Consider the following 62,422-nt stretch of genomic DNA (forward strand, 5'->3'; position numbering starts at 1 on the left):
GAGATCTTTTGGTTGCGACAAAATTATATTAAGGATGGGATCAGAATACTCAGTTCTATTATGTCGTAACTAAGCAGAATTTGAGAAAACATAGGATAAATTTTCTCCTTGATTTTGATCGTAATAAAATTTTAGACCCCCTAGTATGGCCAGGATTTTTGCTAGCTATCATAGGGACATCTATACTACTTCTAATCCTCTTGATTCCATCCTTCATTGAGTCCCTCACTCCGGTTATTTCCAATTCAATAAATCTTGCCTTGTGCTCTAGTCCTTCGGAGGATGAGACCAAGAATGCGATATTTAGTAATGGAGCTTGTAAAGCTTCTGATAGTTTCCAAGCTTGCTACTATCATAGATTTTGGGATTTAGTTAAGGATGATGTTGTTCATTTTGTTTCTAATTTCTTAATTTTACTCCAATGTATTAACTCATGGGATTAATCATACACTTTTAGCAATGATTCTAAAAAAAACATGTTGCTTTGGTTGACGACTTCCATCCTATTAGCCTTTGTAATATATCTTACATGATTGTTGCACAGATTATAGCTAAAAGTTGCGTCTTCTTCTAGATTTTTTCATTTCTCCTTACCAATCTGCGTTTGTACTCGGGCATCAAATAACCAATAAAATCATTATTGTCTAGGAAATATTTCGTTATCTCTCTCATAAAATAGGGAAAAGGGAGTTTTTTGGCTACCAAATTAGATGTCCAAAGTGTATGACAGATTAAAGTAGGGCTTCTTTAGAGCAATTTTCAACTTCTTAGGTTTTGATTCTATGCGGTGTGACATGGTTTGCCACTTAACCTCATCTACATCTGTCTCTCAAGTTGGCCAGAAGTTGTTTTGAGAATATAGAACCTTCTAGGGGTATACATCATGGCTGCCCCTTGAGTCCATTAATTTTTCATCTTAGTTATGGAGTTTTTTTCTACTTTAATTTGTGCTTCTAGAGAGCTTAATATGTTTAAAGGTGTTAAAATATCAAGACATGCTCTGAAATCTCTCATTTTTTTTTTATCAAAAGAAAAGAAAATTCAATAATTATATATGGCTAAGTACATATATGTTCAGATTAGTGATGTCTATGTGTGAGAGTTTGGTAATGATATTAGTAGCAATAAGTCGCATGAGTAGAACTACTTCGTTTGTAGGCCTGAGCATGTAGGTTGGTATAGATACAAAATTATGAACATAGAGAAAGAAGGACTATGCTCCAAGGCCATGTTGTCGTAGTGCTATCAAAAAGTGTGTGATTCAATTCCTCCGAATCGCTCCATACCTCCCCTATATTCCACCCATCATTGCATGCTCATTTAAGTCGATATAGAAATCCTTTAGCACTGGCTTCAAAAGTTTTTCCTGTCATCATATAATCAGCATATAATGAGACACATCTTCCATTGTTAATAATGCATGTAGCTCAGGTAGAGGTGGTTTTATTAGTATTACTAGTATCTGGAACATACAAGTACAGGTGTGTGTAGGGTAGGAAAACATATTATATCAGGAACTGTTGGTTGGGGATAAATCACCTGGTTCCTAATAGTTTGACAGTAATGGTCAGTCAATTGCTTGATGGGGTTGAGGATAGAAAAAGGGTTAGGTTTTACATAAGCAAAAACAACTTTATTTCTTTGGGTCTATAGGAAATAGCAGGTTATAATAAAAATAGTAAAGAAATTGTTCAGATCATCTACAGGTATAATATTAGAATTGAAAAGGGACAATATAAGAGACTTAAAAGATAAATCACATAAGTTTTCCGTTCTCAAACCCAATAGGCCAGCCGCCTGGATTCTCATAGAAAATTCACATGAAACGAAGATGTACCAAATAAATTCATGATGAGTTTGGGAAAGTCCACAAGTTGGATCAACATCCATCCATTTTCCCAGTATGTCTTTGGTAGGGATTCCATCAAGAGCAACTCTCCGGAAAAAATCTTAGGTTGTGTTTGGTTGTATAATTCGTTAGAGTTATTTTTCTGATTTGGCATAGATTCCATAGAGAGTGGTTCTGATGAATGTTGCTTATTTTTGAGACATTCTGGAAAATTGTTTGGTTACCCATAGTTTTGTTACGTATTTCTTCTTGACAACTACCTGGTTAACCTAAGGTTGCATTTGATATCGTTTCTATTCTGTTTCTGTTGTTTCATGTCAGAAACGAAAATTTCAGTTTTTGTTTTGAAACACTGTTTTTAAACAAAAAAATGGTGTTTGGTGAATCGGTTTCTGGAATAGTTTCAGAACAGAGAAACGACAGTTATGGCGTTTGGTTAAACTAGTTTCAGAAACATTTTATTTTTATGAATTTCAATAATTACATAAATAAGACAATCATTACAGAAATACGTTATATTAAAATACTATCACAAATTGTTAATGTCTTTTGATAATATTAAAGTAGTAGTTGCGAAATAAATAAACTGGTTCCAACCCATAAAAAAAAAAATTATAAAAAGATCAATGCCTTACTCAAGTGTAAATTAAATATTCTTCACTTTTTGTTCAAGTCCTAAGACTTGAATGCATTGAGGACTTCTTTCAACTTATTTTTTGGTTGATTTGGATTAGAATTTTTGAAATGAAACTTGGTTTAGATGATTCCATACGAAATAAAGATTAATAGCCACAAGGCCCACAACACTAATGAGCCATTGCTATCCAACACATTACCAGTTAGGATCTTCTTCTCTTTCTCCCTGCTTTGGGGCAACATAAAATGTAGTGGCATACATTTGAAATAGAAGAAAGTTTTCTTCCATCGGGTTTGAATCATATCATTATCTATGATTCCATCCCCTCTCCACCTTACGTTGATTATTTATTGAACCCACATCTTTTCCCTCATTTTAGATCATAAAACTGGGTCTTGGAACTATAAAAGCAAGAGTGCAAAATCCGATTACACCTCAAAAGTTCAGCCCTCCCTCTCTCTCTCTCTCTTACACACACACACACTCATTGGCCATGGTCATAGTTAACATGTTATTTGTTTGTTATGAGATAAATAAGAAACACCAAAGATTAGGGATGAAAGGGGACGATCATCATCAAGAGCATAACTTAGTGACATTGGAGTCATGTCTTTTGGTGACAATTCACAAGACCATCCATAAGAAATCAGCAATTAGAGAAGAAGAAAAAATTACATAAGAAATCAGCATAGGTTGAAATTAGAATAAGAAACATATCAAGATTCTTAGCCATTAATAGACATTAAATAGACTATCAAGAGATTTAGGCGAAGGAGTTAGAGAACATGTACCTGATTCTCTATGAAGAAGCCGACGAACTAGGCAAAGAAGTGAACCGAGCTCTGTGTGCAACAAAAAAAAAAGTTAGAAAAAAAATTATTCATCAATACAAACCGAACTCTGTTTTCCAAATAGTCAGGGTAAGACCATCCTCTCTCAGGTCTCTCTCTCTCTCTCTCTCTCTCTCTCTCTCTCTCTCTCTCTCTCTTTGTATCACAGTTTAGGGTTTCATAGAACACAACTCAAAAAACCCCCTAGCGATTAGAGAAGAACAAAAAGGGAAGAGGTTCAGACGAGAAGAACAAGAAATGGAGGAGACGAGAAGAACCGTTACCTCTCTATATGATCTATTTGAGGGTTTCGAAGAAATTCCTCCTGAAAATGTTGAACGTCGAAGATATGGAACCCCAAAATCGATCGCTATCGCTGGAATTTGAAAATCAGTTAACGATTGTCGAAAAAGCCCTAAAATATGTCCAAAAACCCTCTATGATTATAGTAGATGAAGAAGAAGGAGAATCAGTTTAATAGAAGAAAGAAGAAGGAAGAAGAGGAGAAAGAAGAGAAGAAGAAAGAAGAAGAAGGAGAAGAAGGAGAAGAGGCAAAGTTCTTACCTACAGGTCGTAGATGGCGAGCTCCTCTTCTCTCCTCTCTCTATGCGCGAATTGAACTAGACAATGAACTATCGGGAATGATAGTTCCAATTTTTATCAAAATGAAACGAAACACCCCCGACGGAACGGCTCCTGGGTGTTTTGTCAATCCCTCATTAATCATTTTTTTCTCCCTTTTTGTTTTAAAAACACTGAAACGAAACAAATACACACCAAACACAATATTCCGTTTTTTTGTTCTAGTAGAATGAAGAAACGGCAGAACCGTTTTTAAAGAACGATACCAAACGCACTTTAAATCTATGAGAATGATTCTGTAGATTCAGTCATTAAAAACTGTTTGGTTACTTAATCTGTCAGGTTGATTCTTTGAATTCAATCTAAAAAAACTGTTTAATAAATTTCATAACAATGAACTAACCTACTTGCACTCCATGGATGGTATTCCATATTTTCTTTACTTTTGCCATCATTAAAGTTAGAAATAAATTGATCAACAAAAATTTGTTTTCAACCAAAGGGCATATTTAGCAAAGGGATGGACTTCTTGTTGTTAGCTTTAATATTTAATGTGGTGCCTTAATTTAGTAATCATATCCATCCAAAATGTGGTGCTTTTTTTTAATTGAAAATGAATAGCAGCTGTCAAAAGCCGGTACCTTTTTTTATGTTCAGATTCTTCTGCAAGAATACCCCAAAAGGACAGATCACAAGGCACATTGAATTACACTCCTTTTAAGGGAAAGTCAAGCAAGCTACCAAGGGAGCTTCACTTCACCTAATCTGCTCTGTTGGGTGTTGTTTTGTGCTAAAAACTGAAAACTGGAAGGAAAGATAGGGAATGATCATAAGAGGAAGAAATCTTCGACGTCATCATCGGATCGACCAGAGAAGAAACACCAGCAACAACATTGGAAGAAGATCCAAAATAAATAAGCAAATAGAGAAAAAGACCAATTTCATATTCCGTTCAAACACACAAAAAAACCTTAAAAATAATATTACATTTAAACAATCTAAGTCAAAATTCCAGAATCATAAACTCATAAGAAGGAAATTAGGGCTAAAATATTAGAACTGAAGAGAAGAAAACATCAAACCTGAAAACTGAAGCAAAGAGAGATCAGCAAAACCTTCAGCTTGGAGAAGGGAATATGCATGATGTTTGGTCATTCTAGTACTCAAATGAAAGGTTTCGGAGCTCCTAATCGGAACAGAGAAAGGAGACAATGGGGAAAGCAAGGAGGCGATGTTCATCGTTGGTGTTGAGGCGTAGTCGTGGGTGGTCTTCATCTTTGATGAAAGGAAGAAGGTAGCTTCTCGATTTTTGTCATTCCAACGAACCACCACTTAATTGGGAGTATTTATATGAGGGGTAGAATTAGGTGTGTCTGAGATGAGTTTTGGTATTTACCTTCTTTCTCATACGAACCACATTTAGCTTTAGATAGGTGTTTCAAATGAGTTATATTTCTAAGTAGAAACACATCCTAAAGCAACCAAACAATTTAAAAAAAAAAAAAGGAATCATGTTTCACTAGAAAGACCTTTCAACAAATTATACAACCAAACACATCCTTAAATTTTGAGAGGACATTGGGTTTCCAGAAGAAGCGCCACCAATGTGAGAAAAGAGATAAGCACGTTCACCTATTAGATGGTCCAACTGGATTAGTATAACTACCACATGTTAAAAACATGGAGGCCATTTTGATAGTTAAGGTCTCTTTTTTTGAGAGATAACACCACCATCTATCATTGTCAGAGGAAATGGGAATGCACAAAATTTTAATGGTAAGGGGTATAGGAATCATGGATGAAAGCAAACTAGCATTCCATTCATTACCCTAAGCGACATCACTGACCACATGGAGGATGAATTCAAATGGGTAGCAATATTGAAATTAGGAAGTCTAAAGTTGGGATGGAAGGGATCCATGGGTTAGTCCAAAACCTAGTTTTGTTTTCGATTTTTGTTCCCGATTTTCACATATACCATTTTCCTGGGGATAGGAAGGATACTTACAATATTATTCCAAGTAGGAGAACCTCCTTTCTTCAAAGTGAAAGGATAAAAAATATACCTATTAGGGAAGTATTTGTGCATTAAAATATGTGCCCATAGTGCATTATCCTCAGAAATAATTCACCATCTAAGCTTCAACAAAAGAGATTTGTTTTGATTTTCAGATGTCCTTAATCCTAGACCACATTCATGTTTTGGAGAGAAAATTTTATTCTATCCAATTAGGTGTGATTTTTTTTTTTTTTCTGATTTATGTCTCTATTCCAAAAATGGAGATATATGGAATCCAATTTTTTGCTAGTGACCTTGGAAAATGCAAAACAAGACATGAGGTAAGATGGTGTGGATGAAAGAATAGTTTGGATGAGGATCGTCCTTCCTGCAAAAGAAAGAAGGTTAGATTTTCACATGGCAATTTTTTATTAACTCTTTGAACAATGTGGTTAAACCTAGTACCCCTAGCTCTAGTAGGGAATAAATTGGTGCCAAGGTATGTGGGGGATGTCTAGGATATTGCAGAGAGCCAATTTCCTGGAATGTTCCACATTGGAGCTGACAGCTAAACCACTTTTTCCACAATTAATGGCAAGACTAGACAAGTTAGAGAAAATGTCAAGGATGCATTTGATGGTAGATACATCATTGGGGGTGGCACGATAGAAAATGAATGTGTCATTAGCAAAGAACGAGTGTGAAATATTAGGTGAACGTCATTCAACCTCAATACCTTTAAACATTTTAAGGTCCCTATAGGTAGAAAGGAGTCTTGACAAAGCCACAATAGCCACAATGAACAAGAATGGACTTAGGGACATCCTTGTCTAATCCCCCATGAGGGCTCAAAAAAAAATTAAAATTTGTACCTTTATATTTGATAGAGAGAGTTGAAGAGCTAATAATATAACTAATCATATCTCCCCATTTCTCACCAAACCTAAGAAAGTCGGAAAGAGCACAGAGAAAGCCCCATTCAAGTTTATCATAAGCTTTGGCCTTGTCAAGCTTGATGGCAAGTACCCAGTTTTACCTTTGGTATGTCTAAAAAAATGAAAAATCTCCTGGGCAATGATAATGCTGTCAATAATTTGTCTACCATGGACAAAAGCTGATTGGAATGGGGAAATAACATTGGGGAACATTCTCTGTAGCCTTCTTGCCAAATTTTTTGCAATGATCTTCTAAGAAGTGTTGCAACAGCTAATGGATCTGAATTCCTCAACATGAGAAGCATGTTCTCTTCTAGGGATAAGGCAAACCAAGGTATGGTTGACACCATGAAGATGGGAGAAAGTTGAAGAGCTAATAAGATGACTGATCATATCTCCCTATTTCTCACCAAACCTAAGAAAGTCAAAAAGAGCACGAAGAAAGCCCTATTCAAGTTTATCATAAGCTTTGGCCATGTCAAGCTTGATGGCAACGTACCCAGTTTTACCTTTGGTATGTTTGAGAAAATGAAAAATCTCTTGGACAATGATAATGCTGTCAATAATTTGTCTATCAGGGACAAAAATTTATTGGAATGGGGAAATAACATTGGGGAGCATTCTCTTTAGCCTTCCTACCAAAATTTTTGCAATGATCTTATAAGAAGTGTTGCAAAGGCTAATGGGTCTGAATTCCTCAAAATGAGAAGCATGTTCTCTTTTAGAGATAAGACAATCCAAGGTATGGTTGACACCATGGGGAAGGGAGATGTCCCGAAAAAATTGGTGATGAAGGTACAAACATTCACATTAGTAAGATCCCAAAATTTTTGGTAGAAACAGCTTGGAATCCATAAGAATTTGGGGCCTTATAAGCACCAATGGAGAAAATTGCATTGTGGATTTCATCAAACGATGGTATTCTAGTGAGGATATCAACTTCAAGGTTGGTCATGATATGGGGGAAGAGACATTCAATAAATGATGGATCAAGGGGATTGCATGTGGTAAAAAAAAGGAAGATAGGAAAGTGACAAATTCTTTTGCACTAAAAAAAATTTTTTTTTACCACTTTTGAAATCTCTTAATTTTTATTTTTATTTTTATTTTTATTTGTAAAGCCACAAAAAAACATGTTGTCTATAAAGCTATCCTTGACTTGTTTTCGGATTTGTCTGGTCAACATATAAACTTTGGTAAGAGTGGTGTCTTCTTTAGTTCAAATGTTTCTTCTACAATCAAAGAGCCTTAAGAAGTTTATTGGGGGTCAAATTAATGACTTGAGATGCTATCGATCTCTGTACCAATCTTTTTCATTGTCACTCTAGAATCGAAATCCTGAGAGGGGTTGTGGATTGGGTAGAAAAGAAAATGACCACCTAGAAATCCTATTTCTTACTTATGCTGGACGTTTGGTCCTTGTACATTCTTTCTTGGTTTCTATTCCCACCTTTTGGATGAGTTGTTTTGCGGTCCCTAAGAGTTTGTCCTTTAAATTAGACTCAATTTGTGCTCGTTTTCCATGGGTGGGAGGTAATGATGATATGAAAGGTGCAAGGTTAATTGCATGGGATATTGTTTTCTCTCTTAAACCTTTAGGTGGCTTGGATTTGAGGGGTGCCTTTACCCGCAATTCTGCTTTGCTAGCAAAGTTACCTTGGAGATCATGAGATCGGATCAAGTTCATGTACAGAAACAATCTCATACGTCCCTGGTTCGTAGATTCAAAATCCACTTTCTCTCTCTTCATTTAATAGATTCCAAATCCATGGACTAGGGATTTATGAAATTGTTCTCATATATGAACTTGATCCGAATTTGGAGATTATTAGTTGATGCCCCTATGTTGTGGCTAGAGTTCTTATAGCAAAATACTGCCCTAATAAATATCCAAGGGCCCGTTTGTTTAAAGGGGTTTTGCTGGGTGGGATTTAAGGGGTGGGATAGTTGTATGAACTATTCCACCCCAACAAAAATTAAGTTATTTGTTTAATAGGGGTGGGATTTTGGGGAAACATAGTAACAAGTCCTGTCGGCCTAGTGGACAGTATTTTCTCCCACCCCAGCCCTCATCAAAGTCCCACCAAATTAGTGGAACTTTGATGGGGTCTTTGGCAAACCTCCATCGTTTCAATTGGAAAATGATCGCCATTGTATGTTCTTCACTTCATCCATGGCAACAATGCATCATTGTCAACTCCCCTGCAATGGGGGTGATATATGTATGTTGTGCAGGGAAAAGCCTACGGATGACGAAAAGCTTATATGTAATAATTGCGCTACTCCTTGGCATCTTAGATGTCTCTTTGTTCGTATGGAAACCCTAGCTTCCGTTCTTCAGTGGGAATGTCCTGATTGTGCTCTAGCCGCAGACACGTTTTGGCTCTTACTGTTGGAGTTCCCTTAGCATCTGTCATTTCTGAGCCTTCTAGCGATTTGATCGCTTCGATTAGAGTAATCGAGGCCGATGAGTCTCCAACGGCACAAGAGAAAATGGGAAAACGGCAGGAACTCATGACCAAAGGCTTTTCGGTCACCAGATCATGATGATGCCAAGATGAAAAGAAGATGAAGACGAATGATGTCCTCAGCGTCCTAGATGAAAGCTTAAACTACTCGTTTTGTATGCCGATCATCTCGCTTTTTCCCTCTCTCGCTCTCTCTTCTTTCCCCCTTTCTCTTTCCTTCTTTCCATCTCTCTTCTCCAACCAAACGCTGTTGGGGTGGAAATTTTAAAATTTACCTCAATTTTACTTTCCCTATTTTTCACCTCACTAACATCTGGGTCCCATACTGACAATATTCCCACCCCCACCACCCCTCTAAACAAACGAGCCTAATTGATGGTTCTATTCAATGTAAAGAGGGTCCAGGGTGTGGAATAGGATCACCTCTGTATTGGGGATGAAAGTGATACAAACATTTGGGAGGATCCTTGGAGACATACTTTGCCGGAGTGTCGTATTCTTTCCCATCGTGTTATACACCCTTCTTATATTACCATTAAAGATTTTGTGGTCAACTACACATGGAATGCCCCTTTACTACAAAGTATTTTACCCTTGCTTGAGGGTTTCAGAAATTTTAAATCTAACATGTCTGTCTTTGATTCTTTTTGTTGTGTAAATTCAAGGTCTGAAACTTTTTTCTACTAAGGGAGTGGTGTTTTTTCTCAAGAGAAATTCAGGTTCGATGGCCACTCAAAGAGGTAATGTTATAATTACTATTTTTTTTTCTTTTGAAAATTAAATATTCATCCAAAATTTAAGGTGTTTACATGGAGATTGTTATTAGATGGTTCCCTTACCATGGCAAGAATTGGTGAATGGTCTCAGTGTGGACCCCCTTTTATCTATCTACTCCTCTTTTATACACATTTGGGGATCTCACAATCTGAGCTTTGTTGGTTTTTGGAGTAGTAGCTATTATTTCTTACTTCATCTGGCTCCATGGGAGTCAAATCCTCTTTGGTAAATCAAAACCTAACCAATTTGGATTTTTAAGTAATGTTAATCGATGGATATATGATTTACACCTTTGTCTTTTTCCCTCTCATTCTCAACAGTTTACTGTTTTTCCTTCTCTTACGTGCATCTTATTTAATTAATTAATTACCGCTCTCAAGTTCTCCTTTGATTAATAATGTAGGGCGTTTTGATAATGCCTCAATATGGTTTTGAATTAAGAAGGATATATGGATGATCTGGCCGTGGCCTTTCTTTAATTTACTTCTTGGTATTTTTATCTAGCTTTTAGTACTCTTTACTAGCTGTTTAGCTGAAAAAGCTAAGATGATGAAGATAAGGACAGTGGTATATAAGAATATTGATAACTTTGAAGCGAGTTACTAGCTATGGTTTTTAATACAATCTTATTTTTTTTATTAAAAGAAAAAAAAAAAAAGTAATTTACAGCACCACCACCTAGAGAATGTCACTATTAGAGAGGCACCCCTGTAAAATACCAAATCACGCTTGTATCCCCTACCGTTAGTCTCTGTTAAGTCAGGATTTGACTTGACATATTTACCCTTTTGTCTAAAACACATAATGTCAATCCCATTTTACCCTAACCCCTTTTTTCTTTTTTTGGACTAAATGCCTCATAGCTAGTAATGGATAAAAAATGGATGAATACCATTGCACATTGGCTCTCCAATTGTGTATCTTTCAAAGTTAACCGCTAGAAATAACCAAGTAAACTAAAACAACAAAATCCAAATAAAATCAAAAGCCGAGCAGCCGTGTTAGTCTTGCTCAAAAAGTATTGAGATGAACAAAACCAAAAGTAGCAAGCAGAAAGCTCCAGAATTGGAACTTTTCACCTCCACAGCGTACCTTCATCCCACCCTGCACTCAAGCCTAGATGCTCTTTTATAAGTTGTCAGCAAGAACAATTGCTGCCTTCCCCCAAGAGAGACAAAATCATCCTTCTGATTGACCCAGAAACACCTTGATATGTATTTAGGGCTTGCAGAAATCAGGAAGCTGGAGGCCTTTTACTTCCATTTGCTTATACATCCATTGCCAGTTCTCTAGCGTAACCTCACCCCCAAGCGAACGGATGACAGGAGCCCAATTTGCAGCAGCCCTTTCACTAACCCATACAAGAAGCCACTTGCAAAGAAGTCATCATCTGCTCTAGTTGCATCAATTGCCGGTGTCACCCCTACGGCTGGAACTCTGAGCGTCTCTTTCCCATGCTTTGCTATGCATCCATTAGGGTCCAGTGGGCATGAATCACCACCACAAACCCCGGTCAATACCGTTGATTTTCAGAACAGGGATTGGTTCTTTGATTTGGGGAAGAAGAAGAAGAATGATAAGGACATACTTGGTAGTTTACTTATGAGGGTATTTTGGTATTTTAAAAAAATAACCTAGCTGATGTCAGCATTTAAGGTATTTCCTAACAGAGACTGACGGTGGGGGATATTAACATAATTTGGTATTATGCAGAAAGTGTCTCTCTAATAGTGGCAATCTCTAAGGGTGGCACTGTAAATTATCCAAATTTACACATACTAGTAAATACACACATGCAAATGCATGTGTAGCGGAATATTTTTTTTAGAGTGTATTTATGTAGATAAACTTTTACTCGTAAGTCTTTTAAACGATTTCCAAAGGAATGTAGTCCTTTTCACTTAGAAAATATCTATGACCACCTTTGCTTCCAAATGTTATGCAAATGCATGTGTGGCATAACATTGGGCTGGAATCTGAAAAGGTATTTTGGAAAATAAAAAAGCCTAGGAAAATATTTATGAATCATAGGGGAAAGAAGTGCGCTATTCTACAACCAAATGTGTTATGACAGAAAAGAACCATATTTATAAAGAATAAAGACTGAGAAAAAACCAAGAGAAATTAAGGGTTCTCTTCAATAAATAAAGAAAACATTAATCAATATTAATTCAATAGAAGAATATTTATAGAAGAAGGGGAAGGATAGCATCTACTACATATTGATTGATTTCTCTAGACGATCATCTATATACAGTTATTGCATGCGCTTCAATGTCTTCAAAGGAACTCAAGAGGAAATTGATTAAAAAATAAAAATAATAATAAAAAAATAAAAATAAAGAAAGAAAGAAAGAAAAGAAAAAAGAGAGAGGAAAAAGAAGAAGCATAGGATATGATAGCCGATGGAAGGGTATAAAAGGAGAGGATAATATATAGGACATTTTTACGAGTTCCAAAAGGGGGAAGGATTTTGAATTCCAAAAAAATACACAGTTCGAGTTATAATGAGATGAACACACTCTATTTCTTCAATAATAAATAACGATAAACAATTTAGAATAAAATTTGTTCTAGTATAATGAGCAATTCGAATTATTCGAGTCCTTCTCCAATAGTGACAATGAATCAATGATTAACATAGATTCCGAATGAGTGGTTTTCCAGGGAGATGCTTATCTTCAACTGCGGATTTTGATTTCGTCCCATTGAAAAATAAAGTGAATTTGAATTTTTTTGAAAATTTGTTTCCGAAACAGTACTACAATAACTTTCACGGCAAATTGTTAGAAACGTGGCTACCAAAAATAATAATGTTAGAAACATGTGCCATAAAAACAGTGGGAAACTATATATTAAAACACTTCTGCAGCTCTACCCAAAAAATAAAAAATAAAGAAACTGTTAAACACAATGAAAACTTCTCCTCTCTTGTGATACAGTTTGGTGATCTAGCTAGGTCTTTTACAAGTGACCAATCACTTCTCAAATGGAAACATATGGTGTGTGAAATTTATTAAATGATCAAATCATATAAATTATCTTACTAACCCAAAAAACATATCACATGGAATGTTGCATGAGATTCAAATTTTGTGGAGATTGACCTTAGGGCCTCATCTAATTATAAAGTTTTAACCCAATTGAAATTGACCAAATGGTAAAATCAAGCTTTAGCAATCTATGTGATTGGTTGGAACATCTTATATTTTTTATGCCATTCTTTCCTTGGGGTTTATATTTACAGGTGCAAAAAAGATAACTGAAATGAATCTATGGGGAAATTATTCTAGCCCCAAAGATAATTCAGCTTCTAAAGACCCGGACTTACAGCCCAAAATTTGGGCCTCGGGCCTATGGAATCCTTGGCGCTGATGCGAAAAGACCTTCCTAATTTATCTGTTCAGATGATGGCTAGGTCTAGAGATTATTTTTCTTAAATTTACTTTCATGTGAATCTTTTGTGTGTTTTTGTTTTTTTTGTTTTTTTTTTTAATTTATTTATTTATTGTGCCGTTTCTCAGTGTCAAATGGACTGCATATAGTTCTACAATTTTTTTTTTCAAGTTCTAATAGATCTTTTTATTTCATAAAAAAAAAAAAAAAATCTAATAAATCTGTTTACGTCCCATCAGTTTCTTCTTGAAGATTTGAATGGCTTATTAGTTCCTAATTATTAAACAAACTTCTTACACTTTGAATCATGGGTGTCCTGTCCTACAGGGTAGATATGAAGAGGTGGATATTATTGCAAAGGGTGAGAACTTAGATGGCGTGTTTATGAGGGTTCCTATACTGTGAGTCCTAAACAAGCCCCTGGAGGAAATACATCTGCCAACTTAATCAATCCAATCTTTCCTGTAATGGGTTATGACCACTCTGCTTTGAATAACAGTGATGGATCAGCAGCAATCATAGGTGGCTACACATGCACTAAATACAGTTTCTCTTTCAGTTCAGCCATCAACCTCTACTTCAATTTATATGGCAAAAGGGAAAGAGAAAAAGAAAAAAAAGAATGAATATACCAAAGATCACATACAACGCAGAAATCCCCAAGTTACCATTTCTATGAAAAATTGAAAATTCCTGAGAGTCCAAAAGCAGTGCCATAAGGAACTTTAACAGTAACCCAAAAAAAAAGAATTTAACATAAAAGATGAGTGGGGAAGTAGAACATTACCCGTTTTACAAATTATCACAGAGAAACAATGTAGGGGTACTTTTGACAGCTTAGAGAGAGAGAGAGGAACGTGAGAGAAGGAGGTGAGTAAAAAAAAAGGGGTAAAAAAAGAAAGAGTTGGAGGAACGTGTGAGAGTGGGAGGGAGAGAAATTTTCTCCTCCACATTTAAGGGAGAGAGAGAGAGAGAGAGAGAGAGGCCGGGGGAGGGTGTGGGAGTTACTAATTAATAAAAAACTTAATTAGGAAAGTAAATAAAATTAAAAAAGCAATTTTGGACATTAGTCATAATTTAAGTAGTAAATGGGGGCATTTGGATCCAATGATAAAGTTTACCAAAAAACATCAGTACGTCCTTTTATAGAGTACATACATAGATATATTAGTGGGGGTATAAAGTTGGAACTAATACAATAAAAGAATAAGATTGAGATTATAATAAAGAAGGCAAAATAGTTGCATGACTTTCACATGGGAGGCTATGGTAATATAACGACATGGCTTTAGTAAGAGTTAAGAATCCTACATAATTTGAGGGCTTTGAGAATCTTAAAAGAAAAGTTTCTTGGGGAAACTAAAGGTCCTAAAGGTTTAGAAACTTTATTTATTTGTTGATACTCCCATTTGGGGCCCATCTTTTGATCTAGGTTTCGTTACAAAGATAACTAAAAATGAGAACCTTTTGCCTTCCCTAATTAGATTAGAGGAAAAGAAAGCAAAACTTAATTGCTTCCCTTTAAGTAATTCTTTGACTAATGGAAAAGTATTCTCTGGCCCAAACATTTTAAGAATTTTTTTTCAAAAATGGTAGCCTGCTTTGGGCCTCTCTCATCTCTCCCAAACAAAAGCAAACTCAGACAAGAATTGAAATTTGAGGTGGCTTTCAAAACCTTGTGTGGGTGCATGCATGTGCTTGGAATTATTGAAAGGAACCATTGTTGTCATAGTCTAATATTGCTGGAAGCTGTTATTATAAACCATATAATAGTGGTTTGTGATTGAAGGAATGACAAGACAATGAGGAGAGGAGAGGAGAGGGGAGGAAGAAAACAAGTTCAATTATTTGTTCTTGATATTAGTCTAGAGATGTTCTTATCTTAAATTTAGTAGATGGGCCTACCTACTTTAATTGAAAACAGCACCAAATAAAGGACCTTTTATCGTTTTTCTCAATCTTATTCTTTCTGGTCTTTTATCGTTTTTCTCAATCTTGTTCTTTCTTTTAAGTTATGGTTGTCTCCAATCATGGAAGGGGAAGGTCAAAAGGCATTTATGAAGTTTTCCACTTCCTACTTCGTACAGTTAGAAGTGCATCTTAAGCAAGGTGTAAGTGACTAAGCCATGATGAGAGGTTACCCAAAAAAAAGATGAAGCCATGATAAGAAGAGGATTTGATGGGGCTCACTATTGAAGTGGAGATTGTCTAGATCGATCAAATGAACAACCAGAGGATTCTGATTCTAACGGTGATATTTATTGTGTAGGTGATCTTAGGTGGGATCCCAAGCTATATGGGTGGTTGATTACTTAATCATGACTTATACAATGCCATTGAACCCATAAGCCACAATCATATACCATCACTCCATCTTATAAGTGAGTTCAAGTTATAATTTGTAAATGCACGCAAAAGATTGTAAGCTCCGCTTTCAGGAGGAAGTGAGCCACGTTACCCCATTACGTTTTTTAGCAGCAACTGGGGTTTACTTAAGTTGCAAAAAAACGAAAACAATTGTTTATATTCAGGTTTTAACTTGGAAAACTAGACGATAGAAGGTCATTTGGGAACCTCTTTGATTTTTGAGTGTGGACACCCAAATTTAGATCCTACGCAGCCCTGAGAGTGCCTAGTACGCATTCAGTGTCTGTTAGTGCCCCGGACATGCACCTGAACACCTGGACACCCACCCCAAGGGGCTCCCAGCCACTGGATGTGGTTGGACTCTCCCAGCTGTTGGAGAGGATTAGAACCAGTGGATGGATCTGGCTGTGAAGACCTGCACCCATACTCTTAACACATGGGTGCACGTCCACAGGTCCACCCAGCCTTCGGATGGCTCCTTAAGCAGCCTAGCCCTTGGAGAGGATCTTTTTTCTCTATGGACACCCTCTCTCGAGGTGGTTACCCTACTCCAGCTCATCTCACACCATCCATAGAGGTTGGGGGACAACATCCCATGAATAATGTGAGATAAGTTGGGGTAGTTACTCGCAAGGCAGAGAGCCTGATTCATTTTGAGTTTCTCGATGTTAAATTCCACAAGCCATCCCAACCATAGGGTTTCCCCTCATATCTTTTAGCCATCAAAAATATTTTTTTTTTTGGGGGGTTTCGTTTTAGCCATCGAATCAATTAAAAGAAAGAGTGAATAGGGTGCATCAATGGAGTATAGGACGATCAAATAATTTTTGGTTGGTGGGACGTTCTTGTATGAATAAGTCCAACCATTTCTTGTTTTTTCAATGGATTAGAAGTGTCGCTTCCATGAAGTAAAGTCCATTGCTCTATACATTTAAACTAATACTGTGATTTAAATCCCTGACTCCCATTGACTTGACGACCATACTCATTCTTAAAGGAAATAATGCAGGGGAATTTTGAGGATTTAGCTTAAAACTTTTTGTTTTTTTTTTTGGTTCAGCATGTTGTATTATACATATAAGTATTATATATATATATATATATATAAAATAAGTTTCAAAGTAACATATCTCTTTGTTTATTTTTACCTTTTGCTTTTTACCCTTGATTTTGAGTTTAGAGCTCAAAATGTTTTGAAGGAAGTTTTGAATGAAAATTCAAGGTCTTGTGCTAAAGGCTAAGGTGTTTAATCTCACATTGATTTGAGAGGAGTAGAAATATGGGCATATATATAGTCTTGTTTCTTAAGGGTGCAAGCCCTTTGGAGAAGAACTCTCCCCCTTCTCATATGTGTGTGTGGGGGGGGGGGGGTTTCTTGGGTTCCTTTTGAATCATGCACATGGATGCGATCTGACCCGAGTCGAACCGTGGCTGGGTATGGGTGTGGGTCAAGAGATACTTATCTTTTTGCATTAGAATTGAATTTTAAATTCGAATATGTATAGGTGGCTATACATACATACCTACTCATATGTATAGGGAGATGTCCATACATAGGCAGGTCTGTACAAGTACAAGGAGGTGACAATACCTGTATAGGTGCCTCTGTGCCTCTATACATAACAAAATATGTTTTTGGCTGACCTCTAACTCTTAATATTCTCTCCTTCTCTGTTTTGACCGCTTGCATACAAACATTGTTACAAATTATACTCAGTGAGCCTAACCTTTCTCTCCCAAAGTATCAGAGTTTATGTACAATAAAACAAAGATCAATGGTTGTTTTATTTTAAAGGTTAAACATAGGAATCTCCGATTGTACTACTGTAGGGGGCGTTTTAGACCTTAAGGAAAGTGTTTGTTTCTGATACGACTGAACCAACTTTGTTCGTTTGCTACGACATCTGTGCGGGTCCTCTCTGATTCCTAAAGCAAGGAAACCAAGCCATCTCACCAACAATGATCATATACATCAATATCAAATACTCTTTTCTAACAAGCTTAAGGTCTGATAAATATTTCTTGATTTGTGATATAAAACATGGCTGATAAGGATATTGCTAGCAAAAGTACTTAAGGCACAACCTCATCCAACCTCCTATTATGCTTGATAATAGGACTCCTTCTCCACAACCGATTACACCTATGGCTGGTGGGTCTTTCACTGTTGATTCCATTATACAACCAATGGGAAACTTAAGGATATCCACTGACTTTGAGAAGATTGAACCATTTGATGGCACCAACTTCAAACGATGAAAAAAAATGATCTTTTTTGCTCTCACTCAATTAGGAGTGGCTTTTGCTCAATAGATCCCAAATCCCCTCAATTTGAAGACCTAGTTTAGGAAGCCAAATGGTTGGATTGGTCTCAATCCGATTTCAAGCGCAAGAATCACATACTCAATGTACTATCTATTGACTTGTACAATGTGTATAATGCATATAACTATGCATACTTGATCTGGAATGCACTGACGAAAAAATATACTCTCGATGATGCAGAGAGTATGAAATATGTCATTGGTAATTTCTTGAGTTTATAAATGAAGGATGAAGAGAGTATATCTTCCCAAATTAAAAAATACCAAGTCTTAGTTGGTAGATTGTTTAAGGATTGATAGAGAAGTTACCAAGTTCTTAGGATGCCTTCAAGCTTACCATAAAACATAAAAAATATTAGTTTTTTGATCAAGTGGTTTTTCGCAGCAAAATAGAGGCGAGAAACAAAGAAAAATCTAGCAAAGAGTAATCAAAACTCAAGCCAAATGTGGTAGAGACTGAAAAATGATAATAATCCAAGAAACTGAAGATGGAGGAACTAAAGACAAAGAAAGGCCAATCGTTTTTCATGTGGAAAATCAGCCACTTAAAAATGGGTTGTAGGAAAGAAAAGAAAAAGAATTCTGACAAGGCAAAGGTTCATCTCATAGAAGATGATGTTTTTTCTACCATGATCACTGAAGTCTATACAATTGAGAAGCCTGATGATTGGGTGGTGGACACTGGAGCCACAAAGCACATAACTAGAGACAAAAATGCATTCAAGAATTATTCAACCAATGTCTTTGAAGAGAAGATTGCAATGGGAAGCTCACAATGTGTACATGTGATTGGCGAGTGACAAGTAGTGTTGAAACTTACTTTGGGAAAAAGCTCTTGTCTTAAAGAATGTACTAGATGTTTCTAGTATTCGTTGGTATCTGATTTGGAGACCTCTTTTAAACAAGGATGGAATGAAGTTATGTTTTGAGCCTGATAAGTGTATTATTGCTAAAAATGATGTATTTATTGACAAATTTACCTTAATGAGGGCCTTTTTGTACTAAGTATTTCTAAAATGATGCAAGATAAGCTTAGTGCTTCTTCGATATATTTTGTTGATTAATATGGTATATGGCATGCTAGATTAATATATTATAATCCATCCTATAACCAAAAAATTACTAATATGAGACTTATCAATATTAATTTTAAATAAAAAATTGATAAATGTCCAATAGTGTAGAAGCCAAGTTTATAAAGAAACCAGATAAATCTATTTCAAGATAAAATGACTTGATTTTTTTTTTTCACTAGAAGATTTGAAACATATTAATGAGAAAAAATATAATACAGACTAGAAAAAAACCAACAAGGAGATAGGAGAGGGACCTTACACAATAGACCCACCTTCGGCATTGCCATTAGCAAGAAAATTGTATAAAGGAACCAAACCCCAAAAAAAAAAAAAAAATAAAGAGACAAGCTACATGAATCTGTATCTAGGACGTATGTTAGCGTCCATCTCGAGTTCCATGGTCACCAAGGGGGGCCACGAAGTCACTGGATCAGATGCATCAAGTTTTGCTGTCATTTTTGTGAGAAAATCAGCAACTAAGTTAACCTCCCAATGGCAGTGAGTAATCTTCCATTCAATGGAGTCCAAATATCACTTGACGTTTCTCCATCTTTGAGATATAGACCATGGAACAAAACCTCTGGAGAAAAGAGTGACCACCACCACAGAATCACATTCAATCCAAAGGTTCTACAGTTTGATGGTTCTAGTATATTCCAAACAAGAAATCACTGCCTGAATTTTGCTTCAAAGTTTGATGTCACGCCAAGAACTTCTCTGAAGTTTAGAATTACTTGGGCATTTTCATTTCTAAAAACACCCCCTGCACCCGCCTTCCCTGGGTTTCCTAAGGAACAGCCATCAGTGTTTAGTTTTATCCATCCTAAAAAAGGAGGGCACCAAAAAATTTCCTTAGGCTCTCTTTTCCTACCCGGGGAGATGGAAATCCCAAGATTTCTAGCGCACAGTAGGTCTGAAATAGTGGCTGAAAATTCAACATGCACCACAGAGATAGAACGAAATTCACCCTTGATCATTTGGAAGTAGTGGTTGAAGGGCATGGGAGACCTGCCATGACGCCTCAAATTTTTTTCCAACCAAAAATGATAAGGGACAAGGATGGAACCACAGTTCCATAGATTCTTGAAAGAAATAGAGTGAGCTTTCTCTTTCCACCATTTCAGCATATCGTCCATATTGGAGAAATAGGGCCAAACCATATTGAATAAAGAGCAAAACAGGTTCCATACCTATGAGGAGAAACTGCATGATCCAAATAGGTGCATTAATGTTTCTTCAGCCATTCCACAAAAGCTCACATCTTGAAGATATATGAACTCCTCGTTTTCTTACTGCATCATTAGTTGGAAAGCTTTTATGATAGAGCCTCCATCCAAAAACAGCCTGCCGAGACAGAATAGGGGATTTCCATACTATAGAGAACCAAGGAATGGTAGGATGTTTAGTCCTAATGATGTTCCAGGCAGAACTAGTAGAGAAAATACCCGAGGAGGTGGGAGTCCAATGGCATCCATCTTCGAGGTCAGTGATCAAATTCTGAGAGGCCCTTGTGAAAGCATCTTTTAAGAATGATGACAGTGTAGACGGAATAACCCATCTATTAGTCTCAATGAAATCAGCGACTTTAGTGAGAGCACCCTTGAAGACAATTGGATTCAGTCCTAAACCCTCAGCAAGAGAAGTCCCATTCAACCATCTATCATGCTAGAAGTTTATTTTTTGCCCATTACCAATAGTCCATCGTTTAAGGCCTGAAATGATATTCCATACTTTCTTCAAGCCAAGAAAAATAGGGGAGGAGAGATAGTTGGTCTTGAGAGAGCCATCTGCATTCATAAACCTTGCTCTAAAGAAAGAGCTCATACTTGTATCCTCATGCTTGATTTGCCGAGCTAATTTACACAAGCAAGCAGAGTTAACGTCACGAAGCTTCCTTATTCTGAGGCCTCCTTTCTGCTTTGGTTTGCAAGCATTTTTTCACTTGACCACCACTTTTTTTTACTTTTCAACATCACCAGACCATATAAAGTTCTGCATCCACCTCTCTACTGTTTTAATGGTTGATTGAGGCCACCAATAAATAGCAAAGTTGTGAATGGGAATTCCAGAAATTATAGATCTTACCAATTCAACTCTTCCGGCCAAGGATAGAAGCTTTCCCTTCCAATCCATAAGCTTTGCCTTGATTTTATCCATCATTGGGAGGAGGTGTTTATTTGAGACCCGTCCTTTGAAGATTTCAACTCCCAAGTATTTTATGGGAAGTTTAGAAATAGGGATGCCCAATGTCTCTGAAATGAAGTGCTTTCTATAGGGAGTAACCTTCCCAAAAAAAAGTTTGCTCTTCTCTAGATTAATATTCTGACCAGAGAACTCCTGATACCTGAGAAGAAAGCTTTGAAGATTACTAACATAGGATGCAAAAACATTCATGAACACAAAGATATCATCAGCAAATAATAAGTGAGATGGGACAGTGGTGCCTCTTGGCCCTGGAAGAGATTTAAGCTCCCTTCTCAGATAATAATTTCAGACCTTTACATAGAACTTCATCAGCCAAGACAAAAAGAATGGGCGAGATTGGGTCTCCTTGGTGCAGGCCACGAGTAGCCCCAAAAAACCCCACCGGACCACCATTCACCAGGATTGAGATTCTAGAGGAAGAGAGAATTTCATGAATCAATCCAAGTACGAGTGAAACCAATTTCTTCAGAGTGGCGAAAAGAAAATCCCAAGAAAGAGTGTCAAAGGCCTTCTGAACATCTAATTTAATTACCATACGCCTCTTCTCACGGAAAAGTGCATTAGATTTGCAAGTTTAGAGACAAGACTAATGTTTGAAGAAATTATTTTATCTCTCTGGAAGGCACCCTGCTCCTCAGAGATAAGATGGGGAAGGAAACAAGACAGTCTAGAAGATAAAATTTTGGTAATGAATTTAGAGAAGAAATTGGCCATGTAAATTGGGCAAAAATTTCTGAGAGAAGAAGCCCCAGAAATTTTAGGAATAAGGGTAAAAAAACAATTGTTGACACCCAAAGGAAATTTTCCCACCCTGAAGAAATGAATAATAGCTCTACAAAAATCATGCTCGACAATATCCCAAACTCTTCTGAAGAAAATACCTGGGAGCCCATCAGGACCGAGGAACTATTTGGTTCCAGATCCCAAACAGCAGTTTTGATTTCCTCTTTAGAAGGGATTGCATCAAGGACAACCTGATCACTCTCCTCTAACTCCCACAGTATGCAGTCGAGAAGGTCCTAGTGGGGAGACACCTGAGCCGCTCCATGGAAGGATTCATAAAAATCTGAGATGTAAAATGCCAAGGCCTGCTAATCAGAAACCCAAGATCCATCGTCTTTCTTTAGAGAGAGAATCATATTACATGACCTTCTCATTTTCACAGCGAGATAGAAAAACTTTGAATTCCGATCTCCTTCCTTCATCCATTTTTGCTTGGCTTTGTCAAACCATAGCTGGGCTTGCATTATATAGGCTTTAAGGAAGGCGGTTTTTGCATCAGCCTCTTTGGTGAATAGCTCATCAGACATACCCACAACTTCTATTTCTTCTTCGATAGCTTTTAGATCTTTGGAAGATTTCTCAACCTCTATATCAAGATTTGGAAATGTTTTCTACGCCCATGGCTTCAAATATAGCTTTACCTATTTTAGCTTCTGATAGAGAGAGATAATGGGATTGCCATGAGTCCTTGAACTTCACGCCTCTTTAATAATAGAAAAAAAGTTTTCATCCTCCATCCAGAAGCTGTGGAATCTAAAGGGTATGTTTGATGGCTTAGGGACAGCATCAGAAATCACCAAGAGAGGGGCATGATCAGAAATAGTACTTTGAAGCACTCTTTGGGATATGTTCTTGAAGAAATCAAGCCACTGCCCATTACAGAAGCTTCGGTCAAGCATGGTAGCCACGTGAACCCTTCTACGATTGTTAGACTAGGTAAATTTCTTTCCTTGAGAGGGAACAAAAATAAGCAAGCAAGAATCTATCATTGCCTGGAAATCTTCCGCTGAAGCAAGATTGAACTGACCAGGTCCCCTCTTCTCATGAGAGAATAAGGTTGCATTAAAATCCCCCAAAATAGACCATGGGATTATGGTCAACCCTACAAGACCCAAGTCAATCCATAGATCTTTTCTCAATGCTTTGAAGCTACTAGCATGAATGAAAGTTAGACCCACCTTGTCACCAAACTAGTCCACTACTATTTTTATCTGCTGGTCTAACATGGAAATCACAGAGGGACGAGAAACACCTTGCTTCCATAGAACACAAAGGTTAGGCACTTTCTCTGACCAATGGTTATGGATGAAATCAGCAGAGAATCCTAGCTTATTAACCATAAGAGAGGGGAACTTACAGGGGTGAACCATAGGTTCAGCAATATCGAGAGAGTGATCCCACAACATAGTCTTCAAGGCCCTTATACCAGCGACCTTCCGCACTTCTCTTATATTCCAGAAAATTACTTTCATAAGGAATGAAATTAATGTCGAGTTTTGTAAGAATTGTTTGTCTGACCCACTATTCTTTTGTTCTTCTTCCCTCCTTTAGTAACGCCATTTATCAACTGCTGCAACCTCCTAAAAGTTCAGAGCTACTCAACCTTTTACCAGTTTCGTGTCTGGAAAGCTTGAAACCAGAGTGTCTCGAGAGTGAAAAACACGACCACCTCATGAAGGCAGTCCACCACCACCACCCCTTCCTTTGCTAATATCTCTCCTTGGTTGGCCAGCCCCCTTGAGAGTCACCGAATCAACATATGTAATCTAGTCTTGCTCTTCTGATTCAGATGAGTTGGAGCTCTCTAGGTCAGAGTGTGACCTAGAACCAGACCCAGTACCAGAACCCACCACCTCACCATCCTCCATAATAGGAAGGCAAATATTCTGAGATAATTCCTTATCTTGGGCATTAGGAGTTTCTGAAATAAATTCATTCAAATTTGAATTTGAATTGGACGGTATGGAGTCCAAGACAATAAGGATATTGCCTTCCAAATTTTGAGTCCCTTGATTGGATGGTAATTTGCCCTGTAAGGAAAGGGAATCAGAAACGGCTGTGATTGCTACGTTGAGGACTCCTTCACCCACTTGGTTCACCTAAGAGTTGACTCACCCCGAGTTGACTCCATCATCAACATAGACCACCTGCTTAGCATTGTTGTGCTTCTTTGATCTGTAATCCCCGATGCTATGACCCAAGTTTTTGCAGTAACCACAACAAGCAATTCCATCCTCAAACTGAAGATGGTAGTTGTGCCAGGCTCCATCCTCTCTACTTGAACTTTTTCTAAATGCGATGCCGCTTTAGTAGCATCCACTTCTACAAGAACCCTTGCAAAATATCCCATCAAACCTTGCTTGGTGTGGCAATTCAAAGCAACAGGACATCCTACCACTTTTGCAATTGACAGGAGGACATTCTCATGGCAATATTCCAAAGGGAGATCTAGGAAGCAGATCCAAACAAGCTTTGTCCAAACCAGCTTCTCATAAATGTTGAAATCCGGCTTCCAATGTTGGAAATGGATTAACTGCTCATCTATCTTCATTGGACTCCTCCTCCACACTGCTGCCTTGTCTCCTTCATAATTGAATTGAAAGATAATGTATCCTTTACCAAAAGGATGCATCACAACTCCCTGGCTCAGGTTCCTTTTTTCTGCAGCCTCTTGTCTCAGAGTATCCAAAGAAATCAAACGGAAGTTAACCCTTCCAATTAGAGCAAAATAGAAGTTTTGCCTCTTGGAATCGTAGTCACTTTGAGGGATCATAATTCTCCTGATATTACCAACGTGTATTGGATCTGAGAGAGAGTCAATCACTAGCCATGAAGCATTCCCCACCGCTTTGGCATAAGAACTTTTAGGGACAGGATTAACAGGTCCCTGATTAAGATCTTCACTAGCTCCTCCATCATTCTCCTTCTTTCTACCTTCCTACACAGCACTCACACCAACCATCTTCCCTGACTTGCTCATGGACTCAACACACTAGGCATATCCTTGGCTCACATAGACTTTGCACCATATGGTCTCAACCCTCTACTTGATTTAATTAAAAGTGACTTATGTGAATGAATCTAGAGGTGGAAACAGATATATGATTACTTTTATTGGTGATTTTTCTAAATATGCTATGATTTATCTTCTTAAAACTAAAAATGAGGTTGAAAATGTTTTATGTCATTTAAATTAGAAGTAGAAAATCAACTAGGAAAGAATATAAAATGCCTTAGAACTAATAGAGACAGAGAAATATGGAACTACAAGTTTGTCTAAATCTTTTGAAACCAATGGTATTATACATGAAATCAGGACTTCATACCAATCCGAGTCCAATGGAATGAGGGGAAAACAATGTTATCTGCTTGTTGTATCTTGAAAAAGATACCCCACAAGAAGACCGTGTTGTTACCTTATTAATATTAGTTTAAAAGAAAATCAAGCTTAAAATATTTAAGGGGATGGAGTTGTTTGGCTAAGGTAGCCATACCTGAACGATTGAACCTAAGAAAATGAAATTAAGTCCCAAAATCTGTGATTGTGTATTTATTGATTATGCAATACATAGTTCAATATACATATTTTTTGTCATTAAAAGATGGTGTGTATGAAAAAACACTGTAATAGAATCCTAGGATGCTGAATTTTTTGAAAATATATTTCCTTATGATTTGAACACAACCATTAATAAGAATAATAGTAGTAACTCCGGTCTAACAGAAGTGTCAATAAACAATGATTCACATTCAATTGATAAAGGTCAACTTGGAAGAAGTAAAGACAAAGAAAGTCAACCTGTACATGAGATGAATGGCTTAGCTACTTAGTAGATAAGGATCATTTGACCTATAAAGAAGCTGTAACTTCCACTGATATTGTCTTTTGGAAAGAGGCAATTAAAAGTGAGTTAGATTCCATCATATCTAACCATACTTGGGGTTTTCTTGGTATGTTTTATAAATCTTGCTGGGTTATAATTTCTAATGATGTTTGTAATGCTATTAGGGGCTTCTTCAGTAAAGGCCGAATGCCTTATGGTCTGAATAGCAATTTTTTGGTGTTAATCCCGAAGATCGAAGGGGCAAATGCTTTAGATAAGTTTAGGCCTCTATGCATGGGCAATTTTTTTTGTAAAATTGTCTCTAAAATAATGGCTTTAAGACTTTCAGAGGTGATGCCTCGGCTTATTTCGGAGGAGCAAGGAGTATTCCAGAAGAGAAAAATCATTCATTCCAATATCACCCTTGTCTCTGAGTTATCTAATATGATGTTCTCTGCGACTAGAGGGAGTGGCATGGGGGTGAAGATAGATATTCAGAAGGCCTACGATACAATTGATTGGGATTTCATTTTTCATGTATTGAGAAAGTTTGGGTTTTCAGAGACCTGGATTCGATGGGTGTACCAGATGCTGGTCTTTGCGAAGATCTCAGTAATGTTCAGTGGTGGTCCGATTGGATATTTTGGAGTGGAGAGGGGTTTGAGACAAGGGGATCCTATTTCCCCAATGTTGTTCATTTTGGCTGAAGAGGTTCTCTGCAGAGGCTTGAATAAACTTGTGGAAGAAAATAAATTAAAGCCTATTAAGGGTCCTCGTGATGTGATTACGCCAGCCCATAGTTTGTTCGCTGACGATATATTCATCTTTGCTAATGCATCTATTAGATATGTTAGACATCTTAAGAAATTTCTTAACATATACAAAGAATTTTTTGGCCAATGTATCAATTTGGAGAAAAGTAAATTGTTTGTGGGCTCGATATCTTCTCAGAGAAAGAGGGCTATTGTAGAAGAATTGGGGATTCCCCTTTGTACATTTCCTACAAGATACTTGGGGGTGGAGATTTTTAAAGGTAGAGTTAAGAAAGATGTTGTGATGCCTATTATGGACAAAGTGAAAGGCCGTTTGGCTGGGTGGAAGGGCAAGATGCTATCCCTGGCAGGAAGAGTTGAATTAGTGAAATCGGTGATTATGAGTATGCCAGCTCATAGTTTTGCTATGTATTGGTGGTCGTCATCGCTAATTACAACTCTGGAGAGATGGATGCGCAATTTTGTCTGGTCAGGAGAGATAGATGCCACAAAAACAATTGTTGTTAATTAGGATCAATGTTGTAAGCCTAAGGAGGAAGGGGGTTTAGGATTGAGAAGATTGAGAGATGTGAATAAAGCTATGCTCTATAAAACAGCATGGCGTATCAAGCACGAAAATTCCTTGGCCAGTAGATTCTTGAGAGCTAGATTCCTAAATAAACAAGGGTTACCTAAGAAGGGATATAGTGCTTCTTCCATATGGCCTGGCATTAGAAAATTTTGGAATTTTATTTCTTCTAAGGAGAGATGGGTAGTTGGTGATGGTCGCACTATAAAATTTTGGAAGGATAATTGGGTGGGAGGTTTTGCGCTGGAAGAGTGTGTGGAAGATGTGGATAGATCGATGCTTGATGGAAAGGTGGACAGATTTATCGACAATCATAGGTGGAACATACCTGTGGTAAACTCATGTTTTATGACAGATGTTTTTAATGCTGTTTTACAATTAAAATCCCAAATTATGAGTGTGCTGACCGATGTGTTTGGAGTCTTTCTTATGATGGGAATTTTAATTTGAAATCTGCGTGGGAGGATATTAGAGAAAAAAAGCCGATGGCTCCCTGGGCTTCACTCATTTTGTGTAAGAAGCAACAACCTCGAGTCTCATCTCTTGCTTGGAGGGTGATTCATGGAAAGGTTCCTACTGATGAAATGGTGAAAAGGAAAGTTGTGCCTCTTGTTTCAAGATGTGTTCTTTGTAAGGTAGCAGAAGAGACAATGCAACATCTATTCATAGAGTGCCCTTTTTCTGATGAAATCTGGAATGATTTATGTCAATGTTTTAACCTTAGATGGAGTGCCCAGGCCTCTATTTTGGAGCTTGCCCAATGGTGGAAAAGAAATAATAAAAATGTGAGCTGCGAGGAGGCATGGACCATGGGTTTTGGTATTGTTATAGATCAATTGTGGAGGGAAAGAAATAATAGAATCTATGAGGGTGTGGAGCGGATAACAAAATATATCTCGCTCATGGTGACTGAAGAAATAAGAAGAAACGCTCCTGTAGCAAAGGGAGTTAATTCCTTGGCAGACCTAATGTGTTGCAAACGTTTGGAATTATCTATCCAAAAAGATAATCATCGTCACATTTTGGAGGTTTACTGGTGCAAACCCCCATCAATTGGATCAAACTAAATTTTGATGGGAGCTCTTTGGGAAATCCTGGGCACGCTGAAGCGGGAGGAATCTTTCGTGATCATTTTGGTAAAGTGATATGTTCATATAAAAAATATATGGGAGTGACAGGGGTATTTGAGGCTGAAGTAGAGGGGCTGATGGAGGGTTTGATGCGAGCCAAGGATATGGACATTCAACATTTGTGGATTGAGTCAGACTCGAGTGTGGTTGTGTCTCTAATTTAGCAAAGGAAGATTCCTTGGTTTGCTCTGCAAATGTGGATATATCTCCAGACTTACATAAGAAGAATTTCTTGGAAAATTTCTCATAATTACAGAGAGGGGAACTCAGTGGCAGATTTCTTGGCAAGAGATGCGGCTAAGAGTGGTATTTCAGGAGTTGATGTGATCTTGCCTCCTCACATAGGGGATTTTCTTTCTAGAGATGCCGAGGGCAGACCAAATTATAGATTCCCTTAGCGTTCTTCCTTTTCTCCTGCTGATGGCAATGCCGAAGGTGGGAGGATAGGGAGGCTGTTGGTTCTTTTTATTGTTGGATTGGTTGTTGGCTTGTATTTGTATCTTCCTTTTTTCTTCTTATGAAATAAATTTTTAGCGAAAAAAAAAAAAACCATACTTGGGAATTGGTTGACTTGCTACAAGGTTCTAAAAATTTAGATACTAAGTGAGTTTTTCGAAAAAATTAAAATCAGATGGGTCATTGGATAAATTTAAAGCAAGACTTGTGGTTAAAGGTTTTCGACAAAAAAAAAAAGTTAATTACTTTGACACTGTACCCCAACAACAAGAACTACTATTATACGAGTTATGATGACTGTTACATTAATATATAAATTAGTAATACGTCAAATTGATGTCAAAATAACGTTCTCAAATGGGGATCTAGATGAGGAAATATATATAAAACAACCAGAAGGTTGTATTGTATATGGACTAAAATAGAAAGGTATGCAAACTTGTGAAATCTCTGTATGGTTTGAAAAAAGCACCTAAGCAATGACATGAGAAAGTTGATACAATTTTGTTATCAAATGGATTTCTCATGAATGATGCAGAAATACTCCTGTATAGTAAATTCAACCATGGTAAAAGTGTATTTATTGTCCTTTATATAGATGATATCCACATAATGGGAACTAGTTTAGACATGGTGAAACAAACCAAAACTCTCCTAATGTCTAACTTTGATATAAACGATATGGGAGAAGCTGATGTGATTCTTGGAATCAAGATAATCAGGAAAGAGAATAAGATCATCTTATCTCTGGTTCACTATTATTGAAGCTATGCTTAAAAATAGGGATACTTTGATTATCAAAGTCTTAAAATGCCTTTAGATACTGGTTGTCAATTAAAGCAACATTTGGGAGAACCTATTTAAAAAAAAAAAAAGATATTCCCAAATTATTGATTCGGTTTCATATTTGATGAACTCACTCAGGCTTGCCATTGCTTTAGCAGTTGAAAAGTTGAGTCAACACACTGATAATCCTAGAAAAGAGCATTGGGATGTATTGAATAGATTATTAAGATACTTAAAGGGTACTATAGATTATGATTTGCACTATAATGAAAACTCAAGTGTCTTATAGTTGGTGAGTTGTGATGTGTAAGAATCCCATGTTTACTAGGAGGTCTCGAGTTTGAGTCTCTTGACACAAACGAATAATTGAAAACTGGTGGTTATATTTACACACTAGAGGATGAAGCTATTTCATGGAATCAGTTAAACAATCCTGTGGAACAAGATCCACCATGGAAGTAGATTTTGTGGCCCTACAAAAGGCCAGAGCAAAAGCCAAATGGCTTAGAAATCTTAAGGCGGACATGCCATTGTGGCCAAAACCTTTAGCATCAATATCATTGCATTGTGACAATCAGATAACTATTTTTAATGCTAAATAAAAAATATATAATGGAAAAATAAGATATATAGACATAATCTTGTAAGGCAATACATAAGTGAAGGTAAGATAGCTATCGACTTTGTGAAGTCAAAAGCAATCTGGTAGATATATTCACAAAGCCCTTGCCTACAAAGATTATATATAATATATCTAAAGGGAATGAGCTTAGGGCATGTGACATAAGTTATATGATGGACACCCTACCTTTGTGAAAAGGATTTTCCTGAATTAGATTGAAAAGGTAAAAACGAAGTCACTAGATGACTTGCTTTGTACTACTATAGTATCACCCTTTTTAGTTAGATAGTAAAGTAGCACCACCACAAACAAAAGAGGTTGAGTTAAACTCTTAATTAGTCATAGCTCACAAATGTGAGGGTATGTAAATTGGGGTGCACACTATAGGCTAACCTAAGTAGATGTAAGGTGTGAGGCCACCAAATGATGAGAGTTTTATAGGCAAACTCTCTAAACATCCATATAACCAAGATAATGGATATGACCGGTTTAAAAAATGTCCAACTACATAAAGGGATCGAAGGCCTAGATACCCATTATTAGCAAAAAAATAAAAGACCAGTAATATATAACTGGTGAGCTATTTGGCTACGACGATGAGGAAATGTTCAAGAAGTTTGACTTCACCGGTACTCTGTAGCGTAGTAGTTCATCAGACATAGTGTAGGTTCAAATCTGAAAAACACCTGCAACGAAGTATCCTACTACGTCTGATACATTCACTAAGTTCATTTATGTTTTTATCGATATTATAAAACTTGTGGGGGATTGTTGTATTATATGTATAAGCATTTTATATATAAAGTAAGTTTCAAAAGTAATATATCCCCTTGTTTTCTTTCATCTTTTAATTTTTACCCTTGATTTTGAGTGTAGAGCTAAAAATATTTTTCAGGAAAGTTTGTAAAAATTCTAAAAAGCTCGTAAGCAAAAGCCAAAGTCTTGTGCTAAAGGCCAAGGTTCTTAGTCCCACATTGGTCTGAGAGGAGTAGAAATGTGAGCATATATATGTCTTGTTTCTTCAGGGTGCAACCCCTTTAGAGAAGAATTCTCCCGCTTCTCATGTGTGTAGTTGCTTTTGAATTGCATGTGTGCACGCTTTGAGTTGAGCCGAGCAGGGCCGGGCCATAGCCGTGGCCAAGATTGGGATCGGGTGTGGGTGCGGGTGCGGGTGCAAGAAGGTGGTAATTGTAATATGCAAGAAGGTGGTTCCATCTCCGTGTCTATTGTTTTTTCTATTAAGAGTTCAAAATCACAAAGAGAAAGATTACCAGAGCTTCGTCAAAGAATCAACAAAGTTCTCTCTCGTATGACCTTTGTCAGAAGACAAGGAATGGTTCAGAATGAAGGATTTTCGAGCCTGTAGGGTGTCCAAAAGTTGTTATTCTTTGGAGGTTTTATAATGACAGGTAAACTTACCGGTTTACCCTTTGCCAAGAGCAGCTTGACCATTTATCAAAATTTAACTGGTTGACGTCATCACATAATGGGGTTCAACTAACGAAGTAAACTAATCTCTTAGTAAGTTAGTAAAGTAGAGGAAGTATGTGTGATTTTTAAAACTTTGTGACTCGGTTAAGATTAGGGTGTATTTTAGGGGTGGTATATGTAATTTTTCCTAATTTGAAAGTAAACCTAATAAGACGACACTTTTGCTGACCAGCTTTAGAAAAATTTATGCAATCATCAACAAAGAGATGATAGGTCATAGCGGACCGCTCTACTGGTTTTGTTGCCCCTAATTAAAAGGGATTATCTAGAGGTGGCTACATAAGGTTTCTTGGCATAAGATGAAGAGTAAGGGTTGTCGATGAAAACTTCATTGGGGATTAACTCTGCCAATAACCGAACCAGTAATTTTGATATAGGAGGAGACAATTGTTACACACTGCATTATCCATTGGATTTATTTCCCATTTCCCCAAAAACCTAAATTGAATGAGAACTTGATCCAAATTGAGCATTTAGTTTTGTCATGCATATGCATTGCACAATTCAAGCTTCCATTCTACAAAGCCCATTTTCCTTATATCAAGGTGCATGTAATGTAGAATCTCATAGGAAATATAAATATTATCAGAAATTACCAGAGGAATGATAAAAGTGCTCTGGTAAGTGCTAATGAGTGAAGAATAAGTTGAAGACAAAATTTTTTTTTCCCCATGTCATTTAACAAGAATCATGTAGAAAATATGGCATAAATTAATCGGTCTAAATTGACTATGTTCCACCGGATGTTTTAACATTAGGGATGAGTACAATGACTCTTTCTATTAAAATAGTAAAAGCATGTGCCCTGTTGTAAAATACTTAAGCATGTTGAAACCACTGATTAAGAGTTCGACTACTAGGAATCAGGAAAAGTATATGGGCCTCCCCCTCTCTTTTTTGGCCAAGTCTCTTCCACCGGATAGAATGGTAGATTGAGGCAAGACCAGAGTTATCAATTCGGCCGAATAATTCGCGAATTATTCGGCCGAACCGAATTTTAAAGAATTTTATCAAAAATTCGGACCGAATCCGAATTAAAAATAAAATTCTTTAAAATTCGTGACTTTTTCAAAAATGAATATAAATCGCGAATAATTCGGACCGAATCCGAATTAAACCGAATTATTCGGTCCATTTAAACATTATTTAAAAAAAATTAAAAATTAAAAAAAAAAACAATTTAAAAAAAAAAAAAAACCCAATAAGCTTTTTTGACCGCTTTTTTGACCGAATCCTTCAATTAATCATCCGAATTATTCCGAATAATTCTCCGTCCGAATAATTCCCGAATCCGAATTTGTTAACTATGGGCAAGACCTGGTGAAGGGACTACTAAGGTCCAATGGGAGAGAGTGAGAGAGGGGGAGAATCCATGGTTCTTATTATTAGAAATAACATAATTAATTAATCAATCGATTATTTCATTATGGCTGTTGTCCTTATTGTGCCTCAGGACAGAGGATAGGATAGAGATTCATTCACCACATGGTGACAAGTTGCCAATGCAATATATTGAACGAACCTCTCTCTCTCTCTCACAGACTAGCACAACCAAAAAGCACACAAAAGCAGAGGTTGATGATCTTGACCGAAACCCAATTGACTAGCAGTGTTCAATGAGGAACAGACAGGCGGGCTTACCCAGACTGATATTTCCCAGAAGGTCCCAAACCAGGGACGAGTTAAGCTGGAGGAGCATTCCCTAATCCAGACATGAATTATGAATACAACCTTACCAGAATGCCCACCTCCCCAATTCCCATGTGTGGTTTATAAATTTTCTATGGCGGCAATATTGAATATATTTGTTAAAGTTCCCCTTTCTTTTATTCCATATGGGCCGACACCATTCTCCAAAATCTTTCACTCTGCTTTTCCCCCAATTAGAACTTTTCACTCTCCTTTTCCCCCACTTTTAACTTTTCACTCCTTCAGCCCCTCCATTCCTCGTGGCGTCCTCACTGTCCTATTTATGTGAATCTGAGACAGTTTTTCTTCAATCCTCGTCTTATTCTTCCACAGACTGGGATCGAAACTCAATTAGATATGGGTTGTCGATTCCAGGTTTCGCTGCTCTTCCTCTGCTTTTCCCTCCTGCTTCTAGGAGGCAGAGCAGAGCAAGAGCAAGAGCAAGAGCAAGAGCAAGAGCAGTTTTACAATGGGAGCAGCTCAGGAGATAGAATGCTTGTGGGTAGCTGCAATTTGTTTCAAGGAAGCTGGGTTTTTGATGCTTCCTATCCTCTTTATGATTCTTCTAGCTGTCCCTTTATAGATCCAGAATTCAATTGCCAAAAGTATGGAAGACCAGATAAGATCTACCTCAAGTACAAGTGGAAGCCACTGGGTTGTGATCTCCCAAGGTACTTACTTTCCATTGCATTTAACAGCTATACCCCTCCATTATTTGTTCTCGTCTCTTCTTCACTGTAAGTGTTTTAAGGCTTTGGAATTTGGATATATATATATATATATATATACAGGTTTAATGGGTTGCAATTCCTGATGAACTGGAAAGGGAAGAAGATTATGTTTGTGGGTGACTCACTGAGCCTAAATCAGTGGGAATCACTAAACTGCTTGATTCATGCTTCAGTGCCCAACGCAAGGACCACTGTTGTGAGGACTGGCACTCTTTCTTCTGTAACATTCATGGTGAGTTTCTTCTCTTCTCTTCCCTCTCCTCATTCCCGACAGAGCAATTCTGCTCCTTTTGGGTAATAATTGATGAAAATTTGAAGGATTTGGGCAAGACCCACTTGCAGTTGAATCATTCTGTTTGATTTTAATTATTGATTTTGTTTCATTGCTTCGATATCTGAACCCAATATCACATAAAGTAAAAGAAAGCTAAATTTGTCTTTTGAGTCTCGGAGAGAGAGAGCTATCTTTTTAAGGAACAAATTGCCATTTTCAAACCTCTCAAAGATCCAATGAGTGGGCTTCCTTTCTTCAGAAGAAGAAAAGAAATATCGTATTAATTTAGAGAGAGAAGGGAACAAGAATAAACAAAGGGATGTCCAAAAGATGTTCTTTCTGAGCTGTGAAACACTGAAGCTTTGAACTGACTGAGCTGGTGCTGCCTAAAAAGTACTACCAACCATGGATTTATGATTCTTTAAAATTTTTAATTTTTTTAATTTTTTTATATTAAATTATAACTAAATGCTTGGTCCCCAATCCCCATCACATGGTTCTGTTACAGCTGATTTGGGATGTCAACTTGGCTTTCATATATGATTATCGATTGGATAGATTTTAAAAATGATTCTTCTAAGATATTACAGGGTCTCTTCCGTTTTATCTAGGGGTGTCAATCCGTTAAGTAAGATCACTTTTGGGTTGATTTTTTATCGATTTTAATGTGAGAAAGAGTGAACTCAACTATGAATCAGTAAGAGCCCATCAGTTTTGGTTCGATTATTTTTTTGGCTTATTATGTAAATATATTTAAAAAAGTATGGAAAAATTTTACATTTTTCTTTTATGAATTTTAAGTTGTTATAAATTTTAATGCGATCTGATTTGATTTTGATTTCGCAAAATTCAAATCAAAACATGATCCAATAAGTTCATATCAATTTCGATTCAATTCAACTTTGATCGATTTCATCGATTTAGATTAGGTTTTTACACCCTAATGTTTTTTTTTCCTAAGGCAGTACTTGGTTGCCAAATGAAGAAAGAAAAAATTGTATTTTTTTCTTAAATTTAAGAAATTCTCTTTGTGCTTAACAGGTCGTGAACCAAGAGAATTTCTTTTTTTTAATTTCAAAATTCAGTTTGGGATGGTGAAGTTTTCATTTGTTGCAAAATATATATATATATATATATAAATAAAAATCTTGTTAAAAACATAAGAAAATACTTTTTTTTTTCCTTTTCTTCATGATACCAAAGTATACATATTTTTTTTCTCACTATTTCATTTCTTTTATTTTCTTTTCTTTTCCTCATTTTTTTTTACTTTTTTTATTTTTTTATTATTTTTTTTATTTTTTATTTCTTTTCTTTTTTCTCTTGACTACCAAACACAAACACAGCCTAAGAAAACACCCCTAGTTTTAAGTGTAGAAAGGAGAAAGATGGAGAATGGGTGCATCTGATTAAAAGAAAAGAAAAAATGTTGGAGGGAAAGTGTAGATAGCATCGGTGGTGTAATTACCTAAATGCCCTTCTGCCTAGACGGGCATGGAATGCGTGAGACCGAAGTTTGTTTCAGTTTCTCAATTTGGACCATTGTAGCTGCTGTTGCCAGAGAACGACACGATCTGTCTCGGGAATCATAAATTTTTTTTTTTTTTCTTTAAATTCGGTATTGTATTGTCTTAAGCTTGTATAAATATATGTTTACGGTATTTGCAGGACTATGGAGTTACGGTGCTCCTATATCGGACACCATACCTTGTGGATCTAGTAAGTGAAAAAGTGGGGCTGGTTCTAAAGCTCGATTCCATCCAAGCTGGGAACGCATGGAAAGGCATGGATATGTTGATCTTCAACTCTTGGCACTGGTGGACTCACACAGGAAGAAGTCAACCGTAAGATCTACGTTATCCCTGACCTATGAATCAGTACTTTTCAATTAAATTTCCAGAACAAAAAATCAAACGGATTATAATGATGCAGGTGGGACTACATACAAGAAGGTAAAAATTTGTACAAAGACATGGATCGTCTGATTGCTTACTATAAAGGGCTAACTACGTGGGCCAGATGGGTAAACCTCAATGTGGATCCCACCAAAACTAAGGTCTTCTTTCAGGGAATCTCTCCCACCCATTACCAGTACGCCCTCTCTCTCTCTCTCTCTATCTCTATTGGTCAATCTTGCTCTCTCCTCTCTCTTATTAGGTGACCATTTCAGGGGAAAGGATTGGAATCAACCATCGAAAAGCTGCTCAGGAGAGTTGCAGCCATTATCAGGGCCGATATATCCGGGTGGCATACCACCGGAAGCGATTGTGGTGAACAAAGTGTTGGGAAGAATTAGGAAACCAGTGTATCTATTGGACATAACAAGGCTATCACAGCTCAGAAAGGACGCACACCCCTCCACTTACAGTGGTGACCATAGTGGTCTCGATTGCAGCCATTGGTGCCTCCCTGGACTTCCAGATACTTGGAACCAGCTTCTCTACGCTGCTCTTACCGGCGTTTGACAATCCCTCGCCGCCGATAATGATGATGATGATGATAATATGATATGATATGATGAATTGCCATTCTTATAACTCACAGCATTGTTTGCCCCCACATTTTTTTTTCCTTCTTTTTTTTTAGAATTTAGTTTTTTTTTTTTTTTTTTTTTTTCGCCCTTTGTGAGAGTAGGTAATAATGGGGCTGATCATCTATCGAATTGTAAAGTAAATGTCTGTTTGATGCCCCACCAGCTTGGAGGTTGTTACTTTTTATGAGGTTGTAACCAACCTCAACTATACCTTTTATGGTCATGAAAGTACCATTTATATTGGATGGTTCATCTGTAAGTGCATCTAGTTTCCCCATTTTTTTTAGGACCCACATTGCTAGATAGGGTGTAAAAATCTTCTCCCGCGTTGCACTGGTGCGGTGAGGATCTGGGTGGCTAGGAGCACTTGGACATACGGATGGCTGAGAGCATCTTGGCGTGTGTGTCCAATGCTCCCAACCATCTAGATCTTCACTGTGGTAGAGGATTTTTACTCCTAGATAAGGGTGACGAGGGGCTAGAGAGGAACCCGCCAGACTAGGCCACACTAATGATTGATTATTAATTTATTATTATTATATTTCAAGAAAGTAAGAGGTAGGAAGGTCGGACCACCGATCTTCCCGGGACTTATGCTAGAGTCCAACTGCTTGTCACTGAGCTAGAAGTTTTTCAGATTGTGAGAATTGCATCTAACTTGGGCATACAACTAAAATTTTGATGGTCACATAAGTGAGAGTTGAGCTACAACAACACTAAATGGCTCTAATTTTATTTTATTGGTGAAAGAATTTTTTTTTTTTTTTTTTTTCATCCAAGTTCGATAAAGGTGGTGGGTGAAGCGATTCTTGATTCACCAGGGTGAAGGATTATACTTATGGACAAACAAAACATTGTTACGGTATCGTAAGTAATCGCGAAAACAATTCTCTCAATTAGTGTATCCAAGCACAATGAAAGCTAAACGCTGTGTTAATTTTATGAAATTGGGTCAAGGTTTTCAAATTTATGAAACCACTAATCATTTATACTGTTTAAGCTAAGAAAGGTGTTACAAAGGTTTCAGAAATCAGATCGTAGCTGGTAGATTCCAATTTTTATTAATTCATTGTTGCTACCTATTTTGGAATCCTTTATGAATGTTTTTTTCTTTCTTTATTTTAAATAATATAATAGTAGAAAATCAATAAAACTTGTCCACTGTTTAAAAACAAATCCAACTCTGGATTGTAAACCCCGAAAATCTTTGTTTTTTCTTTCCAATTATAATTTCTGTGATTCTTATTGATATCAGACCAATTCCAACCCAGAATGATTATGGGTTTTCAAACCTTGAGCAGATGAGTGGTACAGATCAAGGTCAAGCTATGCAATTATGAAGGTCTAGGGTAAGTTCCTTTTCCTTTCCAAATAGAATTCCAAATTAAACCATAGCATTGTCAAAATCATATGCCTTGGCATGGGCTGAACTGTTTCCTTGAGAAACCAGATGGCTATTTCTTGTCTTTAAAGCACTTCGGTCAACAAGGGAGATCAGAAAACTTGAGTGGCCTGTGATTCAAAATGCTAATTTTGCAAATCTGGTAGACCTGCCTGTATTGCATTCACACATTTTTGGAAACCTAATTTTAGAAACCAAACTAACTGGATAGGTAAATAGATAAAGAAATGGTCTGACCCATTTTTGGGACCTCATCGATATGCATTAGATATTAATCAAATACCAATGATTTGGCTCATATGAAAACGAAACTTAATAAAATGGATTCTTAAAAATCTAAATCTTAAATAGTCTAAATTTGGTGTTAAAATACAGAGTTGATTTCCCAAATAACAATACTACCAAGTGACAATTAGGGGATAGTTTACCAATGGGATTGGTAGCTAGTGGTGAAAATGCCCTCGACCCATCACCACTCGAGTTGGTTGGCTGTGGGTTTGAGTCTTGGTATACCCACAATCACGGATTTGGCTCCTCTGTGGCGCAACACAGTGTTCGGCGTGCATCCAACACCTAGAAATGCCTTGGACTACGTGTGACCGCCTAGGGCTTTGTGCCAAGAAGTTTTTGGCCGTTAGATGTGCGTCGGACACCGATTGCACCTCAGAGGAGCTAAAACCCATTATCGTCCATTGGTCCTGCAGAAGCACTGCTTGCCGTGCAGGGGCTTGTCCTAGGAGCCATGATTACTACCTTGGAGCACCATTTTTCTGGTTACCAAAAAAAAAAAAAGAGATTAGGGGATAGTTTAATTATAATAAAAGGAAAAGTTTTTATCACAACTCCCTTGGCAAAAGTTTTACATATGATTCCCCAAAAAAGGGGAACTCTTACCTCTTCTTTTTCATTGTTATTTTAAAATGACAAAAGTACCCTTCCTATTAACCTATTAAGTATTAACCACATCGTATTTCTCCCTTTTTTTTCTACTCGTTTTTTTTTTCGTCTCCTTCTTCCTCAGTAGAATGCAGTGAACCACCCATCTTCTACCAAAAATAAAACCCACGCTGCATATCCCACAATCCCTCAGCCCCTTCAGTTAGAATCCCGAACTTTAGATTTTAAGTCCAACTGCGATGTGACCGAACTTAAAGATTAATACTTGTTTCAGATGGCCCCCCCTTTACTTATAGTGATAAAGAGCGCACACACACACCTTCCCTGACCCATTAATTATCATTTCATCTTGCGCGAAGCAAAAAGAAAAGTCCCCCCTTCCTTCCTAACCCCCTAGCCGCCTACCTACTCGTGCTATAACTTGATCGGAGGTCTTTAGTATAAGTCCGGCGGAAAAGCAGAAGTGAGAGAAGAGAACCAACGTTTACGAGGGATGCTCAATCAAGTCTTCGATAACTACAACACCCATCAGATGCATCTCGTCAAACAAACTTATGGTAAGAGGTTGTGACTGAAAAGGAGAATGGGAAGTCCTAGGATGGATCGCAAAAATCAGCAAGGAAGCTGGGAGTGAGTTTGTTGGGTCTATTGACAAGGGTAAGATCTAGATCAAGAACTAATTAATGGAAATTTTTCTTGGAATCCATTTTTTTTTTTCTATGGGAGTTCAACAAATTTATAGTTGGGTTGTTGAATGGAAGAGAATTATAGCAATTTCTCCTAATTTTTCATCCTTTGAGCTACCAGAGAAACCGTGAAGCTTCAAGCAAAGTAGAGACTAAAAGAGAAGATCGATTAGCTTGTAGGGTCACAATTTGGGAAAATTCCTACCCTGGCCTAATTTTTCCTGATAGTGTTTCCCATGCACTCATAGAGTTAATTTCCTTGCTTCCGTGCCATCATGATCAAGAGGATTCATATGTGGTGCCCAAACAGTTCATGGGTCGTTCTGGGTCTTCCCTCAACAGTTTCGATGTGGCATCCAAGGAATACAAACAATAGAAAAATAGTTGTAGCAGTGAAGATCTGTTGGCTGCAATTCCTTTTCTATTTCCTACGATACACACTAACCGTATTCGTTTTTTCTTAGGTGTGCCAGAATCCCCTTTGGATGGATTCAAAGTAAATCTGACTTCGATCAAGGCGAATAGAGTCCTCTCGTGTCCCGATTGCTCCAGGCACTTAGACCTTAAGATTGAAAACTAATGGAGATCCAAAAGATTAGGAGTAGACCAAACTCAAGGACGAACAAAGGAATTAAATGCCAAAGAGCATTATTCATTGCATTGAGATAAATTCTTTTCACTAGTTGGGAAATTCGTTTGAAATTACAACTAAAGGAAAAGAAGAGTCAGTAAGTAAAATCTATGGCTACAAAAGAGATTGAAAAGAGTTGCATTTTTTCTGTATGTTTGTTGAGTTTGTCCGGATTTCTTTCCTCCTTAAATAGTGGCCTTCAATTTCAAAATATAAAGAATCTGTTGAGTAACTGCTCCCACTCTCTTACTTTTCTCATGATCAAGAAACATCTATCCAAATTATACTGGCCTTCTTAGGCATCCTCATATTCCTCCATGAAATTGTGCCATGTGTAGAGTTATCTCCCCTCCATAAAGTTTTGCCACCCGTAGGGTTATCTCATAAATTCAAAATCCACCACCAACAATTGCCTCTCATAATCCATTATGCGGGGTGATATAACAAGGTACAATTACCCAAATCCACCAAAAATAAGAGATTAAGGCATTATATCCTTTTGGTGGTACAATTTAAAATTCAAAAGATAACTCAAAATACCTTCTATTGACGTACAACAATCAATCTCCGATTCTGCTAATGCAAAAAACAACACGTGTCTAATTATTGGTGCAATTTTAGGTGAGATATTTGGCCTCCTTTAAAAGAGTTCAATACCGACTGAAACATTGTTTATCTTCTTCTGCCTTCAGCTTCCTCTTTTATTATCATTCGTTCTAAAAAGAACCATGCATTCTTCCAATCAAATTTGATCGTTTTCATGGAGAATTTACTCGCCTAATGGATAAACAACCGCCTTTGCCAAATGCTCCTTTTGCCATTGTTGAAGTAGTGAAAACCCGAGCTTTCAAGGCATAACTTTCTCAGGCCTATATGCCACCAATCATTACTGGTTTAGTGTGAGGGATAATGTGATAGAAAATAAATACGGAACGATTCATGAAGATCGATAAGCATGCACGACAAACACTACAAAAAACAACACGTTTTAGGCATACCTGAATCCATGGCTGAAGAATAAGAACTCCTCAAAGTCTTCTTGTATGCTCCTCGTACAACACGATCAATGTTGGTCTGATCTACCCTCTTTCCCTTTTGCTTTAGGTCATTAGCCTCACTTAATGGGTCAGTGATAACTATATATAGGGGTGAGGGTAGAGACCAACCCTGCAATAAAATTAGGGTTTCCTCCCCATTAAGGAAACAATACCTTAGGTCCACACATAGTAATAAATATTTCATACCATTAAGGTGTGCTAATAGAATCCAATATCTCCATAGAGATCACTTACCAATAATATTGGATTCTTTCTGCTTACTCCATCTTTAGTCAACACCACTAAACCGGTTTTGGAAACAAATCTTTGACTATGCTAGCCCACCTAATAGGAAATCTTACAATCTCCCACTTGGGCAGCATATGTCACAAGTTTTAGATTTTAAAATTTATTTAAAACGACTCTCCGGTTTAGATAAACTGAATGTGGCCACAAACAAAACAGTGTCGAATGGAGTGCACCTTAAACCAATGCCTTGGTCCGAATGAGAATTACAAACACCCAACCGTATTGATCATCACATCTAAAGCGATATGAGACCACACACGCCAAAGTGCTCATAACATCACCGACTTGGGCTAAACAGTATGAAAGTGTGGTATGAAAATAACATGCAATAGTGATCATCATGTCTATTTCCAAATTGGTCCTGGCCCGAAAACCAAATGAGCCCTATGAGACAGATACCGAAGGTCTCATTAACTACAAGCGTCTCCCAAATGCTCAAGCTTCAATCAAAGAAGCTCATTGGGACTGGGTCCGGATGTCCCACAACACTAGCACTAGACCTCAATCAAACGAGGCTTTGCTAGCGACTGGATGTGTGTGTATTGACTGGAACCTCAGATACCGAATGAGGTAAATACACCACATATAACCTCAATTTTCTGTAGGAGACAAATAAATAAGTGTATACACATAAAAAAATGGGCATAAAAATGCATATATATTCTTGAGAACAATAATAATGCATCATATATATAAAATAAAACTGAAAGTCAAATACGAACATATTGAGCAAAACTCCCACTAATAAAATGCATCAAGAGAATTAACAAGTCCCATATTAGTGACATGCTCTTAAAAGACTTTTGGAGTCAAGCCCTTAGTAAGAGGATCTGCAATCATGTTTTCTGTAGCAATATGTTCCATTGTAATCTGTGACTCTTGAACTTTCTATCTGACAAAAAAATACTTAATGTCAATATGTTTAGAGCCTGAAGTACTTTTACTGTTATGAGATAAACAAACTGCAGCGGAGTTGTCATAGAACATCCTCAATGGTTTAGATATAGAGTCAACAATCTGTAGCCCTGAGATAAAATTCCTTAACCATAAAGCTTGAACAGTGGCTTCATAACACGCCACATACTCAGCTTGCATAGTAGAAGATGCAGTGAGCGTTTGCTTGGCACTCTTCCAAGATATAGCCCCACCTGCCATCACAAAAATATATCCAGAAGTAGACTTGAGGTCATCTAGACATCCAACAAAATCTGCGTCAGTGTAACCGACTACATCAAGTGAATCAGTTCTTCTATAAGTAAGCATAAAATCCTTAGTGCCCTGTAAATATCTCATGACTTTCTTAGCAGCTACCCAATGCGCTTCACCGGGGTTGCTCAAATAACTCCCAAGTACACTAATAACATAGACAATATCAGACCATGTACAAACTTGAGCATACATCAAACTACCAACAACAGATGCATAAGGTATGTTCTTCATCTAATTGCACTCCAATTCTGTCTGTGGACATTGAGACTTGCTAAATTTGTCCCCTTTTGCAACTGGAGTCTTACTAGGGGAACATGCTAACATATTATACCTTTTTTATACCCTCTCAATGTAACCTTTCTAAGATAAATCAAGAATGCCACAAGACCTATCATGATGAATCTCAATGCCCAAAACATAAGAGGCCTCACCAAGATCCTTCATATCAAAGTGACTTGATAATAATCGTTTTGTCTTATGCAAAAGATCAACATTATTACTGGCAAGAAGAATATCATCAACATAAAGCACAAGGAAAATGAACTTACTCCCACTGATCTTTAGATAAATACACTGGTCCACAAGATTTTTTTTGAAATCACAAGAAGTGACAACTTCATCGAACTTAAGATACCACTGTCTAGATGCTTATTTCAAACCATAAATAGATTTCTTGAGTTTGCACACAAGGTGCTCTGTATCAACTTGCCTGAAGCCAAGGGGTTGTTGCATGTAAACATCCTTTTCAAGATCTCCATTTAGGAAATCTGTTTTGACATCCATCTGATGAAGTTCCAAATTAAAATGTGCCACCAAAGCCATGATGATTCTGAAAGAATCTTTTATCGAGACTGGTGAGAATGTTTCCTTGTAATCTATGCCTTCTCTTTGACTGAATCCTTTTGCTACAAGTCTAACCTTATAATGCTCAATTTCACCTTTAGAGATCCGTTTAGTCTTGAAAATCAATTTACAACCAATCGGTCTACATCCTTTTGGTAATTCAACCAAATCCCAAACATCATTAACAGACATAGAATTCAATTCATCTTGCATGGCAACCATCCACATTGATGAATTGGGATCATTGGGAGCCTGGACAAAACTGATTGGATCTAAATCCAAAGTAATGTTAAATTCATGTTCTTGTAAATAAAAAACATAGTCATCAGATATGGCAGGCCTGCGAGTTCTCTCTGATTTCCTCAAGGGAACATTAGCAGCAATATGGTCTTGAATCTCATCAACAACAGGGGGTGCAGACTCAACCATTATAGGTTACACAGGTTCTTGAGTGGGGACATTATGTTGTTCAATGTGAGGCTGTAATACAATAGACGGTAGTGTCACAGGCATATGTACAAGAACACATTCCTCCTCAAAAACAAAGTTACGTGGTTGAGCAGACTGAAAATCTAAATCATCCTCAAAGAAAACTGCCCGATTTGATTCCACTACTCTAGTAGAATGTGTAAGACAATAGAATCTATATCCTTTGGATCTTTTAGAATAATCGATAAAATGACCACTAATGATCCTTGGATCAAGCTTCCTCATCTGAGGATTATAAGGTCTCACCTCCGCAGCACATCCCCATATATGAAAATGAGATAAATTTGGCTTCTTACCAGTCCATAATTCATAGGGAGTTCTGGGAACAGACTTGCTAGACACTTTATTCAAAATATATACTGCTGTTTTCAAAGCATCACCCCATAAGAAATCATGTAAAGTTGAATTACTTATCATGCTTCTCACCATATCCATAAGGGTACGGTTTCTCCTTTCAGCCACCCCATTCTGCTCAGGTGAACCAAGCATAGTGTACTGAGCGTCAATACCACATTCTTGTAAGAATCTAGCAAATGGCCCATGGTTACGCCCAGTTTCATCATATCTACCATTAAACTCTCCACATCGATCAGATCTCACACTTTTTATCTTCTTTTCCCTTTTAAGTTCTACCTCTGCTTTAAAAACTTTGAAAGCATCTAAGGATTTAGATTTTTCTTGAATAAGGTAAATAAAACCAAAACGGGAAAAATCATTTATGAAAGTAATAAAATATCTGTATCCACCCATGGTAGTAGGAGTGAATGGACCACAAATATCAGTATGAATTAGCTCAAATGCTTCATCTTTCCTGGTTGCACCTTTCTTTTTAGCTCCAGTGTGTTTCTCCTTAATGTAATCAATACAAATTCCAAAATCTGAAAAATCCAATTGAGGAAGTGTACCATCCTTAATCAATCGTTCTATCCTCTATTTAGAAACATGTCCTAAACGTTTATGCCACAACATAGAAGAATTTTCATCCAATCTAGCACGTTTAGGATTTGTAACCACATAATTTACAATAGAAGAAGTGTTGGCATATTTGGAAGAACTAATATCCAAATCAAATTTATAAAGACCATCACATAACAAGGCAGATCCAACCATAAGAGAACCAGAATAGAGAGTAAGTTTTTCATTGCCAATATTAAAAGTGTAACTACAACTGCCAAGTTTAGATACTGAAACAAGTTTTCGTCTAAACGACGGTACATAAACCACATCATTCAAATTCAAAGCAAAACCAGTGGATAAAAGTAATCTAACTACTCCTATAAATTCAACTTTGGTCTTCTCTCCATTTCCCATATAGATCATCATCTCTCCCTCACTTGGTTTCCTCCTGCTTCTTAATTCCTTTATTTTCAAGCCATTTCTTAGCCATAACAAGCTGTCTTCATATGTCCATCCTTTTTGTAGAAGAAACACTTTCCCTTAAAAGCCTTAGTCTTTGATTTCAGATTCTGATCGATTTTCTGTTCTATTTTTCCTGATTTTTCTTGCTTGTTGCCTTTCTAATTTTTCTTGAATTTCTTCTTACCCCCATTATTGGAAACAAAATAAGCAGAATTAAAATTTTCCTTCTTCTTTCTTTCCTCTTCCTGTACCAATATGGGAGTCATGTCCTCAAGATTCCACTCCAATTTTTGTGCATTATAGGAGGTCTTAAGAGTATCAAACGACGATGGAAGTGATTGCATAATTTGCCACACAAGGAAAGAATCAGATATCTTCACTTCCATCTCGCCCAATGTGGTAGCATAATTGGTCATTTTCATAATGTGATCACGTACTCCACTTGTGCCATCATATCAAGTGGATGAGAACCACTCCAAATATATTCCCTTCTCAGCCTTATCAAATTTGGTAAACTTTGTATTAACAGTTGTAAGAAAATCCTTAGCATTTTCTTTCGAAGGCACACTCTTCTTAATGGTCTTGTCCATAGTATGCTTCATAACAATCAGGCACAATCTGTTGGACTCCTCTCACTTTTCATAAAGTGCTTTTGCAGTAGTATCACTCTCAGTTGTGGGCTCGGGGGGTTTATCAATTCTCAAGCATAATCGAGTCTCATGATGGCAAGAGACACGGTAAGAGAGTCTATCCACTCCTCAAAATTGGAACCATTCAAGACTTTGATGGAAGATAATTGGGAAGTCATAGCTGGCAATAATAATTACCAAAATTTTACCAAAACATACAATATGCAATAACCAAAAGCATATCAACATCCCAATAATATAATGAAAACTGACTAATTAGGGCTTATTAATCAGATTTATCCCAGTACCAATTTTAACAACTGTTTGAAAAACACAAACTGGGAAAAGATCCAGCATCATTGAGGTCACACCTGTGGTGGCAAGATCGCCCAACATGCAGTGAAATCTTTCACATGTAAGGTGAGACGCCAAAAAAAAAAAAACACCATATTGTAGATTCTGTCACCTGTGGTGGCAAGACAAGAACCTCCATAATAGTGAAGCTCAAAATGTCACCCTCACACCATCAAGCAAAACAGACCAAACGAAGACTCACCTGTGTTGGCAAGAGCACATCATTCGTCATATGACTTTCTTGACTGCAATCCATCCAAATAGTCTATAGTGATTCCGCATCTTTAGGAATTAGCCCACTAAGTGGAACTCTAATCTCTAAAATTACGAAAACTCTATAGACCTGGATTGCTACTGTATGCCCATTATATTTTTTTAATAGTTTTTCATCAAAGAATTGCTAAATAATAATATAAAAAATAAAAGCACATAAAATTTTAATATATAAAATCATAAGTGTTCCTATTATGACAGATCAAAGCAACATCATGGGTTGCATAATAATTCCTTATAGTGACTGAGTCAAATAGCACAAGAATTAATATGAAATAACAAAATTATATATTTAATGTGCTAGTGACTAAACCAAATGTCACATAAAGTAAATCTGTAAATAATTATGCTTTATGGTTCTGTTATGAGTCAACCAATTAAAACTCATGACACCTTTTTATTTTATTTTATTTTTTTATTTAATAAAAAATATAATCTTTTTGTATGATTTCTCAAAAGAAAAACACGGTTTCTCAAAAGAGAAACAATCTGTAAAAAGTAATTTTTTTTTTTTAAAAGGCAACCAAACCATACTTACCTTTTGTCACTTCTTTTTTTTTCAAAAAAGCAACCAAACCGTACTTACCTTTTTTGTCACTTTTTTTTTCTAAGTTTGTATGGTTCTCTAAAAGACAAATCAAAGGAATTTTTATTTTTATTTTTATTTTTATTTTTTTTATTTTTTTTTACAAAAAACAACCAAACCGTACTCACCTTTTTTGTTAACAATAAAAAAAAAAAAATTGTATAGTTCTCCAAAAGGCAAATCAAGGGAAAAAGTATTTTTTTTGTCTCTTAGTAATAATATATAATATATTATTTTTCTTGTTTCTTCAAAACAAAATGACCCAGGAGAAGAAATTGATTTTTATTACTGGCGGTACAGCCGATCGATTTTTCATGAACGAGGCTCTGATACCATTGATAAAAAATAAATACGGAACGATTCATGAATATCGATAAGCATGCACGACAAACACTACAAAAAACAACACATTTTAGGCATACCTGAATCCATGACTGAAGAATAAGAACTCCTCAAAGTCTTCTTGTATGCTTCTCGTACAACACGATCAATGTTGGTCTAGTCTACCCTCTTTCCCTTTTGTTTTAGGTCATTATCCACACTTAATGGGTCAGTGATAACTATACATAGGGGTGAGGGTAGGGACCAACCCTGCAATAAAATTAGAGTTTCCTCCCATTAAGGAAATAATACCTTAGGTCCACACATAGTAATAAATATTTCATATCATTAAGGTGTGCTAATAGAATCCAATATCTCCATGGAGATCACTTACCAATAATATTGGATTCTTTCTGCTTACTCCATCTTTAGTCAACACCACTAAACCGATTTTAGAAACAAATCTTTGACTATGCTAGCCTACCTAATTGAAAATCTTACATAATGTGGCCATGGTCATATACCATCCTAGCCTTGGTGCTTTTCTTTTACCCTTGAGCGTTTACACTCTTTCTTTCCTTTTACTAATTCTTGTTTTAGATGCCCTGCCAACTCCTGCTGCTTAACAACAATCTGGAGGTCCGAAAGAAAAGCAAACTACTGAAGAGAATTCTGGCTTTTCAAGAGATGAGCAACCTTAAGATGACCCTCCTTTAAAGAGACTCAGGAGGGGAAAGTGAACCTCCTCAACTCCAACAAAGGATGCTTCCATTGTGGCTGGTCGAACTAGATTACGGTCAACTGCTTAAACGTCCAGTTCCCCTTCAAAGCCATCTGAAGAAGATACCAATCTATCTCTTCCTCATCCTGCTGCTATTTCTGGAGTTTCTGGCGAGTCACACCAAAACAAAAAAGTTGAAAGTAAAGCTGCAGGTCACCCTGCAACCTTTCCTACTACGTCCATCTTATTATCTCAGCAAGAATCTGAAGAGGTACACGACTTCCCTTCTATTTATCTTTTGATCTAAATAAATTTTAAATTCTAACTATTTCTATTTGCACCACATATAAGCAGAAGTTCAAATTTTAGCACATGGGTTTTGGACCCAACCGCCTGAAATTTTTAATGGATTCAACCTCCTCTTTTGACCACACTACACTTTGCTTAAATAACCAACTTCTTTGAAGAACACTCCACTGACTCTCTTTATTCATTATTCCATCTATACAATTGAACCAATCCACCAAACCAGTAGATAAAATCCAATAAATCAATTATGAATAAGAATGAATGAATTTCTCTTCCTCCACGAGTGATGGAGGTAGCTGGGAAGTACTCCTCATTCCTCCACCCCAAGCAACCAGAGCATTCTTCAGCTTCCAAATCCCAATCATTATATGAGTTTGGATGAATGGAGTATAAAATTGGAAGATGATGAAGAATAGTCAGCAGTAGTGTTCGAAGAAGAAGAAGAATAATAACTGAGTGGGCCCCACTTAAGTTATCTTCTTAAAAAAAAATAAGAATTAATAGCTTAGGACAAATAACTCTTAATAAAATCTCAGGCCAAACCTTCTAGTCAGGCATCCGAATCGCCTAGGAACGGGTATGCTCTATCCATTATGATTTAAGATATTGGAATCAGTCTTGGGATCAAATGGGGTTGATATCAATCTGATACTGATTCAGATCCGCCTAGATCAAACAGAAATATCCTTGGTTGTCCAAAAAAACTGATTTTTTTTTTTTTTTACCTTATTTCCCTTTGTCCGTATCGACCCAACAATATGGTATCAATTAAGAATTGAGATTAGAGAAAGCCGATACCAATATGATTTGACCGATTCAAATCGATCTGATCCGATTCCTCAAACCATGCTATCCATAGTAACTAGATTGTCTAAGTCTTAAATTATTATCTACTCAATGGTATTCGGATTGAAACTTTACATGTGAGTATTGGACATTGAACTTTAACTATCCCTAAAATGTGGGCTCCACAAGCCATGTGGCAAATACTTTGATCCATCATTGGAGCATGCCTTCGTTGGCCAATCAAGAATGCGCAAGACATAGCATGCGAAAGACCATACTGCCCCTGCCCTACACAGTGTTGAAGATACTCCCGTGCACCCTCCTATTGGCCCATGCGTTGGCATCTACCTGTGCCAAAAAGGTAGTGTTCTCTTTCCTAAAAAAAAAACTCTGATATTTTTTTTTTTTTTTTTTTTTTTGGAGCATCGAAAAAACATAATGTAAGCAATCTCCAAAGGAACTTAAAAGAGTGATTAAATTTCAACCTTACTGGGTCATGTTCACATGTTCAAGCTTTGAACTCAAAGGTAAATTACCACCCCAATTTAAAATAGAGCTTTATTGCTTAAGCTCGGGTGGCACCTCACCTATGACGAAAAGTCCCTTTGGTCTCAAGTTTTAAAAGCTAAGAATTTTCCTAATAAATCTATTTTTTATCCTCTCACCTTGAAAAAAGAGGATCCATTATTAGGAATAAAATTGTTGATATTTTTCCTAATTTGGAAAAAATTGTGTATATAAAAGTGGGAACTAGTTGTAAGACTTTCTTTTGGAACGATCCTTGGATTCGTTCCCACCAGATTTTAATTTACATGACTCTATCACTCATTGCAACTCCTACAAGTGGGTAAGTGGTTCCCTTCTTAATAACTCTTGGAATATTAGTCTTTTATCCTCCTTTATCCCTATGTCCATCATTAATAAAAACACGAAAATTCTTGTTTCTAATAATGATGACAAATGGTGGTGTATTCTTTCTAAAAAAAGGTGTACTCACCGTCAAATTAGGTGCATAGTTTTTGAACTTTGGTGACTCTATTAACTCTCTTGGAATGTCAAGCTAGTGCTTTTGCTCATCTCCGTGCTCATGTTGGTGTGTTTATTCTGGAAACTCAAAATCCACCCCAAGTTTAAGTTCTTCTAGAGACTTATCCTTAATGGCATCCTTACAGAGGATATCTTAGAGAAATGTATAGTTATTGATCCTATTTATGGATTATGTCAATCCCATGATGAATCAATTTGACATGTTTTCCTTTGGTGTGAGTTCTCCAAACAAACTTGGGCCGCAGGTTTTTTGGGGTTGAGGACTAAGAATCTTACCAATACCTCATTTCCTTCCTTTATTATGTATTTGTTCAACTCTGATCTCATTCGTGTTCAAGACAAAAATATATTTTTGTTCTATATTATAATGATTTCATGATATTTTATTTGGTCCCACAAGAATCAGGTAGTCCATGTTGTAACCCGAAAGTCACTGAGAGGGGGGGGGGGTGACTCAGTGAATCCTACTTAGTCCCCAAAAACCTGTCCAATATCTGACCAAGCAAAACCTGATACACCTGTTCTTATACCATCCTTCTTTGCACACAATCGTATGCATACTCAGCCTTTTATAGGCACTTCCAAGTGTGCACACCCATTCCACATTCCACACACTTCAATATATATAATGCAAACAACGGACACACCCACAGCACAGGGTTTTTATGAGGTTCGGCAATTTGCCTACGTCCCTGGAGTAGTGCCTGTAAAGGCTTCGTACCTACTCAATACACTACTTTTAACTACACCCACACCTAATTTTCTCAAGTAGAAGCTGAGATAGCACTTGTAGTGCCAGTACAATGTGTAGCACCCACTCCTAGTGCTTAACACCCACTAAGCACTCAAAATAAGAATACAATAAATTAGGGCTTATACCAATGCTTTACAATCAAGCGTTGCCTAGCATATTCATCCCTAGCATATGCTTACAGTTCATCTACAACTAACCTACCATGTATAAAATTCATCCACAATTAACACTAGCATACAGATATATTATCATACATACACATAATGTAAATCTAAGGTTAGAGAATCTCACAACCGGTTGGCTGGGATGATTCGGAACTTGCACTGACCACTGGAACCTCCACTGACAAGCTCTCCCTTGTTCTCCTATCTTCGCCTTATCTTCTTGCTCTTCAAAGCATCAATACAACACCCTCATGCTTTCTTCTCTTCTCTTTTCTTTTTCTCTTTACTTGGAGTCAATACTCCATTAATATGGAATCTCTTAACAAACAAGAGTTGGATTTCTGCCTTTCATTACGATTGCATTTTATGGAATCTCTCTCTCTCTCTCTCTCTCTCTCTCTCTCTCTTTCTCTCTCTCTCTCTCTCTCTCTCTCACACACACACACACACACACACACAACATATATATAATTGGCATAAGAAAGACCTATCATGAGATCGGAAAATTCAGGTGCAAAATTTGTATGTTGGCCGAGGAAAACCTTAAATGCCACTAAACACCTTGAACTGGAAACCTAGAAATGCTAGAAAATTCTGAGGAAAAACCATTGGAATTCTCCTCTCATAATAACCCAAACACACAGTGCAAGCATTCTATGCTTCTGTAGTTTTTTAAAATTCTTCAAATACACCTAGTTGGTAAGCTTGGCTATTCAAAGCACCTCCATTCTAGGTGGCTTTTGGTGTGCTCCGGAAGATATTCTGGCAATCCAATGGTGCACAGACTGAGCCAAGGCATTCCCATACTCTAAGGGTAATTTGCATAATTTTCTAAGTTCTTTTTTATTTATTTTGATTTTTCTAGTGAAAGTATGCTGAATTAGATAAAAAAAATTTTAAAACTACTTTCTAAAACCCAAAATTTTTGAAAATTCCATATATAATGTCTCATGCTGGGGTTGATGTTCATTGGTTTTCCAGAGGTTCAACTGTATTGTGTTTTTATATTTTTGTCCCTAGGGATATTTTAATCAATTCTGAAAATAGGAGGTTCTAAAGCTCTCAAATTGGGTCCTGGGTTTTCGAGGAGGTGAAATATCCATGTTTTGTTTTATACATTTGGGCTTTGTTATGAATTAATTTTATTTCAAGAATTTGATTTAGTTATTTTATCATTTTGCCACTAAAACTGGTATTCTAGTAATTATTGTTTCAAAATGAATATATATATCATAAATATCTGGGAAAAATACATGTGATGATTATTAACATGTTTAGATTCCTTGAATGATTTCCACTTGTTTTTGAAATATATTTTCATTATTTTAGTATTTTCAATTGTCTTGTTTTAACTTATTATTATTAAAACAATATTTTTGGTCAAAATGCTACCTTTAGAATGAGCAGCAATGGTTATGGACATATAGCAAAGGGATGATATCCAATGGATCTGGGTTCACAGGACTTGCTGTCACATCCCAATTCTAGTAGACCCAACTTAGCATTAGGAATATTGGTAGTGTGAGTAAGACACGTACCCATCTTACAAACTTACTGGGATCTCTGATAGCAGTTACTTAACATAAACAATCTCACAACATGAACCAAACCAATTGCAGCGGAATCATAATTAAAATGGGGAACATCTAGTGATATCATATAAACATAACCAAGTTATTCCATTACACAATTCAAGGCTTATACATAATAAGCCAAAAATATAAAATCACCAGGTCAGTGTCAGAATATCAAAAATACACTGTGCATCTCATAGTGCTGCGTATGCATAGTAGTCACAGGCACAATCCTAATCATACTCTTCAACTTCTGGCATCCACCAGTCACCTACTCTACAGTCAGGCCCTGTCGAGGTCGAGTCACCACCAATTGGCACAACTGTACCTGCATCATCATCTAAAAAGGGGCATATACATAGGGTGAGCTTCCAACTTACCCAGTGAGGGGTGGGGTTCATGCACAACCAAGCACAACATTCACATATATAATATTCCATGATGACATAAATACAAAAATTAAACATATAGTCCATGATGCAAATGATGCAATTCAATTGATTATTAAACCACCTAACAATACAACAAAGTCTAGTAATGCTGCTATGGCACATTAGGCTATATCCCTGGTCTCGGAACCACCATCGACTACACAGCGATACAAGCCCTAGTTGTGATTAGGATCCTGCCAGTCCTGAGATGCGTCTATCGGTCACTCAGTAAACCCCTGATAAACCCCTCTTGGAATTCATGGCACTGGGATCACCATCGTCCACGCCAAACTAGTTCCCGCCTCTGGCAACAATCACATCGTATCGCGTGGCATTCTCGGAAGGTTCATCAAACATACCACCCTTGGGTTATCCAACACCTTACCCCCTGTTGGCAAGGGGACTTTGCATGGGGAATGTCACCTAACCACAATATCCTACGTGCCTTTCTTAATGATACAGTTAGTATGGACCATGCAACACTGGGATCACCATCGGCCACGAAGTATACCCATTTGCAAGTATAGTCCTGGGGTATACAATACCGAGATACCATCGGCCATAAGTTGTAACCCACAACTATATACCTATTCTAGCATACAAAGCAGTTGAGTATGGACTATGCAATACCGGGATTCCCATCGGCCACGAAGCGTATCTATTTCCAAATATAGTCCTGGAGTACACAATATTGGGAAACCATTAGCCACAAAGTGTATTTGATGAATACATCTAATTTAATGCACATAATCAATGCATGAGTGCAACAAACATACGGCAATCATGGTACCAGAACCACCTCAGCCACACCGGATTCCGTCTCACAACATAAATTTCATATCATTTCCATCAAAATATAATATGTTATAGAACATCTTCATCATTTAAGCAATTTAAATAATCATGTGAAAATCTTACACATGCGAGCAATTTTATAATATTAAACAATCCTAAAATAAAAGTCAACCATCCGTCACCTTGATTAAGTTTGAATGGATCAGGTTCCAAGTATGGCCATCGAGTGGTCAATTTAATTTTGGCCTTGGGGTACATGCACGTCTCTGTCCTAAACACAAAGGCAATCGGGTGTTATTGCGTGTTAGGAACATGGGGAGAAACCATAGCATTTACCCCCAAAGGATTTAGACACTGTCCAACCTAGACAGTACAGGTCACCAGATTCATCAGATGTGAATTCGGTGGTGAAAACAGAGAGCTCATAAGAGCTTCATCTTCACCAAAAAAATCCACCAGATTCAGGCCTAGGTGTTTCCGGTGGAAATACAGAAAGTGCCGATCATTTAGAACTTTTCTGCTCGGGCCAAATCGTCGAGATTTGTTTCATGGAGATTGTAAGGGGTGTTCCTAGCATCATTTCATGCTAAAGAAATCCCAATTTCATCAAGTCATTTAGGAGATACATTGATCGAATGATTGAAACCCTAGATGGTCATTTGGTCACATGCATTACCGGAGCTCACCGGACTTGGTTTGAGCTCGGCAATCACACTGGGGAGGTGAAACACGCACTCCCCAAGCTTGGGGTGGTGTGGAGGTCAAGGTTCAAATCCATACACACCTTGCCCTAGCTCAAAATGAAGAGAGAGAGTGGTAGGAGAGGTGACTCTTACCTCCGCAGGGATTCCGGCAACTAAGCGGGCAGTCGACACCAATGTAAGCTCCAAACTCCTTCTTCCTTTCTCTTCTTTTTTCTCCTCTTCTTTCCCTCTCCCATATTTTATACAAGTGATAAATGAGGACATGTCTCCTCATTTCCACTTATATAGTGAGTTCTCAATAGGGCCTGTTTGGTTGGGTCCTAGTTTGGTCCAAGTAGGTTATTTCGGCATTTGAGACATGCAGACCCGTCTCATTTGGACTCATATGAAATACAATTCACAGGGAAGTTGCGGGAGAGTGTGTGTGGTCATCCGGGGCTATTCCAGATGCAAGAGGTGGGGTCCACGGGTATCAGAACCAATTTAACAGCACACGTGGCCACCGGATTCAGGCCCAGTTGCTTCTAGTAGTCAAGACAGTTTGCTATCTTGACTGCTTGCTATCCATAAGTTAATCTTGTATGGTTAGTTTCCCTAGGCTATGCACATGGCCTTCCGGTAGTTTTGGTGCGTGTCGGGATTCGAGGGTAGGGTGTCAAGTCACTTACCGTTTGTGATCGGAAGGCTTGAATCCCCTCCAGTTGGATTGGTAAGAAACACAAGAGCACATGGATCATCTCTCCCCCTTTTGCAATGGGTAGCCAGGAGCTGAACCTCAGTGGCACTTTCTAATTCCAATCTGAGGCCTATCATAATAGTTCAAATTAGACCGGGTTAGGGCACGGGTGTAACATTCCCCTCACCTTACAAGAATTTCATCCTCGAAATTGAATGTACTTTGTAAATTAAATAATCCAGGGTATTGCTTCTTCATCTCATCTTTCAGTTCCTAGGATGCTTCCTATTCTGGGTGATTTGTCCATTTCACCTTGACAAAGGAAATAATACAGTTGCAGAGAACATGGTCCTTCCGGTAAATAATCTTCTCCGGATACTCCACTAGGAAAAATCCTCATCCAACTCATGTGGTATGTAAGTCAAGATGTACGTGGGGTCAAGAATGTACTTCCTCAGCATGGATACATGGAAGCCATCATGTGTTCCCTCCAACTCTGGTGGTAAAGCGATCCTGTAGGCCACCAGTCCAATTCTCTCCAGTACATCATATGGTCCCATAAATCTAGGACTTAACTTCCCTTTCTTGCTGAACAGCATCACTCCCTTGATTGGGGAGATCCGTAAGAATACCTTGTCTCCAATCCCAAACTCTAGATGCTTCCTCCTAGCATCTCCATAACTCTTTTGCCTTAACTGAGCTGCCTTGATTCTTTTCCTGATCATATTCATCTTCTAACTAGTGGCCTGTATCAAGTCCGGGCCTAGAATGTGTTGTTCACCAACTTTGCCACAATACAAAGGAGTTTGGTATTTCCTACCATACTGTGCCTCAAACAGAGACATACCGATAGTGGCCTGGTAACTGTTATTGTAGGAAAACTCAATAAGAGAGATGTGCTCATCCCAACTGTAACTCATATCCAAGGCACATGCTCGAAGTAGGTCCTCCAAAGTCTGGATAGTTCTCTTCGACTATCCATCTATCTGTGGGTTAAATGCTATGTTGAAGTTCAACTGTGTGCCCATAGCTTTCTGTACACATGTCCAGTACTTGAATGTGAATCTGCGATCTCGGTAAGGGATGATGCTAATGGGCACACCATGCAACCGGATGATGTTGTCAATATTCAACTTGGCCAACTTGTCTATGGAGAAAGTGACCTTAATTGGGATGAAGTGAGCTACCTTGGTCAAGAGGTTGACAACTACCCAAATGGCATCCATACCCTTGCTGGTGCGGGGTAAGCCTGTGATGAAGTCCATGGTGATATTCTCCCATTTTCATTCCAAAATTTGTAATGATTGTAGTAAACCATGGGGCCTTTGTCTTTTAGCCTTAACTTGCTAGCATATGATGCACCTTGCTGCATGCATGGCCACATCATTCTTCATTCCTTTCCACTAGTAGGAACCCTTCAGATCCTTGTACATCTTGGTGCTACCAGGGTGAATGGAGTATAGAGAGTTGTGTGCTTTTCTCAAAATAGTATCTCTCAAATCACCATTACTAGGCACGCATAATCTGCCCTTGAACTTAAGAATCCCCCCTTCAGTTAGGGAGAAATTTGGGTCCTTCTGATTTCCTTCCTTATAGTCAACTATTAATTTATGCAACTTTGCATTAGTATCCTAAGCTACAGTGATTTTATCCACTAGATTGGGTTGTACCATCAATGCCGATAGTGACAAGGTGACACTTTCCACCAATAACTCCAAATCTAATTTCCTGGCCTCTTTTAAGAGATGCTTATTGGTAGTCAAGGATCCAGGAGTTAGTGACTGAGATTTTTGACTAAGCGCATTGGCTACCACATTGGCCTTCCCTGGGTGATAGTGGATAGTACAGTCATAATCCTTCATCAATTCCAACCAACGCCTCTGTCTCACATTGAGTTCCTTTTAGGTGAAGAAGTACTTAAGGCTCTTGTGGTCACTGTATATCTCACTCTTCTCACCATACAAGTAATGTCTCTATATTTTCAAGGAAAAAATTATTGTTATCAATTCCAAGTCATGGGTGGGGTAGTTCTTCTCATAGTCCTTCAACTGGCGGGATGTATAGGCAATGACCTTCCCATGTTGCATCAACACACAGCCCAATCCCAACTTAGAGGCATCACTATACACAAGCATACCACCTGTACCGGTCGGAATAGTTAAAACCAGAGTTGATACCAACCTTTGCCTTAGCTCATTGAAGCTCTTCTCATAAACATCGGACCACTTAAATTTCCCACCCTTACGTGTCAGTTGGGTCATTACTGCAGAAATGCGGGAGAAGTTCTCAATAAACCTCCTGTAATATCCAACCAATCCTAGAAAACTACGAATGTTTGCCACAGTCTTGGGGGTGTCCCACTCTATAACTGTCTTCACCTTACCTGGGTCAATCTCTATACCCTTATCTGAGACAATGTGGCCTAGGAATGCCACTTGTGAAAGCTAGAACACACACTTGCTGAATTTGGCTTAGAGTTGCTTTTCTCTTAGACGTTGTAGTACTAGCCTAGGTGAATAGCATATTCCTCTGCACTCTTAGAGTATACCAAGATGTCATCAATGAATATAATCACAAACTTGTCTAAGATATCCTAAAATACTCAATTCATTAAGTCCATGAAAGCAGTCGGTGCATTGGTCAGTCTAAATTACATCACCAAAAACTCGTAATATCCATACTGAGATCTAAAAAGCCATCTTGCTAACATCACTATCCTTTATTCTGAGCTGGTGGTAGCTCGATCTAAGGTCGATCTTGAAAAATACCTTAGCACCCTATAGTTGATCAAACAAATCATCAATCCTTGGCAAGGGGTACCGGTTCTTGATGGTTAGCTTGTTAAGCTTCTGATAATCAATACATAACCTTATACTTCTGTCCTTCTTCTTGATGAACAGTACCGGTGCTCCCCAAGGAGACACACTAGGTCTAATGAATCCCTTCTTCAAAAGGTCCTTAAGTTGCACCTATAATTCCTTCAGTTCTGTGCGGGCCATGTAGTAGGGAGCTTTTGACACTAGTGACGAGCTGGAGAGTAGGTCATAACAAAGTCTGTCTCTTGGTCCGGGGGCAATCCTATCAAATCATTCAAAAATATGTCAAGAAATTCCCTTACCACATCCAGTTCGGTCAATGGTTTGACCTTTATCTTAGTATTTGTCACTGATGCCAAGTAGTCTTGACACCCTTGATCTAGTAACTTCTTCATCTGAAGTGTTGACACAATGATCTTTTTGTGTCTCTTTGGATTTTCTCCCATAAAATTATCACCTTTTCTACACATAGCACACAGGCTCTGTAAGTGGACAACCAGTCCATTCTAAGAATCATATCAAAATCAGTCATATCTAACTCGATCAAGTGTGTGTTCAAATTATGTCCATTTATGGTCATCGGACATGGCTCATACACGTAGTTCAAACCCACCAAACTTCCTGTGGGTGTACTCACTGCCAAGCACTAGGTCAAGCTCTTGGGTGGAATTCCCATCTTCTTCACAAATGCCGGTGACACAAATGAATGGAATGCTCCTGAGTCAAATAACACATGTGTAGTTAAAAATGATATTAATAATGTACCTGTCACCACTCCCGGTGTAGCTTCTGCATCCTCTGTGGTAAATACCCTTCCTTGTGGCTCTGGCCCTGGGATGGTTGGGTTGGCCGGTTGGCTACATAAGCCTGCTGGGGCCTAGGTGGCAGGGTATAAGTTGCATACCCGGCCTTCGGTCGGGGCATGTCTAGGCTAGGTGACCTGACTGGTCACAATAGAAGCACTTAGGGCTTGAACCCACAGATTGAGATATACCACTGGAGTGGGAGGACTGGGAGGCTTAACTTACTTCTGGCCTTCTTGATTGGACTAGAGTTGGGTTGATATAAGGGCCTCTTGAGTGTTTGCTGGCTCCCTTGGAATGATAAGACACCATGGGCCTCTTCCCCATTCCTTGTTGAGCTTAGAAATTATCCTTGTGTTGGTCCTCAATGGACTTGGCCACTTGGACCACTTCTGCATATGTCTGCAGCTTCAACCCAACCATAGTAGAATTGATGCTTGGCCTTAACCCCTTTTCAAACTTCCTGGCCTTGGACCTATCATTTTGATGTTCTCCAAAGCAAAGTAATTAAGCTCCTCGTACCTCTGTTGGTACTCTAGAACTGATCGAGATCCTTGCACTAAATTAGAGAACTCACTCTCTCTCCCATCCTGAAAGCTCTAAGGGAAGTAATTCCCAAAGAAGGTCTCCTTAAAGTCTTTCCAAGTTTGGGGGGGAATGGTTTCTCTCATAATGGGCTTAGTAGCCCTCCACCAAGCATCGGCTTTATTTTGTAATTTGTAGCCGGCACAGTATTTTCTGCTCATCATTGCAGCCCATCAACTTAAAGACTTTATCCATACCCCCAATCCATCTTGAGGGAAGCAATTGATCATGACTCACATTGGACAAGTATGGGGGCCTCGACTTTTGGAACTTCTACATCATTTGGTTAGGTCAGTCCAACCCTCTACATGTACTTGGGCTTGCCCTTGCACTTACCTGAGTACCTATCCTTGAAACTGCTCTTGTACCTGACCTTGCACATGTCCATGCACTTGCCCTTGCATCCCATTGGATGTTTGAAGAGTGGCTGAGCCAGTTGGCACCAGGGCTGGTGCCGGTGGAGTAGGGGGTACAGGAGGTGCATTCCGGGCTCTAATAGCAGCTTGCATCTAGGTATCAATCCTGGCCATGAATTGAGTTTGCCTCTCTTCCATCTCACACATCATGTTACCCATTATGTTGGTAACATCTTATGTCATGAGAACGGGTGTGGCCGGTGACACATTTTGTGGCTTACCTCGGTTTCGCATAGGGGTAGCGGGAGGTGACACATTAGATCGAGATCGGGTATTCCTACGCGACATGATTCCTATTGAGGAATCCTAATTAGTCACACATAAATAAGTAGCAAGCATGTTAAGGTTAACATGCATAGTGGGTCCCACATGTATATTCAAGAAGTGCATTAGGGTTGGAGCATGCACTGGTGGGGGCCCACAAAATATTGAAATCTGATCACATGTGTATCAGGGAGAAAATCCCTAATTAAGGAAGCAAATATTATAATATAAAAAAATTCTTCCCAAAATAGTTCACCGGAAACAGGGGGATTTTCACTAGAAATATGGGTTGGTTCACCAAAAATATCAGTCATATTTTCGGTGACCAAAACAGAGACCAGAATTCAAAAATTTCCTCACCAGAAATAGCTCACTAGATTCAGGTCCTGTGTTTTTGGTGGTCCCAAAAATGCTATAAATAGTCTCGGGTTTCATTCTCTTCCCACAAAACCCTATTCTATCAAATAGAGAAGGAGAGGAAATGACCAAGGAGGGTCTCCCCACCATTCCCTACCTTTTGCTCATGATTTGTGCCCGATTGCCACCGTACATGCATCCAAGGTGAGTTCTTCTTCTTCTCTGACCTAAGTTTTGAGATTCTTTCTTTGGTTGTAGGCATTCTTCCTAACTTGGGTTTTGTTCCTCCTAAACTCTAGGAACTTTGTGTTGGAACCTTTACTGGTTGTCGTGTTTGTCCCCGCCGTGGTGCTGTATAACCGGTTATTCCCAAGGAAGAACAGTATGATCACCGATTCTTTCGCTCTGTGAAGGAACAGGATCGCTAGGAGAAGTTTGAGCATAGGAATGTTGATCCTAGGAAGTATGTGAGGACAAGGGACTTCCGACGGTTTTGCCTCTGTTAATGCTTCAAAGCACTATGGTGGAACCATATCCTAAACCCGAATGTGAAGTATACCTAAGGCTCGTGAGGCTCTTCTACTGCAACCTACGATGTGAGAATCATGGCATTGAGGAGATGAGGATCACCTCGAGAGTGGAGGGGGTCGATATCTCCTTTGGTATGGCTGAGTTGGCCAACATACTGATGATTTCTAATGAGGGAGAGTTGGCCTACTGCCTGCCTAGGACTCCATCTTATGAGTTCCAAAATTTTAATGTCCATGCAGAGATAGAAAACATGCTCACAAAAGAGGCTTCTGGGAGGCACTTAATTGATAATTATTAGGCTATGCCAAAGTTCATATGTAGAGCCATTCAACTAAATGTCCTCCCTACCAGTGACCACTTTGATGAGGTACCCATTCTATAGGCCTATGTCACTTATTGTGTCTGCATGGGGCTATAGGTTCACCTCCCCTATCAGTTGATGTGGACCATGGTGACAACGATCGAGGGAGGGACGCGTAGGGCTGGAAACATCTACCACGGATGGATCTTGATTGAGGTCTTCCTACACTTTGGGTGGACTTGCAAGATGAGGAAAGTT

General features: G+C 37.8%; 1 protein-coding gene and 1 long non-coding RNA gene across 2 annotated transcripts; one reads left to right on the forward strand and one right to left on the reverse strand.

Annotated features, from left to right (window-relative positions):
* Positions 1–1,013: 1,013 nt before the first annotated feature.
* On the reverse strand, positions 1,014–4,000 carry LOC122091267. The gene is made up of 4 exons (XR_006143903.1): positions 3,881–4,000; positions 3,601–3,692; positions 3,278–3,328; positions 1,014–1,366 (listed from the first exon to the last, which is right to left on the reverse strand). It is a non-coding gene; the product is annotated as an uncharacterized LOC122091267 (long non-coding RNA).
* Positions 4,001–33,746: 29,746 nt separating this feature from the next.
* LOC122091050 (protein trichome birefringence-like 39) lies at positions 33,747–37,357 on the forward strand. The gene is made up of 5 exons (XM_042660863.1): positions 33,747–34,238; positions 34,359–34,530; positions 36,241–36,416; positions 36,505–36,663; positions 36,743–37,357. The coding sequence occupies exons 1-5, from the start codon at positions 33,925–33,927 to the stop codon at positions 37,035–37,037; spliced, it is 1,116 nt and encodes a 371-aa protein (XP_042516797.1). The 5' UTR covers positions 33,747–33,924; the 3' UTR covers positions 37,038–37,357.
* Positions 37,358–62,422: the final 25,065 nt, after the last annotated feature.

This window comes from Macadamia integrifolia, chromosome 10 (assembly GCF_013358625.1).
Source record: "Macadamia integrifolia cultivar HAES 741 chromosome 10, SCU_Mint_v3, whole genome shotgun sequence".
NCBI classification, from domain to species: Eukaryota; Viridiplantae; Streptophyta; class Magnoliopsida; order Proteales; family Proteaceae; genus Macadamia; species Macadamia integrifolia.

Excerpts from the sequence above, each read along its gene's own strand:
- LOC122091050 (XM_042660863.1), top strand. The coding sequence starts at position 33,925 with ATGGGTTGTCGATTCCAGGTTTCGCTGCTCTTCCTCTGCTTTTCCCTC. Across the intron at positions 34,531-36,240 it reads TTTCTTCTGTAACATTCATG|GACTATGGAGTTACGGTGCT; the intron begins GTGAGTTTCTTC and ends CGGTATTTGCAG. Across the intron at positions 36,417-36,504 it reads CACACAGGAAGAAGTCAACC|GTGGGACTACATACAAGAAG; the intron begins GTAAGATCTACG and ends ATAATGATGCAG.